This window comes from Chiloscyllium plagiosum, unplaced genomic scaffold (genome assembly GCF_037043375.1).
Source record: "Chiloscyllium plagiosum isolate Xiang-an unplaced genomic scaffold, Cpla_swu_hap1 HiC_scaffold_46, whole genome shotgun sequence".
NCBI classification, from domain to species: Eukaryota; Metazoa; Chordata; class Chondrichthyes; order Orectolobiformes; family Hemiscylliidae; genus Chiloscyllium; species Chiloscyllium plagiosum.
Window position 1 is genome coordinate 4,924,343 of NW_028270184.1, and position 69,917 is coordinate 4,994,259.

General features: G+C 50.1%; 2 protein-coding genes across 5 annotated transcripts; one reads left to right on the forward strand and one right to left on the reverse strand.

Moving 5' to 3' along the window:
• Positions 1–5,502: 5,502 nt before the first annotated feature.
• LOC122543822 (zinc finger and BTB domain-containing protein 3-like) lies at positions 5,503–20,732 on the reverse strand. The gene is made up of 2 exons (XM_043682624.2): positions 20,211–20,732; positions 5,503–7,946 (listed from the first exon to the last, which is right to left on the reverse strand). The coding sequence occupies exon 2, from the start codon at positions 7,823–7,825 to the stop codon at positions 6,251–6,253; it is 1,575 nt and encodes a 524-aa protein (XP_043538559.2). The 5' UTR covers positions 7,826–7,946; positions 20,211–20,732; the 3' UTR covers positions 5,503–6,250.
• A 12,160-nt stretch (positions 20,733–32,892) lies between these two features.
• LOC122543821 (5'-3' exonuclease PLD3) lies at positions 32,893–60,285 on the forward strand. 4 transcript variants are annotated; one of them, XM_087983748.1, is made up of 13 exons: positions 32,893–33,175; positions 35,461–35,619; positions 40,691–40,861; positions 41,738–41,860; positions 43,584–43,795; positions 44,951–45,134; positions 48,380–48,494; positions 49,704–49,831; positions 51,770–51,970; positions 54,973–55,112; positions 55,708–55,873; positions 58,627–58,726; positions 60,046–60,285. In XM_087983748.1, exons 1-13 carry the CDS (start codon positions 33,122–33,124, stop codon positions 60,252–60,254), a joined length of 1,962 nt encoding a protein of 653 aa, XP_087839874.1. In that variant the 5' UTR covers positions 32,893–33,121; the 3' UTR covers positions 60,255–60,285. The 4 variants fall into 4 exon arrangements, with proteins under 4 accessions (XP_087839874.1, XP_087839875.1, XP_087839877.1 ...); XM_087983749.1 differs by having other exon boundaries at positions 40,712–40,861; XM_087983751.1 differs by lacking the exon at positions 40,691–40,861.
• Positions 60,286–69,917: the final 9,632 nt, after the last annotated feature.

Sequence of the window (69,917 nt, forward strand, 5' to 3'; positions counted from 1 at the left end):
TTGAGTTATGGCAGCCTGAAACAAAAAAACCGCCTCCATGTCTCCCTCTGTCCCCATGCTTGTCTTTAGAATCCATACCCCACCCCACCATCCACCTTGGTCACTGGACTTAGGAACCAAACCAACGTGTATCGGGCTGCTTTGATCAGATGTTGTCAACTACTTGCATTTGCGTAGCGTCTTAGCTGTGATGAAACACCCCCAAATGGCCAAGTACATGACAAAGCTGAGGTGGGGTATCACGTATGGACAGGCGACGGAAAGCTCTGTCAAACAGCAGGGTTTCAAGCAACACCTTGAAAAGGGGTAGAGGGGGGATTTTGAGGTTGCTGAAAAGCTCCTTTGGGTTTGTAATTGCCAAAATGAGACGTGAAATCCGAAGTGGATATATGATCATGTGCCTCTTAAGGCGGCATGTTCTCTGAGATTATCCTTACGCTGTAGTGTTATTTTTGAACAAAATGATAATGCTTTGGCATTAAGATAGTTCCATAGGTGAGTGAGACTCATGAGGATGGTTTGTATTGTACTAATGTCTGTTTATGACACTCCTGTAACTTTTATCTATGCACTTGGATGGAATAAAATAAAATATTTGCTTCCATTTTAAACTGCTCCGTAGCTCTTTATTGATCAGATACGTGACTCAGACCAGCCAGTGATATTGGGGATCACCAGCAGCCCCTTGGCCATTTCAGATCCTGGGAGTCAGATGTTTGGATTTTGATTGGGTGGAAAGATGACATTGCGGTGACGGATCTACTTGATCTCCTCTGGAAGAGGAAGGATGTAGGAATTAGCAGAGCCGCAGCGGATCATTAGACTCTGCTATACCTCATGGATAACTTCTATCTCCCAAAAAAAACCCCTCAATTCCCTCATTGATCAGAAATCCAGTCAGTCTGTCCTCTCCAGACAGACCCCTCCACCTGAAGAAACCTCTGAACTGCTTCTTAGTGAAGTCTTTAAGGAGACCAAAACTATACACAGTACAAATAGTGTGTGTGTGTGCCCCCCCCCCCTCCCCCAGTCTTTTCGCAATGAGGAGTTGCATTTCAAATGTTTTGTTGCTCAAAGGGCCATTTAGCACAATATATTCTATGAGCCGGTCCCATTTCACAGCCTCCTCTTTGACCACCTGAGAAGAACTTGCTCATCTCCGTCTTAGTCTTAAATTGTGCCCTGGCGTTAGTTTCTCCCATGAAAGAGAACGTTCTTTCAGCATCTGTCCTATCAGGATCTGAAGAAGGATCACTGGACTTGAAATGTTCACTCTTTCTCTCTACAGATGGTGCCACACCTGCTCAGCTTCCAAGACCTATTTTTTTTCCCTGAAGACTTATTATCATTTTTATCTGGGCTTAAAGTTCTGAATTGTTTTTGTAGCTATCCAAAAGATTGCAGGCCAGGTGCATTGGCCATACTAAATTGCCAAGTAAATATAGGGTGGGGGAATGGGTCTGGGTGGGTTACTCTTTGAGGGTCCATGTGGACTTGTTGGGCTGAAGGGCCTGTTTCCATACTGTAGGGAATCTAATCTATTTCCTAATCAGCCCGCTAAGTGATGTTATCACATACTTCCGGACCAGGTGTGGCTTGAACTCTGGATTCTTGGTTCAGAGGTAGGGACACTACCATTGGGAGCAATGCCCTTCTGAATTGCTATTTTACACTTTTCCCTCTTTGTATCTCTTGGTGAGTTGGAGGACGATCATCCCGATAGAGCTTGGTTTGAGATGACTGACAAAAACCCACTGCGGGCACTGGCTTCACCACAGGGTAGGTGTTGTGAACAGCCAGAGCGTTCTGGATTGAGTTGGTTTGAGGCTTTGGTAAGCCAGAGATAAGGGTGGAGGGAGAGTGAGGAAAAGGAATCCAGCCTGTTCCCTTGGGACAGACCTCTCCTCCTCCCAGAATGACAGAGGAGACCTCTGAACTGCTTCTTAGTCAAGTCCTTAAGGAAACCAAAACTGTACACAGTGCCAATAGAGAGTATGTCGATCTCCCCTGGTCTTTTCGCAATGAGGAGTTATGGCTCAAATTTATTCTGGCTCAAATGGCCAATTGGCAAATTTCAGAAAGATAAGCATTGGCCTCAACGTTGAAGGTGAGACACACGTGGACTGGTTGGACCGAAGGGCGCTGTTTCTGTGCTGTATGACTCTATGACACTTGGGGGTGGAAGAGCTGCTAAAGGATGAGCCGGGGAAGTGGTGTGTGTTTGTGGTGAGGCCCCATTGTCCATTCCCTTCTCTACCCCCCAACCCAACTTGAGGAGCTGCACTCGCCTTTGTTGAATCCTCCCCCACCCCCAAAGAATAACATGCAAGTGTGTGCAATCTTAACTGAATGGTCAATTGCCTCCCTTGTTTACCAAGCCAGTTCTCCCCTACTTTATGCAGGTTTGTTAATGTAGTTGGGAAGAGGTTATGGAATCAAAGGATTCCACACCCTTCGGCCTTGCCTGCCCCTGTTTGTGTTTGATCAGCTCAGTCTCTGGGTGAAAATTCTTTCCTAGACTTTGCATAGTTTGAGGAAATCGTTCCAGTTTCGAACAGAAGGAGCTGGGATCGTTCTCCTCAGAGCAAAGAAGGTTCAGGGATGGGAGGGAAGCAGGCTCACGAGGAACTTTCAAAGGATTTGGGGGGGGGGGGGGGGGTGCGGCAGGGGTGAAATACTTGAAAAGGACACATTTGCTTAAGGTTGGGGGCACTGTGTGGTTAGCAGTGCTGGAAAAAAGCCCAGATCAGGCAGCAACTACAGACAAACTAACATTTTGGGTTGGTGGGGTCCAGAAGTAACTGGCTGGCTCCTTCAAAGACCTGACACAGGCTCAATGGGCAGAATGGCCTCATTGTTTGGTGAGGTTTCTCTGATACTGTTTAATGCCAGCCCCAAACCTGAGGAAGGAAGACTAGCTTAGAATGAATTTGTCGGAACGTTGCTGTAGGATTCTTATTCTCGAACCCCTGACAGCGTAATTGTCCAGTGTTTGCTTAAAATAACAGAATGTTGGTGGATGCTCTTTCATGGTCACATTCCCCCACCCCCCACATCGGGGTGGGGGGGAGAGATCCACAGCCTGTGGGCACTGGAGTGGGGGCACCTCCCTGAAATGATATTTTGACACATTCCTTTGTCATTAGGACTTTTGATACACATTAAATTGTTTTAAAACCACTTTTATTTTCTCCTGCTGTCGGGGCCCCCCAGGGCACATTGATGCTGGTTTTATTTTGGCACCTGACTATTTTAAAACAGTAGAACATCACTGGATTATCCAAGAATATTATTTAAATGGGGAAAGACTGCAGGAAGCCACAGGAGAGGGGTTTGGGTGTCCTTGTCTGTGAATCACACAAAAAAAGCAAATTTCAGCAGGTGATAGGGAAGGTAAATGCAATATTGGCTGTTATTTCAACGGGAGTGTAAAAGTAGGGGTGGGGAGGGGGGGTTGCTAAAATGATACAAGGCACTTGTCAGACTACAGCTGGAAAACTCTGAACAGTTTTGGGCCCCTTATCTAAGGAAAGATATACTGACATGGGAAGCAGTCGAGAAGATTAATCGTGTTAATTCAGGGTATAGAAAGACTGTCTTTGAATAGCTTTGTGTCTGTACTCATTGGAATATTGAAGAATAAGATAACCTTATGGAAACACTCCATCTTTGGGGGTTCAGCTCAGGGGCAGGACGTTTGATTACAAATCAAAAGGTCCCCAGTTCAAATCTGGGTATCCCCTACTTTGTGTGACATGATGGCTCAGTGGATAGCTCACTGCTGCCTCAGTGCCAGGGACCTGGGTTTGATTCCAGCCTCTGGCAGCTATCTGTGTGGGTTTCTTCCAGCTGCTCCAGTTCCTCCTACAGTCCAAAGATATGCAGGTTAGGTGGACTGGCCATTCTATAGTGTACATGGATGTGCAGGCTAGGTGGGTTAGCTATGGGAAATGCAGGGTTACAGGGATAGGGTAGGGGAGTAAGTCTGGATGCTTTTTGAGGGGTCAGTGTGGACTTGATGCACAATATGACACCAGGTTTATTTAAATCATAAGCTTTCAGAGCACTGCTCCTTCATCAGGTGAGGTCTGAGATTACACCTTCTGGTCCTAGCCCCTTCCCTCCTATCTTCACTGTGGAAGCAGGCCAACACTGGCACCTCTACATCAGAGTAGGGGGGGGGAATCCGCACATTTAAAGACTGAGATGAGGGATTTCTTCCCTGAGGCTAGTTTATCTGTGGAAATTTTAACTGTTGAGGCTGGGTAATTTAGTCTTAAGACAGACGGATTTTTAACTGGTAAGAGAATTGAGTTATGGGGAAGGAGTTGAAGGTTATCGGATCAGCCAATAGCTCTTTAAATGGGACTGAATCAGTCATACTTCTGTTCCTTTGTCTTATGTAGAGGCTACTGGATAAATGAAACTGGGTGGAGAAGCAATTGGGTCAGCACATAGTGACTCCAGAACGTAGCATCGGCCTGTAGCTTAAGAGTTCGGGAGCACGAACAAACAATTTCCAAGGGAAAATTTTCCAAAGGCATATGGGATACTTGTATTCAACGTCTTCACTAATAAAAGCATTGGGTAGAGAAATTATGCTGAAGTGGTGTACAGCATTAGTTCGGCCACAGCTGGATTACTGTGCACCGTACCGGTTGCCTCGCCAAAGGAATTAAGGGTTGTGGTGTGTGAGCGGGTAGGTGGAGCTGAGTCCATGAAGTGGTCAGTCGTGATCTTACTGATGGAGCCGGGGCCAGATGGCCACTACCTGTTCCTAGTTCTGACAGGAAGCATGTGGTTGCAGTTAAGAGGGCGTACAGAGATTCAGCAGGGAGTTGCCAGGGCTGGAATGTTTCAGCAGTGAAGAGACTGGATAGATGTGTTGTTTTCCTTCAAGTAGAGAAGGCTGAGGTGTACAACAGAGAGGCACAGACAGTGAGAAACATTTTTCCTTAGTAGAGGGGGGGTGGGGGAAGCATAGATTTAAGGTGAAGAGCGGGAGGTTTAGAGGGGATTTAAGGCAGGATTTGTTTTCACCCAAAACGTGGTGGGTATCTGGAATTCTGCCTAAAACGAAGAGTTGGGAAACACCAAGACATCTGAGATTCAGATGATCGTTTCGATCAGCGTAGCATATAAGGTTATGTGAGGGGGCTCTTACCAGTGAGACAGCAGACCTGGGTATGAGTCTCAGAGTACTGTAATAACATCTCTGAACAGCTTTATCAGAAAGTCATCAAAAGGCTAAAGGCCAAGTGCTGGAAAATGAGACCAGAGTAGTCTGTTGATAGGACATACACAATTACCATAGACCCTCACTTTAAAAACTGTCCCTGTAACCACATCTGCCCCCCCCCCCCACACACTCCTCCTCCTGCCCAGCGGGTGCCCCCTGGCTAAAATGGCAGTCTTCACAATGTGACACGTTTACATTAACAAATTACCATCACAAACATAGTCAACAGGATTATCACACAGCAGTGAGGTGAGTGCAGCAAACTGGTCCAAGATTGTTTTAATATATGTAACAAATTGAATGCTGTTAAAACATACCCATTTGACCCAGAGAGAGAGAAAAAAAACAAAGAAATTAATTAGAAACAAAGACCATTCCTCAAATGTACAGCTTTTACTCAACTGCTCCTGGGGATGAATTTAATTTAAAGTCATTTTACAGGATGGCTGGTGTGGAGATATATATATTTATATATAAAAGATTTTGTTTGTTGCAATTTTGTGGGGTTTTTTTCCTCCAAATGTCAGAACTCTTGCAGCATCGAAAACTGTCCACTGTCACTTCAGGGCACAGAGGGGGAGGGGTAGGGGTTAATGATGGGGCAGGAAGAGATGAGGCTAATGGGGGTGGAAGAGTTGGGGATAGAGGGGGGTGGAAGAGTTGGGGATAGAGGGGGAAGAGTTCAGTTGAGGATAGTCGGGAGGGAAGGGTTGAGGGAAGTGGAGGGTGGGGAAGGGTTGAGGGTGGGGGAAGGATTGAGGGTAGTGGAGGGTGGGGAAGGGTTGAGGATGGGGGAAGGGTTGAGGGTAGTCGAGTGGGGAAGAGTTTAAGATGGGGGAAGAGTGGAGGGTGGGGGGAGAAGGGTTGAGGGTAGTGGATGGTTGGGGGAAAGGTTGAAGGTAGTGGAGGGTGGGGGAAGGGTTGAGAGTAAAAGAGGGGTAAGAATTGAACTGAGGATAGAGAGGGGGAAGGGTCAAGGGTGGAGGAGAGGTCAGGGAAAGGGAATGGATCTCATTTCCACTGTTCTGAAGGAGGCTTGTCCATCCACTTCCAGCCACCGTTGGAGGAGTCCTGTCGGCCGGGGCTGGGTCCGGGACCAGGGCCTGGTCCGGGGCCTGGTCCAGGGGATGACGACGAGACGTGGGCGTTGTGGTACTTGCGCATGTGGCGGTACAGGTCCCCGGACTGTGAGTAGCGACGGAGACAGAAGCGGCAGCTATGGGGCCTCTCGCGGGTGTGCACCAGGGCGTGCCGCTTCAGGCTGTAGGCACAGGAGAAAGTCTTGCCGCAGGCCCCGCAGGTCGGCAGCTCATCCTCTGAGCCGGCTGGGCCCGGCCCAGGCCCTGGCCCTGGCCCTGGCGGCAGGTCCTGGAAGTAGAGCTTGGCTGAAAGGCCCAAGGCGGCAGGGGAGCCCAGGTCTCCCGGAGAGGCCTGTGGGGCGGGGGGTGGGAGACCCCGGTGGTGGTAGAGGCCAGGAGCCGGGAACGCGTCATCCTCCGACGGCATCTCATCCTCGTCCGAGATGACGATGTGGCCCCCTCCCCCTCCACAGGCCAAGGCCGGGGTCTGGGCCTGGGCTAACTCCGCCGGTGGCTGCTGGAAGAGGTCATCGAGCTGCGGGCAGCAGGAGGCAGCAGCGGCCTCCACCTCCTCGGGAGCATCGCCCTCAGGCGGTTCCTCTCCGGCCTCCTCCTCGGAGAACAGGTCGTCCTCCACCTTGACCGTGATCAGATCGCCGTCGTCCTCAGTGTCCCCGTCCCCTGCCTCCTCCTCCCCACCCTCCTCCTCCTCCTCCTGGTGGGGCCTCCTCCTGCTGCCCGACAGCCCGGCCCAGCGAGGGCAGGGGGCCTCCGCCGTGGAGGAGGAAGGGCTGGCCAGGACGTTGCCGGCCGGCCTGCTGGGGTAGGCCTCGGTCTCCATGCTGGCCTGGCTGCTGGTGGTGGTGTCGGCCGGCTCGGGGGGCCAGCGACCGGGGGCCGGTGCCTCGGGGGGCTGCAGCAGCAGGAGGGAGGCTCCGGCCCTGTCCTCCTCGCCCCCCGAGGCGTAGGGCAGCTCCGCTGGCACCGGGGGCTGTCTCCGAGAGGGCGGTGGGGGCTGCAGGGGAGGGACGGGTGGGGGAGGCACGACCCCCCGGTAGGAGGCGGATAGGCCGAGCCCTCCCCCTGCTCCCGGTTGCTGCTGGGCCTCATCCTCCTTGCGGGTGCTGTCAGCCTCCGCCAGGGCCCGGGCCTTCAGCCGGCCCTTGCACACCTTGACGATGTCGTTCATGTGCAGGAAGCTGGCCGCAGCCAGCACATCCTCGGTGGGCGCACCGCTGAAGCGGAGCCGGCCCTCGTACATGAACTCCAGCAGCAGGGAGAAGGCCGGCGCCGTCACTATCTCGTCGTCCAGGCCCACTACGTCCCTGCGGCCTACCGCCTCCTCCTTGTAGAACATGTGGAAGTAGGTGCTGAAGGAGGCGAGCACGGCCCGGTGGGCCTGGAACTGCACCGCCCCCACCAGCACCGTGCAGTCACACAGGAAGCCCTGGTGTCTCTGGTCCCGCAGGCTCTGCAGCAGCAAACGACCATGGTCAGGGAACTCCATCGGGGGGGGGGGGGGGAGAAGAGGAGGTGTGAACCGTGTGTCGGGAGTGGGGGGGGGGTGGGGGGTGGGGGAGAATCAGGGATGGTGTCAGACTCACAGGAATCCCCAGGCCTCGCTCATCCTGGAAGAGAAAAGAGAGAGAGTGGAGAAGGATCATTGAGTGACACTGGACGGGCAACTGGTCTACCACAAACACAGCAAGGGGCTCGATGGGCTGAATGGCCTGCTCCACAGCCTCAACCTCAACCCCAATACGCAAGCAGCTTCCATATTTATCGGATAACTTTCACCGTCTTTGGATGTTCCTCAGAGAAACAACAATGCGGCGCTCCCTCAGCACTGACCCTCCGACAGTGCGGTGCTCCCTCAGCACAGACCCTCCGACAGTGTGGCGCTCCCTCAGCACTGACCCTCCGACAGTGCGGCGCTCCCTCAGCACTGACCCTCCGACAGTGCGGCGCTCCCTCAGCACTGACCCTCCGACAGTGCGGTGCTCCCTCAGCACAGACCCTCCGACAGTGTGGCGCTCCCTCACCACTGACCCTCCGACAGTGCGGCGCTCCCTCAGCACTGACCCTCCGACAGTGCGGTGCTCCCTCAGCACAGACCGTCCGACAGTGCCGGTTCCCTCAGCACTGACCCTCCGACAGTGCGGCGCTCCCTCAGCACTGACCCTCCGACAGTGTGGCGCTCCCTCAGCACTGACCCTCCGACAGTGCGGCGCTCCCTCAGCACTGACCCTCCGACAGTGCGGTGCTCCCTTAGCACAGACCCTCCGACAGTGTGGCGCTCCCTCAGCACTGACCCTCCGACAGTGCGGCGCTCCCTCAGCACTGACCCTCCGACAGTGCGGCGCTCCCTCAGCACTGACCCTCCGACAGTGCGGTGCTCCCTTAGCACAGACCCTCCGACAGTGTGGCGCTCCCTCAGCGCTGACCCTCCGACAGTGCGGCGCTCCCTCAGCACTGACCCTCCGACAGTGCGGCGCTCCCTCAGCACTGACCCTACGAGAGTGCAGCACTCCCTCAGCATTAACCCTGGGAGCATCAACCTAATTTTCTGTGCTGAGATCTCTGGAGTGAGGCAGGAACACACTTCCTCATTACTCAGTCCTGAGACTGATACCCATCGAATGACTACTTAACCACTGAAAGGGATAGTCATATTAACACCAATAATCAGCATTTTTTTTTACACCCCCACACTACTGCCTAACTGCGGCAGTGCTTATATTTTAACCAGTATTTATATTACATTGGAACCGGGAAGAGGTCACTCAGCCACTTGAGCTTGTCCCATCATCCAATTCAATTAAAGCCAATCTCTTTCCTAACTCCATTTATTCCCTCCTTGCTTCCTTAACTCCTATTTACAAGTGACAAAACTGGGATTAATGTCCAGGCTTATATATGGAAAGAGAGAGAAGGAGGGAGGGAGGGTAAGCGGGAGAGGGGGTGAGTGAGAGAAAAAGAGTGAGAGAACAAAACAGAAGTTCCAGATTTCCTCTCCCCCTTTTTATGTGAAGAATTGCCCCATCAATCCTGAGTGGTCTGGCTTAATAGAGTTAATGAATGATCTCATAGTAAAAGCAACTCCAGGCATTCAGCAACCTTAACGTATCTGAATTTCAGATTCTGTTTGAGGGAGAGAGGGCTGAGTCAGAGAGTATTGTTTTATAAAACAAATTTAAATAAGGGGAATTTTGAGGACCATGAAAGCTGCACTGGCTAAATTGTATTATATTAAAGGATGGGTCAATAAGAGACTTAAGTTAAGTAGCTATTTAATAATACACAGAAGAGGTACTTTTCAGGAGTACAAAACATTCCAAGTGAGAGATTCACTGCCCAATTGTACCAAACACCCATCTTAAAAACAGTATCTAAATGTTAGAAAAGTAACATAATTGTGTACTGACAAGTGGCATTATATGATTAGAAAAACATAAAAGATCGCAAAGATAAGGAGAGAAAAATCGGAGCGAGAGAGAAACCTAGCTAGAAACATTAAGACAGTTGGTAAGAATTTCTACAAGTATTTTTATAAAGGAACGAGTTAAAAAAAGTGAGCATTGGTCTTTTAGAAAGCGACTCCTGGAAAATTATAGAATCACAGAATTTTCCAGTGCAGAAGGATGCTATTTGACCCATTGTGTCTCTACCAGCTCCCGAAGGTGGTGCCACCTAGTCCCATTCTCCAGCCTTATCTCCATAGCCCTCTAACCTCATCACTTTCAAACACATACCCAGCTCCCTTTTCAAGCCTTGTGTGGACTCTACCTGCATCACTCTTTCTGGCAGTGCATTCGAAATTCTAACAACATTCGCTGAGTAAAGAAGTTCCTCCTCATCTCACTGACAATCTGACCCCCTAGTTACTGACATACCAACGAGTGGAAGCAGAATATCTTTGTTCACCCTTTCAAAATTGTTCATAATTTTGAACATCTCAACCTCCTGATCTTCTATGATCCATGGAGAATATGCCCAATTTCTCTCCTGTCTCCTGGGTACTAAAATCCCACATTCCTGTTATCATTTTTTTTTAAGATTCCCTACAGTGTGGAAACAGGCCCTTCGGCCCTACCAGTCCACACCGACCCTCTCAAGCATAACCCACCCAGACCCATTTCCCTCTGACTAATGCACCTGACACTATGGGGCAATTTAGCACGGCCAGTTTACCTGACCTGCACATCTTTGGTAAATCACCTTTACATTCTCTCCAGGGCTTTAACATTATTCATTAATTAAGGTGCTCAGAGCTGAACACAACACTCCAAATTAATAATGAAAAATAAGGAGGTGGTAGATGAATCGAACAGATATCTTACACTGATGTTCACTGTACATGATTCCAGAAACATCCCTGAAGCAGTTATAAATAAGGAAATGAGAGGGAGGGAAGCATTCAGGAAAAGCAAAATCGCTCTCAGACTGGAGACCCATGACCAGCGGTGTCTCACAGGGATCAATTCTGAGTTCTCTTTTGTTTATCATTTATATAAATGAGAATATAGTTAGTAAGTTTGCAGATGACACCAAAATTGGTGGTGTTGTAGAACAGAGGGACCATGTACGTAACTCTTTGAAGTTTGTGTCACATATAGAAACATGTTTAGCGCCCTTGCCTTCATTACTCAGTCCTTTGAGTGTAGGAGTTGGGACATCATGTTGAGGGTTGGACAGGATTTGGAGATGCCAGTGTTGGACTGGGGTGTACAAAGTTAAAAATCACACAACACCAGGTTATAGTCCAACAGGTTTAATTGGAAGCACACTAGCTTTCGGAGCGACGCTCCTTCATCAGGTGATTGTGGAGGGCTCGATAGTAACACAGAATTTATAGCAAAAATTTGCAGTGTGATGTAACTGAAATTATACATTGAAAAATTGATTGTCTGTTAAGCCTTTCATCTGTTAGAATACAGTGATAGTTTCATTTCTTTCATGTGTAAATCACAAAACCCTTTTTTTTTAAAAGTTGCATTCTCGGGTTAGCTGTTAACAATGGTGATAGCTAGACAATATGTTGAAGGTGTTAGCCCCCTGTGTTCTCTGTCTATGACCTGATGTTTAGATTGATTCTAATCTAAAAAGTGCGATAACAGAGTTTTACATAAATTCATGCAGTTTTTGAACTCAGAGTTCTACATGAATGTATGCAGTTTTTGAGCAAAGTGCAATGTAACTCTGCAAGTACAAATTCAGCACACAAAATATAGGTGTGCATGTGGGTCTTTGTCTGTCTGTCTGTGTGTGAATGTGTCTGTCTGAGGTGGGGGTTGTGAGTGTGAGAAAGCGTGTGTGTGTGTGTGTGTGTATAGTGAGTGCAGACTGTCTTAAGTCTGTGAGGGTGTGCATGTGTGGGAGTGTGTGTGTCCATAAGGGTGTGTGTGGGTGTCTGTGTGCGCGTCTGTGTGTATCTGTGTCCGTGTGTATGTGAGAGTGTGTGTGTGTGTGTGTGTGTGTGTAGGAATATCTGTGTGTGTGTGTGTGTGTGTAGTGCAATGGTGATCCTGTAATGTGACATGAACCCAAGGTCCCGGTTGAGGCCCTCCCTATGGGTACCGAACTTAGGGTTGGACAGGACATTGATGAGGCCTCTTCTCTGGAGTATTGTATCCAGTTCTGGTCGCCCTGTTATAGGAAGGATATGATTAAGCTGGAGAGGGTTCAGAAGAGACTTACCAGGATGTTGCCAGGTATGGAAGGTTTGAGTTATAAAGCAAGGCTGGACAGGCCTTTTTTTACTGGAGCATAGGAGGTTAAAGGGTGACCTTATAGAGGTTTATAAAATCATGAGGGATATAGATCGGGTTAATGGTAGGCGCCTTTTCTGTAGGGTCAGGGATTTCAAGACTATAGAGCATATTTTTAAGGTGAGAGGAGAGAGATTAAAAGACATGGGGGCAATTTTTTTTAACAAAGAGGGTGACTCGCATTTGAAATGAACTTCCAGAGAAAGTGGTGGATGCGGGCACAGTTACAACATTTAAAAGACACTTGGATAAGGACATGAATAGGAAAGGGTTTGGAGGGATATGCTCCAGGAGCAGACAGGTGGGACTAGTTTAGTTTAGAATTATGTTCGGCACGGACTAGTTGGATCAGAGTCGAGAGTGTGATGCTGGAAAAGCACAGCAGGTCAGGCAACATCCAAGGGGCAGGAGAATCAGTATTTCAGGCATAAGCCCTTCAGCAGGAATGGCTTATGCCCGAAACGTCAATTCTCCAGCTCCTCAGATGCTGCCTGACCTGCTGTGCTTTTCCAGCACTACACTCTTGACTCTGCTCTCCAGCATCTGCAGTCCTCAATTTCTCCTGATGGGATCGAAGGGTCTGTTTCGTGCTATGTGGCTATATGACCAGAGATGTGGTACTGAGTAAATTGTTGGAGCAACAGAGTGAAAATGCCCAAGTCCTAATGGACTTCAACCTAAGGTCTTAAAAGAATTGGCATGTGAGATAGTTCAGGCATTGGTTTTAAATTTCCAAAATTCCCATTAGATTGCAAAGTAACGTGTGTAATTCCTTTATTCAGAAAGGAAGGGAGACAGAAAGCAGGAAACTACAGGCCAGTTAGACTTGCTGTAGAGAAAATGTTAGAAGCTACCAAACAAAAGGTTTAGTAGGGCACTTAGGTAAACTGAAGATAATCAGGCAGAGTCAACACAGTTTTGTGAAAGGGAATCACGTTCAACCACACCATTAGAGTTATTTACACAGAGCGCTACAGCTCAGTACAGGCCCTTTGGCCCTCGCTGCTGCACCGACCTACAAAATTAATCCGATGCCCATCTAACCTACTCCATTCCATTAATATCTATATGTATGTTCAATGCCCATTTAAATGCCCTCAACATCGGTGAGTCTACTACTGTTGCAGGCAGTTTGTTCTACGTCTCTGCTACTCTGGGTAAAAAAAAACTACCCCTGATATCTGTCCTAAATCTATCACCCCTCAATTTAATGCTCTGTCCCCTCGTGTTAGCCTTCACCATCCAAGAAAAAGGCTCTCACTGTCCACCCTATCTGACGTATCAATTAAGTCACCTCAAAGTTTGTGCGAAGATTTGTAGCACAACCACAACCAAAAGGACTAGCCACACTACCATACATCAGGAGCATCTCGGAACTGACAGCCAGACTACTGCGACCCCTAGGACTCATAACGGCACACAAACCAACAGCCACGCTCAGACAACAACTCACCAGAACGAAGGACCCGATACCCAACATGAGCAAAACTAATGTAGTGTACAAAATACCATGCAAGGACTGCACAAAACACTACACAGGACAAACAGGAAGACAGCTAACAATCCGCATACATGAACATCAACTAGCCACGAAACGACACGACCAGCTATCCTTAGTAGCCACACACGCAGACAACAAGCAACATGAATTCGACTGGGACAACACTACTTTCATAGGGCAAGCCAGACAGAGAACAGCCAGGGAATTCCTAGAGGCATGGCATTCATCCACAAACTCCATCAACAAACACATCGACCTGGACCCAATATACCAACCACTACAGCGGACAGCTGAAACTGACAACCGGAAGCGGCAGGGACAGACCACTATAAACACCGGAGGAAACATCAAAGAAGCGCTTCGCAGGAGGCTCCCAAGCACTGATGATGTCGCCTAGCCAGGGGACGAAACGTTTGCAACAAAAACTTCCAGCTCGGCGAACAGAACCACAACAATTAAGTCACTTCTCAATGTTCTTCTCTATAACGAAAACAGACTCAGTTCCCTCAGCCTTTCCTCATACAGCCTTCCCTCCATACCAGGCAACATCCCAGTAAATCTCCTCTGAACCCTTTCCCAAGCTTCCACATCCTTCCTATAATGCGTTGACCAGAACTGCACGCAATACTCCAGATGGGGCCTTATCAGCATCTTGTACAGCTGAACCATGACCTCGTGGCTCGGAAACTCAAATCTCCCTACCAAAAAACACCAACACACCACATACCTTCTTAACAACCCTGTCAACCCGGGTGGCAACTTTCAGGGACTTATGCAGCTGGACACAGAGATCTCTCTGTTCATCTACACTGCCAAGAGTTTTACCATTAGCCCAGTACTCTACATTTCTGTTACTTCTTCTGAAGTGAACTACCTCACACTTTTCCACATTAAACTCTATTTGCCATTTCTCTGCCCAGCTCTGCATCTTATCTATGTCCTGCGTAACCCATAACATCCTTCAGCACTATCTACAACTCTGCCTACCTTAGAGTCATCCGCAAATTTATCAACCCACCCTTCTACACTCACCTCCGGATCATTTATAAAAATGACAAACAGCAGTGGTCTCAAAACAGATGCTTGCGGCATACCACTGGTAACTGAGCTCCAGAATGAACATTTCCCATCAACCACCCCCTCTGTCCTCTCTCAGCTAGCCAATTTCTGATCCAAACCGCTAGATCGCCTTCAATCCCAAAACTCTGTATTTTGTGCGATAGCCTATTGTGTGGAACCTTATCAAACACCTTACTGAAGTCCATATACGTCACATCAACCAGCTTACCTTCATCCACTTGTTTTGTCATCTTCTCAAAGAACTCAATAAAGGTTAGTTAGGCATGGCTTACCCTTCACAAAACCGTGTTGACTATCCCTAATCAAATTATTCCTTTCCAGATGATTATACATCCTATCTCTTATAATCTTTTCCAACACCTTACCCACAACTTAAGGAAAGCTGACTGGCCTATAATTCCCAGGGTTGTCCCGACTCCTCTTCCCAAACAAGGGAACAACATTTGCTATCCTCCAGTCTTCCGGCACTACTCCTGTTAACAATGATGACATAAAGATCGAAGCCAAAGGCTCGGCAATTTCCTCCCTGGCTTCCCAGAGAATCCGAGGATAAATCCCATCTGGCCCTGGGGACTTACCTATTTTCAGATCTTCCAAAATTGCTAAAACCTTTCCTTTGTCGACCTCAATCCCATCTAATCCTGTCGCCTGTATCTCCGGATTCTCACTAACATTGCCCTTTTCCAATGTGAATCCTGACAAAAAGTATTCATTAAGCACTTCCCCTATGTCCTCAGATTCTACACATAACTTCCACAACTATCTTTGATTGGACCTAATCTTACTCTAGTCATTCTTTTATTCCTGATACACCTATAGAAGGCGTTAGGGTTTTCCGCCAACAACTTCTCATGTCTCCTCCTGGCTCTTCTTAGCCCTCTCTTTAGGTCTTTTCTGGCTAACCTATAGCTCTCACCTCATCCTCATATGAGTCTTCCTCTTGACAAGAGCTTTAACGTCTTCAGTAAAACATGGCTCCCTCTCTCAACAGCTACCTCCCTGCCTGATAGGTATATACTTATCAAGGACCCGCAGTAGTTGTTCCTTGAATAAGCTCCACATTTCAAGAGTGTCCATCCCCTGCAGTGTCCATCCCCATCCTATGCATCTTAAATCTTGCCTCCTCGCTTCATAATTGCCTTTCCCCCAGTTATACCTCTTTCCCTACGGTTTATACCTAACCCTGCCCATTGCTATTGTAAACATAACCGAATTGTGGTCACTATCACCAAAGTGCTCACCTACCTCCAAATCTAACACCTGACTGGGTTCATTCCCCAGTACCAAATCCAATATGATATCGCCCCTTGTTGGCCTGTCTACATATGGTGTCAGAAAACCCTCCTGCACACGTTGAACAAAAACTGACCCATCTAACTACTTGAACTATAGTATTCCCAGTCAATACTGGGGAAGTTGAAGGAGGAAATATGTGCTATGGATGAAGAGGATTTCCAGAAGGCAGCTGGTGATGTGTCAAATCAAAAATGTTTGATGATAATACAAGTTCATGGTATTGGGGTAATATTTCAGCATGGAGACAGAAGTGGCTGGAAGGCAGAATACAGTAGGCATAACTGGGTTTTTTCAGATCGGCAAGATGAAGCAAATTGTGTGCTGCAGGAGTCATCATTGGGACTTCAACTATTTAGAACCCACATAATGACTTTGATGAAGAGACCTAAGGTATTGATACTAAATTTGTTGAAGAAACAAAGATGGATGCTTTGAGATGCAGAGGGATCTGGGTGTCCAGTGCATGAATCTTAGAAGTATCCAGGGATAGCAAGTAATTCAGAAAGCTAATAAAACATTATCATTTATTGTGACAAAAATAGAGGGGTTTTGTTCAGCTGTACAGAGCATTGGAGAGACCACACCTGGGATACCGTGTACAATACTGGTCTCCTTATTTAATGATGGATGACAATGTATTGGAGGCATTTCAGACATTTACTCAATTAATACTGGGAATGGACAGGTTCTTTTTTTATAAGACAAGGTTGAACAGGTTAGGCTCATATCTATTGAAGTTGAGAAGAGTAAGAGGCAAATTGATTGAAACATGTAAGAGCCTGAGGTGTTTTGACAGGATGGAGGTGGAGGGGATGTTTCCTCTCATGGGAGAATGTAGAACGGAGGGTTATTATTTTAAAAATCAGCAGTCATACATTTAAAAGAGAGGAGGGGCAAAATTCTTTTCTCTCAGAGGATTGAGATTCTTTGGCAGTCAATTCCTGAATATCATAGAATCATCCCTACAGTGCGGGAGCAGGCCATTCGGCCCTCGAGTCCACGTTGACCCTCCAAAGAGCATCCCACCAACCCCCCACCCCCCAACCTGTCCCTGTAACCTTGCATTTCCCATGGCCAATCCACCTAACCTGCACACCTTTGGATTTCAGAGTAGGTGGCGGAAGCAGAGTCCTTGAACAATTTCAACAGCTATGCAATTAGATCTTAATCAGCATTGGGTTGAAAGGTTATCAGGGTCAGGGGTTAATGTAGATTTGAGGTTACAATCAGGTCAGCTGTGATCTTATTGAATTATGAACGTGCTCGAGGGGCTAAACTGATGACTTGTCCTCGTTCATATGTTTGTCTGAATTTGATGGCTCTTCTCCACCTTCGGAAATAATTTCTATCAACCTCATTGAATGCTTTAATCATCTTAAAATCCTCAAGTAGCTTGACCCAATTGAAGAAAGAAGTGATAAGATCTGGGTACTACATTTAAAAGACATTTGGACAGCTGCATGAATAGGAAAGGTTTAGAGGGATAAGGGGCCAAACGTAGGCAAATGGGACTAATTCGGTTTAGGAGAACTGGTCAGCATGGACGAGTTGGGCTGAAGGGTCTGTTTCCATGCTGTGTTACTGTATGGCCTCCTAAATCTTCTACGCTCAAGAAAACATAAGCTCAATCTGTGCAACTCATTCTTGGAATTTAATCCTTTCCAAATCCATCTTCCATGCTGGTATTCCTGCTAAACAACAGCCTCCTCCCAGCCCTCTTCAACTCCAGAATCACCATCCCCCCCCCCCCATCATCCTAACCTATTCCTCCAGTCTCATGTTGTTTATACAGCTTCCTCCTTAAATATGTCAGTTCAATTTGCCTCAACTCCTCCATTGTCTGGGTGAGGTTTCTCCCGGATTCCCAATTGCTTTTATCATGACTGTCTGACATTGATGGCTGAACACTACACCCCAGAGACAATAAATATAGGTTAGAAAAGAGCCCTTTAGCTCTTTGACAGATCTGTCCAATTAAACCCACTCAGCCCCATAGTCCTGATAGATCTGTCTTTTTCATGTATTTGTCTGACTTCCCCTTTCGAAAGTCCCTGTTGAATCTGCTCCCGGCACCCGTTCCAGATCACAACAACCCTCTTCTTCAAGGTTGTTTCACAGGAGTCGGGTTGGCTGGAGCAGTGTCAGTAGTGACTCCTGGCTCATCAGCCTGATGTGTGAACTCCTGGAATGGTAATGGGGCATTGGCTATGGCGATGGAGAAGCAGGGTCTCTTGGCTGCAGTAGGCCTGGAGCCTGGACACATTCGGTAGAGTTGGTGCCGAAAGTGGGGACTCCTGGATGTGGTAGGACTGGAGCAGGACTATGCAGAAGTCCTGAAGCTGTGTTGGGACACCAGTAGATGAAGATGAACTCTATTTTCTTTTTATTCTTTTATTACTTCAAAACAGCGCCAGATTGCGGTGAAAGAATACTTTTTATCATATCTCCCTGGATATATGTGACAATAGATTATTCTCATCTTCTCCTTGAGTTATTTTCTCTAGTCTCTTCAGTCTGTGTCCGTTTCTCCCTCATTCACTCAACCAAAACACCTTCCTGATTTTGAACACCTCAATTCAATCTCCCCCAAACCTTTTCTGCTCTGTGGGGAATGATCCCAGTATCTCCAGCCTCCTGAATGAATCAAAGTCCCTCATCCCTGGTCCAGTTCCAGTAAAACTCCTCCTCACCCTCTGCAAGGCCCTGAAATCGTTCCAAAGGTACGGGACCTAGCTGGGGAACCAACCAGTGTTTATGCTTTTTAACCTGATGCCTTTACCGACCGAGTCAAAGATTCCAGATTTGATTCTGTGTTTCATCAGAGTTTAGCTCCCATGGTCTCTCACTTTGTTTAACTCATTTGAGACCGGACCACTTCAGTTTGGGACTGCCTCTTCTCAATCAGAAGAGGTTTCCTCAACTGGTACCCAAAGATGTGGTCATGATCCATTAGTTGATCCTATTAAGACGTAAAGGATCCTGAGGAAATTAGACAAGGTGGATGCTGAGATGATGTATCCCGTTCTGCCACAGACACTAACTACAGGGCTCAGTTTAAATAAAAGATCTCCCACATTTAAGACATGGGAGGAACTTTCTGACTCAGAGGTTGCTATCTCTGTGGGGCTCACTTCCCCAGAGAGGAGGCTAGCTCAGAGGAGCTGATTGGCCAGCTTTTACCTATTGACTGAATGAACTGATTGGGAGAAAGTGAGGACTGCAGATGCTGGAGATCAGAGCTGAAAAATGTGTTGGTGGAAAAGCGCAGGTCAGGCAGCGTCCAAGGAGCAGGAGAATCAATGTTTCGGGCAGATTCCTGAAGAAGGGCTTATGACCGAAACGTCGATTCCTCTGCTCCTTGGATGCTGCCTGACCTACTGCGCTTTTCCAGCAACACATTTTTCAGCTCTGAATGAACTAATTGGCCAATTACTTACTTATCCTTTGAGAGAAACTGATTGGCCAGTTAATTATCCCCCTAGGAGGAAGTGATTAGTCAGTTAGTTCCCCCATGAGAGGGGTTGATTGGCCAGTTAGCTACCCTCCCCCCGGAGGAATGGATTGGCTAGCTCCTTACCTCCTGGGAAGAAGTGATTGGTCAGTCAGTAGCCCCCTGAGAGGGGCTGATCGGCCAGTTAGTTACCCCCTGAGAGGGGCTGATCGGCCAGTTAGTTACCCCCTGAGAGGGGTTGATCGGCCAGTTAGTTACCCCCTGAGAGGGGCTGATCGGCCAGTTAGTTACCCCCTGAGAGGGGCTGATCGGCTAGTTAGTTACCCCCTGAGAGGGGCTGATCGGCCAGTTAGTTACCCCCTGAGAGGGGTTGATCGGCCAGTTAGTTACCCCCTGAGAGGGGCTGATCGGCTAGTTAGTTACCCCCCGAGAGAGCCTGATTGGCCAGTTAGTTACCCCCGAGAGAGCCTGATTGGCCAGTTAGTTACCCCTGAGAGAGCCTGATTGGCCAGTTAGTTACCCCCTGAGAGAGCCTGATTGGCCAGTTAGTTACCCCTGAGAGAGCCTGATTGGCCAGTTAGTTACCCCTGAGAGAGCCTGATTGGCCAGTTAGTTACCCCCGAGAGAGCCTGATTGGCCAGTTAGTTACCCCCTGAGAGAGCCTGATTGGCCAGTTAGTTACCCCCTGAGAGAGCCTGATTGGCCAGTTAGTTACCCCCTGAGAGAACCTGATTGGCCAGTTAGTTACCCCTCTCTCTATTGGAGGCTCGACAACAATTAAGAAAGACCCACTCACTCAATTCGCTGATTGGCTGGAGACTCATAGCCAACCTGCCAATGATCACCGTCCCCTTGAGGGGCAGGCGGCCACACAGACCCAGCCCCGCTGTAGATTGGCCAATCCGACCGTCACTCAGTCCGCGACAGCCTCCGATTGGCTGGATGTGCCGTCACTCAACCTGCACCCGGCTGTTGATTGGCTGATCTAACTGTCACACATGGCGGGGATCCTACTTCCGATTGGTCAGACCGGCCGTCACTCAATGCTCCGGCTGCCCTGCCATTGGCTGTTCCCCGCGAACCGCTGCCGGGGTGACACACACACACAAAAAAAACCGAAAAGAGGCGGGCGGCGAAAGGCCCAGTTCACCCGAGGTCCCGGACCCGCTTCTCCTTCTCTCCGCCCCACACGGTCTCACTCAGTACAGCCCGAAGAGGCGCCCCTTCTTCTCCAGAGAAAAAAAAACCTTCTAAACGCAGCGTCGCCTTTGGTTCCGTTCACCCGCACACCCCCACCACGAGCCGATGCGCAGGCGCAGACCACGCTCTCTTCCCCCCGCGGCCGGACCGGAAATGCCACCCTGTCTCGCGAGATTCGCGCCGCTTTTGCCATGGCAACGCCAAGGACGTTTGACGCCTGAACAAACAAGTTCCCCCTATTGCCACCTGGAGGCTGGGAGGACTCTCTCGCATGCAACTTCCTTTATTCCCAGAGTTGCACTGAGCTTCCCCCCCCCACCACCGCGCCACCTGGAGGCTGGGAGGACTACTTCACATGCACTCTCATTTCTTCCCAGAAGCTCCACCGTCCTACTTGTCGCCACCTGGAGGCTGGGAGGACTACTTCACATGCACTCTCATTTCTTCCCAGAAGCTCCACCGTCCTACTGTCGCCACCTGGAGGCTGGGAGGACTACTTCACATGCACTCTCATTTCTTCCCAGAAGCTCCACCGTCCTACTTGTCGCCACCTGGAGGCTGGGAGGACTACTTCACATGCACTCTCATTTCTTCCCAGAAGCTCCACCGTCCTACTTGTCGCCACCTGGAGGCTGGGAGGACTACTTCACATGCACTCTCATTTCTTCCCAGAAGCTCCACCGTCCTACTTGTCGCCACCTGGAGGCTGGGAGGACTACTTCACATGCACTCTCATTTCTTCCCAGAAGCTCCACCGTCCTACTTGTCGCCACCTGGAGGCTGGGAGGACTACTTCACATGCACTCTCATTTCTTCCCAGAAGCTCCACCGTCCTACTTGTCGCCACCTGGAGGCTGGGAGGACTACTTCACATGCACTCTCATTTCTTCCCAGAAGCTCCACCGTCCTACTTGTCGCCACCTGGAGGCTGGGAGGACTACTTCACATGCACTCTCATTTCTTCCCAGAAGCTCCACCGTCCTACTTGTCGCCACCTGGAGGCTGGGAGGACTACTTCACATGCACTCTCATTTCTTCCCAGAAGCTCCACCGTCCTACTTGTCGCCACCTGGAGGCTGGGAGGACTACTTCACATGCACTCTCATTTCTTCCCAGAAGCTCCACCGTCCTACTTGTCGCCACCTGGAGGCTGGGAGGACTACTTCACATGCACTCTCATTTCTTCCCAGAAGCTCCACCGTCCTACTTGTCGCCACCTGGAGGCTGGGAGGACTACTTCACATGCACTCTCATTTCTTCCCAGAAGCTCCACCGTCCTACTTGTCGCCACCTGGAGGCTGGGAGGACTACTTCACATGCACTCTCATTTCTTCCCAGAAGCTCCACCGTCCTACTTGTCGCCACCTGGAGGCTGGGAGGACTACTTCACATGCACTCTCATTTCTTCCCAGAAGCTCCACCGTCCTACTTGTCGCCACCTGGAGGCTGGGAGGACTACTTCACATGCACTCTCATTTCTTCCCAGAAGCTCCACCGTCCTACTTGTCGCCACCTGGAGGCTGGGAGGACTACTTCACATGCACTCTCATTTCTTCCCAGAAGCTCCACCGTCCTACTTGTCGCCACCTGGAGGCTGGGAGGACTACTTCACATGCACTCTCATTTCTTCCCAGAAGCTCCACCGTCCTACTGTCGCCACCTGGAGGCTGGGAGGACTACTTCACATGCACTCTCATTTCTTCCCAGAAGCTCCACCGTCCTACTTGTCGCCACCTGGAGGCTGGGAGGACTACTTCACATACACTCTCATTTCTTCCCAGACGCTCCACCGTCCTACTGTCGCCACCTGGAGGCTGGGAGGACTGTCTTTCACAAACTCCCAGATTTCATCTTCCCTCCACCCATTAGCACACTGTTCAAGGAGGACTCCTTTATCATCCTCTTTAAGTCCCTTACCCTATTTACCATTGGCCAGAAGCGAGTAACTCACCTCCTGACTCCCGAAAGCCCGTCCCACCATCTACAAAGGCACGAGTCAGGAGGGTGAGGGAACACTCCCCATTTGCCCCTGGATGGGGGCAGCTCCAACAAAACTCAAGAAGCTGACACCATCCAGGGACAAAGCAGCCCCCGCTCGATTGGCACCACATCCAGAAACATCCACCACCCCCCCCCCCCCCCCCGACGCTCAGTAGCAACAGTGTATACCATCAACAAGATACACTGCAGAAACTCACCAAAGATCCTCAGGCAGCACCTTCCAAAACCCAAGTCCTCTACCATGGAGCAGGGAAAGGGCAACAGATATACCATCAGTTCTGATAATAATGCAGTAGTTCCCATTCTCGTTCGGTCTCACATAAGGGTGGCACGGTGGCTCAGTGGTTACCATGGGTGCCTCACCAGGGTCCCAGGTTCGGGCGACTGTCTGTGTGGAGTTTGCACATTCTCCCCGTGTCTGTGTGGGTTTCCTCCGGGTGCTCCAGTTTCCTCCCACAATCCAAAGATGTGCAGGTCGGTCGGTTGCCTGTGCTAAATTGCCCGTAGTGTTAGGTGCTTCATTCAGAGGGAAACGGGTCTGGGTCGGTTACTCCCTGGCAGGTCAGTGTGGACTGGTTGGGCTGAATGGGCCTCTTTCCACACTGTAGAGAATCTAATCATATAAGAAAATCGCACAATATGAAATGACCCCAGGAGTAGCAACAAAGCAAGCATTTTACTATCCACTATCATTAGCAAAATGGTACGATGGATGATCCAGACAGGTTATTCATTGCGATAGCATCTCTCACTTCCTCCAGAGATTTGACAGAATTTTACAGTCATTGGATTCCCTTCTTCCTTCTTTTGAAATATGGTTTCTATGTGAACCATAGCAGCCCATTTCACATCTAGCAAGCTCCCATAGTTGTAAATGACCCAGATCACCAGTTTTAGTCTTGTTTATTCAGGCATATATATCGTATAAATCTATGATCTAGGACCATTTTGCTCTTCAACTCTACTTGTTTCACATTTCCCTTGCCTATTGCCCCGTCCCCCCATTAATTCTTGATCCCCTGCCATTAAGAACATATTTACTTCCACCTTAAAAGTATCAAATGTTTCTGCCTCTAATGTCTTCTGAGTAGGAACTCCAAAATTGTTAAACTTTTCTTAGAGAAAATAATTCTCCTCATCTTTGTCTTGACTCAGTGACCCAGCCACACCACCCCCCCCCCCCCGCCACTTCCCCAAAATGTTAAAACAGTGCCCCCTTGTTCTGGACTGACTCAAACATCTTTCCCACATTCACATTGTCAGGACTATTCAGGATCTTACAAACACCAACAGAACTGCAGAATCCGAAACAAAATCAGAAGTTGCTGCAAAGGTTCAGCAGGTCTGGCAGAATCTGTGGAGAGAAATCAGAGTTAGCGTTTCAGGTCCGGTGATGCTTCCTCAGAACTGATGGTAGCACGGAAAATGTTGGTTTTTATGCAGAAGGTAGGGTGGTGAGGAATAAATGGTAGATGGGGATAGAGCCCAGTGAGAGAAGAGCAGTCGGACAGATAAAGGAGTGGGTAGCTGTTAGTAGGGATTGTTAGTGAATAACAATGGGTTGTGTTACCTTGTGAGTCTTATAGACTTCAATCAAATCGTCCCTTGTTCTTCTGAATTCCAGTGGAAACTAACCCAGTCTGTCCAACCTTTCAGAATAAGACAACCCAGTCATTCCAAGAAACATCCTCTTAACTGTCTCAAACTCATTTACATTGAGGGAAGGTGACGCCTACTGGTATTATCTCTGGACTGTTAGTCCAGACACCCAGGGGGACCTTGATTTGAATCCTGCCATGGCAGATGGAGGAATTTTAATTCAAAAGAAATCTGGAATTAAGAGGCTAATGAATCCATTGTTTGATTGTCAGACATACCCTTTAGGAAAGGAGATCTGCCACCCTTATTTGGTCTGGTCTACATGTGGTTCCAGACCCTTGAGCCCCGCCCCTCCAATCGCCACCAGGACAGAACCCCACTGGTCCTCACCTACCACCCCACCAACCTCCATATACATCGTATCATCCGTCGTCATTTCCGCCACCTCCAAACGGACCCCACCACCAGGGATATATTTCCCTCCCCTCCCCTATCAGCATTCCGAAAAGACCACTCCCTCCATGACTCCCTCGTCAGGTCCACACCCGCCACCGACCCAACCTCCACTCCCGGCACCTTCCCCTGCAACCGCAAGAATTGCAAAACTTGCGCCCACACCTCCCCCCTTACTTGCCTCCAAGGCCCCAAGGGATCCTTCCATATTTGCCACAAATTCACCTGCACCTCCACACACATCATCTATTGCATCCGCTGCACCCGATGTGGCCTCCTCTATATTGGGGAGACAGGCCGCCTACTTGTGGAACGTTTCAGAGAACACCTCTGGGACACCTGGACCAACCAACCCAACCACCCCGTGGCTCAACACTTCAATTCCCCCTCCCAATCCACCAAGGATATGCAGGTCCTTGGACTCCTCCATCGCCAGACCATAGCAACACGACGGCTGGAGGAAGAGCGCCTCATCTTCCGCCAAGGAACCCTCCAACCACAAGGGATGAACTCAGATTTCTCCAGTTTCCTAATTTCCCCTCCCCCCACCTTGTCTCAGTCAAATCTCTCGAACTCAGCACTTCCTTCCTAACCTGCAATCTTCTTCCTGACCTCTCTGCCCCCACTCCCACTCCGGCCTATCACCCTCACCTTGACCTCCCTCCACCTATCGCATTCCCAACGCCCCTCCCCCAAGTCCCTCCTCCCTACCTTTTATCTTAGCCTGCTTGGCACACTCTCCTTATTCCTGAAGAAGGGCTCATGCCCGAAATGTCGATTCTCCTGCTCTTTGGATGCTGCCTGACCTGCTGCGCTTTTCCAGCAACACATTTTCAGTTCCAGACCCATACCAATGTGCTTAACTCTGAACATCTGGGCAATTAGTAATGGGCCATAAATGCTGGCCTGGCCAGCTACACCCACATCCTATGAATGGATTTTTAAAAATCCTTCCTTAAATAAGCACACCGTGCTCGAGGCATTGTCTTACCACCCCCTGCATAAAAGAAGTGTATTTTTTACAATTATTTTTATTTTCAATTCCTCTAGTAATAGACCCCACACTAAGACCATAAGATATAGGAACAGAATTAGGCTATTCAGCCCATTGAGTCTGCTCTACCATTTGATTATCGTTGATGTATTTCTCAACTGACAGGTATACTGTCAGTTCTGATAATAATGCAATAGTTCCCGTTCTCGTTCGATCTCACATTATAAGAAAATTCTCCTGCCTTCTACCCTGTAACCCTTGAGGTCCCTTACTAATTATGAATCTATGTATCTCCGTCTTGAATGACTTGGCCTCTCTGGCAATGAGTTCCACAGAGTCACCACCCTCTGGCTGAAGAAAGTCCTCCTCATCGACAACGGACAACATTCCAATAGACTACTTAATCATTGGCTGTACCTACACACTATAGCTCCTTGAAAGTGGAGTCGCAGGTAGATAGGATAGTGAAAAAGGCGTTTGGTATGCTTTCCTTTATTGGTCAGAGTGTTGAGTACAGGAGTTGGGAGGTCATGTTGCAGCTGTACAGGACATTGGTTAGACCACTGTTGGAATATTGCATGCAATTCTGGTCTCCTTCCTATCGGAAAGATATTGTGAAACTTGAAAGGGTTCAGAAAAGATCTACAAGGATGTTGCCAGGGTTGGAGGATTTGAGCTATAGGGAGAGGCTGAACAGGCTGGGGCTGTTATCCCTGGAGCGTCGGAGGCTGAGGGGTGACCTTATCGAGGTTTATAAAATCATGAGGGGCATGGATAGGGTAAATAGACAAAGTCTTTTCTCTTGGGTCGGGGAGTCCAGAACTAGAGGGCAGAGGTTTAGGGTGAGAGGGGAAAGATATAAAAGAGACCTAAGGGGCAACCTTTTCACCCAGAGGGTGGTATGTGTATGGAATGAGCTGCCAGAGGAAGTGGTGGAGGCTGGTACAATTACAACATTTAAAAGGCATTTGGATGGGTATATGAATAGGAAGGGTTTGGAGGGATATGGGCCTGATGCTGGCAGGTGGGACTAGATTGGGTTGGGATATCTGGTTGGCATGGACTGGTTGGGCGGAAGGGTCTGTTTCCATGCTGTACATCTCTATGACTCTATGACTCACATTTTGTGATTCCGGTGCTCAAACACATGAAACACTCTGCAAGCTGAACGCTGTCGCTAATCTCTATTTAAATAATACTCCGATTTTTTTAATTCTTCCTGCCAAAGTGAATGACTTTATCCTTTCCCATGTCATATGCCCAATTTTTGCGCAATTGCTTAACCTATCCATATACGTCTTCATAGGGTCATAGAGATGTACAGCATAGAAACAGACCCTTCGGCCCAACTCGTCCATGCTGACCTAGATATCCCAACCCAATCTAGTCCCACCTGCCAGCACCCGCCCATATCCCTCCAAACCCTTCCTATTCATGTACCCATCCAGATGCCTTTTAAATGTTGTCATTGTACCAGCCTCCACCACATCCTCTAGCAGCTCATTCCATACACGTACCACCCTCTGTGTGACAAAGATGCCCCTTCGGTCCCTTTTAAATCTTACCCCTCTCATCCTAAACCTATGCCCTTGAGTTCCAGACTCCGCAAACCCAAGGAAAAGACCTAGCCTTTTCACCCTATGATCTTACAAACCTCTATAAAGTCAAGACCTGCTGAGTTTTTATCTTAGAGCATCCAGGTACATCTCAGATACAGAAGGAGCAAGGCCAGGAATTTACAGTGTACGGAATGAATGTCATGGACTTAAATAAGCAGTCATGATTTGGAGATGCCGGTGTTGGACTGGGGTGTACAAAGTTAAAAATCACACAACACCAGGTTATAGTCCAACAGGTTTAATTGGAAGCACTAGCTTTCGAAGCGACTACCATCTGATGAAGGAGTGTCGCTCCGAAAGCTAGTGAGCTTCCAATTAAACCTGTTGGACTACAACCTGGTGTTGTGTGAATTTTTAACTTTGTACAAGCAAAACGTTCTTATCCAATGTTGAGGATGATTAAATATATACATTGTTTTTAAAAAGTATCACAGCTGCCGTAAACGGAACTTCCAACTACAAGGTTAGAAAAGGTTACAGCTGGGATAGTCTGTGGCTTGCAATCAGGGACTAACCAATGTTAGTTTTATTGCGGAGGAGTGGATGCATTATGTAGGAGTATTAGGATCAGGAGTCAGCCATTTAACCCTTGAAAGGGTTCAGAAAAGATTTACAAGGATGTTGCCAGGGTTGGAGGATCTGAGCTACAGGGAGAGGCTGAACAGGCTGGGGCTGTTTTCCCTGGAGCTTCGGAGGCTCTTTTCAAGTCTGGCAGGAGACACATCATTGCTACTTAATCTGAACTATCAACATGTTTCCTCCGCTAACACCCTTCATCTCTCTTTTTCCACCCCCCCCAAAAAGAAACTATAGCATAAACTGACTGCTTCGCCAGTCAGTTAGATCATCAGTGATCTGTACCTGAGTTCCACTTAGCCATATTTGCGAGGTAACCTATCCCAGGGTAGGTGAACTTAACAAAGGCCTATCAGTCTCAATCTCAAAAGCTGCAAGTATCGGCCAAGATTGGATTTATTGTTTGATAAATGTTTTGGTTGGCCGAGCTCCTGAGAAGGGAGTCTACATATTCTTGTTGTACACTAGAGAAAGTCGTGCCTCTGTACCTATCTGACATTTAATGCTTCTTGATCTGATCGCTCTTTAATCCTTTAAACTCAGGTAAGACAACCCAAGTTCATGCAACATTTCCTCATAATTCAACTCTCTAAGCCCACTGTATTTTTGTATTTCTTTGGTCAGTTTAGATTCCCTATGGTGTGGAAACAGGCCCTTCAGCCCAACCAGTCCACACTGACCCTCCGAAGAGTAACCCACCCAGACCCATTTCCCTCTGACTAATGCACCTAACACTGCGGGCAATTTAGCATGGCCGTTCCACCTGACCTGCACATCATTTGGACTGTGGGTGGAAACCGGAGCACCCGGAGGAAACCCACGCAGACACGGGGAGAATGTGCAAACTCCACACAGACAGAGACCCGAGGGTGGAACCGAACCCGGGTACCTGGCACTGTGAGGCAGCAGTGCTAACCACTCAGCCACTGTGCCACCCCACCCCATTATGATTATAATGTAGAGAGTGTGGAAATCCTATGCAGACCGAATTCCTCTTTAATGTAATGAGTAGAGTGTCATGAGGTACCAGCTAATGGCAGCACCCATGATAAACAAGCAGAAAAGTAATAAAAAGAGACATCCATGACCAACAGGCCTCGCAATGGAAATATCTACAATCCAAACATCACAGGAACATGTATAAGTTGTTACATTAAAAATCTCATCCAGGGATTCAGACGGCAATCATTAAGCTGGTTTGGCCAAAGTAGACACAATTCTTCCCAAATTAATCACAGCAAAGGCAATTTCCTACTCTGCTCCTTCCAATCAATTCAGGCATGTCGAAGCTTCCCAGTTATATGACCTACGTACCCAAAGACGATGATACCGAGATACAGTTATATTGTCCATAGACTATTTGACCATTGTGGGATACTACATGCCGACCAACAAAGGCCAACATCCACAGGGCTTTGCAGATAGCCATGATGTGGAGGTGCTGGGATGGACAAGGGCAGAAGGCACAGGACACCAGGTTATAAACCAACAGGTCCACAGGAAATCACAAGCTCTCAGAGCGCTCTTCCTTCGTCAGGTGAAGCCTGTGATTTTAAACCCCTGTTATAACATACATTCCGGCCTATTTTTGGGTCATCTGCAAATTTCGCTCCCATTCCTTCATTCCTCTCGTAAGTCATTGATGTAAATATGAGAAAGTTGGGAACTCAAGACAGACCCATGCGGGACTTGTGACGATAATGTCACTTTAAAAGGTTATTTTGTCGCAGGTTTCTTTTATGAAAAGAGGTTGTAAAGGCAGAGGTGCCGAACTGGCTACTGGGGCCTGCTTGAGAAACAATGTGCGAGGCTTTTAGGTTTTGTTTAATAAAGTTGGAAAGCAGCCTGAATGGGTGTGGCCAACTCTCACAGACCAGGCTATTGAGTATTTTGTCAGCTGTAACAGTCAGAAACTGTTGGGGGATCTCAGAAGAGCTGGGGGCTTCAGTGAATGATTCCTAGCTGCAACTTTCTCCGAAATCCCTCTTGATGTTTTGTTTTTCCCTCCTGTACTGGAAAACTGCATATCAGAATCTGAGTCTGAATTTGCCTTTTGTGCCAAGGGGTGTGTTTATGTGATATTACAATATTGGAACAGCAAATTAGTAATAGGTACCGTACCTATTATTCGGTTAAGTTTTGCAATAGTTAAGTTGTTCTAAATTCCTCTTGTTTGTTTGTATTTTAACTACAGAGTTTAAATAAATTGCGTTTTGCTTCACGTCTAGTAGTCACATCACATCTGAAACACAGTGACCTTTTAAATAAGAACAAGTTGGGGTCTAGGTTACCTTCTTAATATATTTTGAGGGGGTCTGCTCTGGTCCATATGCTTGATAGAGTAGTACTCACAATGCTCAGACACCCACCGTGGGCTAGCAATTAAGGTGTGAACCACACCAGAGTATCACTGTCAGTGTCAGCTGTCTACTGGTGTTCAAAGAGAGCTCCATCTTGTGATAATACTGTGTTCCTGGCACAGGAATTCCAGATCCATCGGGACACGGCCTGGACTCCAAGGTATTATTGTCTCCTCTGGTTCAGGAGGGAGCAGGATTTAAAAAGGAGAGCCCAAGATCTTTCAGGAGTGAAATTAGTTTCTCCGCACCAAGGACGGAAAACGTTTGGAATATTCATCCACAAACTGAAACTGATATTCGATAAGTTCAACAATTTAAATATGAGGTGGATCGATTTTTGCTAATCAAATTACTTCAGGGATATGGGGGCAGGGCGGATCTTGCTGCATGGAGGAACAGGTTTGACGGGCTGAATGGCCACCCGCTATTCCTGTGGTGGCCACTAGGTGACAGCCTGCACAATACCACCCTCAGGCACTGATCAGTTGTAACTGGAGTGTGCCTGAGGCTGGTGCATTGCCAAAATCCAGCTCACCTTCAGCTCAGAATTAAGCAGAGGACGTGAATATTGCAAGGAAACAATTGTGGCCAATAAGAGCGACACGGTGGCACAGTGGTTAGCACTGCTGCCTCACAGCGCCAGAGACCGGGGTTCAATTCCCGCCTCAGGCGACTGTCTGTGTGGAGTTTCCTCCCACAGTCCAAAGATGTGCAGGTCAGGGTGAATTGACCATGCTAAATTACCTGTAGTGTTAGGTGCTGGGGTAAATGTAGGGGAACTGTTCAGGGATGGTCCCTCTTCTGAGTGTCGGTGTGGACTTGTTGGGCCGAAGGGCCTGTTTCCACACTGTAGGGAATCTAATCTGTTGAAGAACACAACAGGGGAAGGAACATTTACAGACAGGTACAGCACGGGGTTAGATACAGAATAAAGCTCCCTCTACACTGTCCCTCCCATCAAACACTCCCCAGGACAGGGACAGCACGGGGTTAGATACAGAGTTAAGCTCCCTCTACACTGTCCCTCCCATCAAACACTCCCCAGGACAGGGACAGCACGGGGTTAGATACAGAGTAAAGCTCCCTCTACACTGTCCCCCAGCAAACACTCCCCAGGACAGGGACAGCATGGGGTTAGATACAGAGTAAAGCTCCCTCCACACTGTCCCACATTAACACTCCCAGGACAGGGACAGCATGGGGTTAGATACAGAGTAAAGCTCCCACTACACTGTCCCCCCATCAAACACCCCCCAGGACAGGGACAGCACAGGGTTAGATACAGAGTAAAGCTCCCACTACACTGTCCCTCCCATCAAACACTCCCAGGACAGGGACAGCACGGGGTTAGATACAGAGTAAAGCTCCCTCTACACTGTCCCCCATCAAACACTCCCCAGGACAGGGACAGCACAGGGTTAGATACAGAGTAAAGCTCCCTCTACACTGTCCACCCATCAAACACTCTCAGGACAGGGACAGCACAGGGTTAAATAGAGGACCAGGTTATAGTCCAACAGGTTTAATTGGAAGCACACTAGCTTTTGGAGTGACGTCCTTCATCAGGTGATTGTGAAGGAGCGTCGCTCCGAAAGCTAGTGCTTCCAATTAAACCTGTTGGACTATAACCTGATGTTGTGTGATTTTTAACTTTGTACACCCCAGTCCAACACCGGCATCTCCAAATCCTAAATAGAGGAGAAAGTGAGGCCTGCAGATGCTGGAGATCAGAGTGGAGAGTGTGGTGCTGGAAAAGCACAGCAGGTCAGGCAGTGTGGGATATAGGTAAATTAATGTTACTTCTGCAATTCTGCAATTATAATTCCTGATACAAAGTAAATGAACTCACACCAGTGTGTAATTGTTTCAGCCAAGAGCTGAGTCAACAAGAATGGAAACTATGTGGAGGAAATACATAATTGTTTTTGTATTAGCTAAAATTGTATGCCAGCATGAAACGTGACTGCAAAACAATGGTAGATATTATGGGCAAATAGATAAGATGTCGTGAGGGGATGAAGTTAGGCTGGATACGCCTGTTCAAACAGTAGGTACTGTTTCCCACTTTTACAGAGACACAGGAACAAACCCTAATTAAGGAGGTCATAGGGATCAGAGTGGCTTCGGGAGGAGCCCAGATGGAAAGAGTAGATACTGATGAAGAAAGAATATGCCTAACAATGACCTGCAGCGGGATGAGGTCAAACGGCCTTGTGAGGCCAGATATAAGCATTTTGTCACAGACAAGGCCGGATAAGGCAAGAGATAAGCAGGAGTGGTGGGACCAGTCTTAGGGAAGTGGAGGATGGAAACAGGGGGGGAAACAATGAAATAAGAAAAAATATATATATAAATATCGAGAGTTTGTTGAATTTGGTGTGTGTATGCCCTCTGCCTTGCCTGGCACTGGACATCACACCCACTTGCAATAAAGGACACTACTGGTTCAGATTTTGTCTCGGACTGCAATTATTGAAGTGTGTGAGCTTTGTTTCTCACAGGCAGCATCCGAGGAGCAGGAGGGTCGATTGCCCGAGATACAAGAGTCCCAGGGGGAGGTGAGAGACAACTTCAGTGACATGAAAGTTGGCTGTGGGACCACTGGAGGGCAGCCTTATTGCTGCCTGAGGGACAGAACAGGAAAGATATATTTTTTTAAAAAAAAAATCCCCGCTCTAACTGACAAACCGGTTTAAATTTGAAAGTCTCTGTTGTGGGAGCTGGCTGTTGCTTTGCTGGCCAGAAGGTGGTTATCGCCCGTTTCCTAAAAACGTCACTGCAAGCAACAACAACAACAACAAAAACCCCAACAAAGCAAGTGGCCAGCAGTGACTTTGAAGAAGTCTTTTAAAACAAAGTTTTGTTTCAGTGGGGAGTGGGGGCAAAGATTTCGTCTCGCTTTGCAATGCCAAGGAGGGTCGAGGTGCAACGGAGGAAGTCGAAGCGACTGAAAGAGCAGGTTTGTGCATCTTCGAGAGAGAGAGACGTAAAGTGATACCATTTTGTAAAACTACTGGGGACCGATTCGACTGCACGCTTTAAAAACCGTGACCAAATTTGTGGTCCTCCCTGAAATCTCCAGCATTCGTGAAATTAGCCAGTGAAACTTAATGTCATTGGCATCCCCTTGTCTAGGACCTTCGACTGTGATGTCTCTGTGTGTGTGTGTGTGTGTGCTGACCCTAGGATGGTAACAGAAGTTAAATGTGCATTCCTGTGTTTTATTTTGTCGATATCAACGCCTTATTGCAACATTTTTAACTGTATCAATTTCCAAAGCTGACAAGTTCCCCCTAAAGCACTTATATTCAAACGTGACAGGGACGGAGAGAGTTGGGGATTCACCTCCATCCCTTAATGTGCACCGCATTAAGATTAAACGAAATGTTGCATTTTTCAAAACTTATTTCTCCACAAAGCATTCCCGGAAGTGGACGCAGCAATTTCTTTCACTGTTTCAGTTTCTGATCGCTTTTGGCGCCAAAGAAAAAACCAACCCCCCCCCCCCCCCAGAGAGACGTGAGTGGAAAATTAATTGCCCCCATTCTCAATTGCAAAGGAACAACTCGAAAAGCAGCCCTGAAATTGTCAGCAGACATTACCGGGTCTGCGGGATGAAGTGAGGGGCCTGGGCAAAGATGCGTGAAAGCATTCAGAATTCAGAGATCACACGTTTTAAATTGTGTTGGAAACGAAACAAAGACGCTGTGGGAAGCAATTTTATTTTTCTCCCCCACCCAGGGAGAGGTTACAGTCTGAAAGGTATCGCCTGGAAATGTGGTGGTGGTGGGGGGGGGGGGGGGGGGCAGGTTCAGCTGAGCATTGCATGATTATTTGGATATTTAAGGGGTGGTTAGAGAGAGCTAGTCCGGGACACGATGGGCTGAAATGGCATCTTCCCAGAGTGTGGGGGATTCTGTGCAGAAAGGAGACACCAAGTCTTGGCCATGCTAAATTGCCCGTAGTGCTGGGTAAGGGGTAAATGTAGGGGTATGGGTGGGTTACGCTTCGGCGGGTCGGTGTGGACTTGTTGGGCCGAAGGGCCTGTTTCCACACTGTAATCTAATCTAATCTAAAAGTCTACACTGACCCTCTGAAGAGCACCCCAATCTTTCCCCAAAACCTTACATTTACCATGGCTAATCCACTCTAACCTACACATCCCTGGACACTATCGGACAATTTAGCACGGCCGATCCACTCTAACCTACACATCCCTGGACACTATGGGACAATTTCCCATGGCCAATCACCCTAACCTGCACATCCCTGGGCATTATGGGACAATTTAGCATGGCCAATCCACCCTAACCTGTACATCCCTGGGCACTATGGGACAATTTCCCATGGCCAATCCACCCTAACCTGTACATCCCTGGGCACTGTGAGGCAATTTAACACAGCCGATCCACTCTAACCTACACATCCCTGGACACTATGGGACAATTTAGCATGGCCAATCCACCCTAACCTGCACATCCCTTGGCACTATGGGACAATTTCCCACGGCCAATCCACCCTAACCTGCACATCCCTGGGCACTATGGGACAATTTAGCACGGCCAATCCACCCTAACCTGCACATCCCTGGGCAATATGGGACAATTTAGCACGGCCAATCCACCCTAACCTGCACATCCCTGGGCACTATGGACAATTTAGCATGGCCAATCCACCCTAACATGGGACAATTTCCCATGGCCAATCCACCCTAACCTGCACATCCCTGGGCACTATGGGACAATTTCCCATGGCCAATCCACCCTAACCTGCACATCCCTGGGCAATATGGGACAATTTAGCACGGCTAATCCACCCTAACCTGCACATCACTGGGCACTATGGACAATTTAGCATGGCCAATCCACCCTAACCTGCACATCCCTGGGCACTATGGGACAATTTAGCACGGCCAATTCACCCTAACCTGCACATCCCTGGGCACTATGGGACAATTTCCCATGGCCAATCCACCCTAACCTACACATTTTTGGACTGTGGGAGGAAACCAGCGCACCTGGAGGAAATCCACGCCGACATGGTGGGGGGATGTACAAACCCTGTGCAGTCACCCGAGGGTGGAATCGAACCCAGGTGCCTGGAGCTGTGAGGCAGAAGTGCTAACCACTAAAGCCACTCTGCTGTGCCTACATTCTGGGAGGAGGTTGCACTGGGAAGCCTGGAGCTGGGGAATCGTTTCACCACGGAGTCAGCGATGTGCTGTGTTTCCTGTTCTGGGAGCAGGTTCAAGAAGAGGGAGAGACGGAAACCGAGAGCCAGGAGCAAGCAGATTCCCGGTCCAGCGAAATGCTGGTCCTGACGCCCAGGAATCCTATCCGTGGGAGCTCCAGAACCCTGAGGAGCAGTGCGACAGCAAGGATTGAGGAGGAGGAGGCTGAGCCGGTGAGTATGGGGGGGGGGGGGCAATGTTAACATCAGGTATTTCAATCAAATTGATGGGTTGGACTGAGAAAAGGACACAGGGAATTCAGCAGGGGATTGAGAAATCAGCAAGAGGGCTTTTTGATTTTCCTGCTCCTCGGATCACCTCCACCCCCTCCCCCATTCACCCATTGTTCTCTCCCCAGCCTCACCCCACCCTGTTTTAGGGGTGGGATTTAAGTCTCACCAAGGCTAGGCCTAACATATGATGAACGGCTGAAGATCCTGGGATGGCATTCATGAGAGTTTAGAACATTGAGGAGAGATCTAATAGAAACTTACAAAATAATGCATGGCTTAGAAAGAGTGGATGCTGGGAATGTGTTTCCGTCAGGCGGGGAGACTGGGACCCGTGGGCACAGCCTTGGAATTGGAGGGGGTCAATTTAAAACGGAAATGAGGAGACATTCCTTCAGCTAGAGAGTGGTGGGCCTGTGGAATTCATTGTCATGGAGCGCAGTGGAGGCCGGGACGTTACGTGTCTTCAAGGCAGGGATTGATAAATTCTTAATCGTGCAAGCAATTAAGGGATACGGGGAGTGTGTGGGTAAGTGGCATTGAAATGGCCACCAGCCATGGTGTAGTAGACCCGATGGGCCGAATAGCCTTACTTCCACTCCTATGTCTTTTGGTCTTATAATCAAATGACCCCCCCCACCACTAGTCCAGTGAGATGACCATCATCCCTCTGCCTTCTGCTACCGTTCACACCTCCTCTACACGTGTCTTCCATCCCTTTGTCATCTCGTTCTGCTTGGCACTAACACCCCCATTCACATCTCACTCTCCTTCCCAGTTCTGGTGAAGGGTCCTAGGAATGGATCGCTAACTGTTTCAGTGTCCCCCCCACTCCCTGTCCCTCAGAGTGTTTCCAGCCTGTTTCGTTTTTTCTGACCTCCAGCACCTCCCCCAGGGGTTTTCAGTTTTGTAAATAAAATTACGAAACCTCTTTACTTCCGACTAACTTCCCAAAGGCAGATGATTTGCTGGTTAGTCGCTGTATGTGGGATCCTGCTGTGCATGGCCAGTGCATTTCCTGCATTGCTGACAGTGCTGACATTTGGCTGTGAACAGGCATTGAGACATCCTGAGGTTGTGATAGGTGCTATGCAAATGCACTTGCATTGTTTTTACATAGAGAGGGAGCTGTTAACAGGTCCTGTCATCCAGATGGTATCTCAGTCTCCAGCCAGAGGGACAGTGGGACCACAAGCTTTTAAAGGTTGGGGTAGAGGATTCGGATAAAGCTTTTGGGCAGGTTGGAGAGGGGAGCTGTCTGCCTGATGTATTGCGCTGCAGTTGGTGTGTTATAACGGGACATACAACTCAGACGCCCCCAAGATCCCCTCCCTAGCTCAGTCATTTCCTCCAGCCCCAAGTCCCCTCCCCTACCTCTGAAATCTCTCCCATCCCCTGCACCCCTCCCTATCCCTGTAACCTCCTCTGGCTCCTACACCCCCTCCCTATCTCTGTAACCCCCTCCAGCCCCTACACCCCCTCCCTATCTCTATCAAGCCTCCAGCCCTACACCCCCTCCCTATCTCTGTCACCCCCTCCAGCCCCTACACCCCCTCACTATCTCTGTAACCCCCTCCAGCCCCTACACCCCCTTCCCTACCTCTGTAACCCCCTCCAGCCCCTACACCCCTTCCCTATCTCTGTAACCTCCTCCAGCCCCTACACCCCCTCCCTATCTCTGTCACCCCCTCCAGCCCCTACACCCCCTCCCTATCCCTGTAACCTCCTCTGGCTCCTAACCCCCCTCCTTATCTCTGTCACCCCCTCCAGCCCCTACACCCCCTCCCTATCTCTGTAACTCCCTCCAGCCCCTCCACCCCCTCCCTATCTCTGTAACCTCCACCAGCCCTTACAAACCTCCGAGATCTCTGTGCTCCGATTCCGGGCCCCTTGAGCATCCCCCAATTCCCATCATTCAGCATTAGTGACCATTCCTTCAGCTTCCTGGGACTCTTAAGCTCTGGATTTCCCTTCCCTAAACCTTGCTGTCTCTCTCTCTCTCTCTCCCTTTCACTCCTCCAAGACCCTCATTAAAGCAAATTCTTTGGACGAGTCTGCCCCTAATAATGTGGCTCAGGGTCAAAACCTGTTGGGTTATACTGCCAGGAGGATGGTATGTCACGTAAAGGCGCTACAGGAATGCACATTGTTGTTGGCTGTACTTCACATCTCCTTCCTTCCTCACACCCGATCTCGTTCTACAACCTCCCCTAGTTGTGTTCCACTTTGGTGTATCGCTGTGAGTCACTGCAGGTACTTTGTATCGCAGGTCGAGAGTTTTGGTTCTGATACTGTACCTCAGTATTGTTACTGTTACTGTTCCTATGGAGGGAAGCAACTCAGACACAGTCTGTGGTATGTGCAGACAGTGCCCTCTCCTGGTGTGTGGAGGTGTTATCCTTTCACGAGAAGAGTCTGCTATTCTTACCCAACAGCTCTGCCATCTAACCCCTTCTCTCTCTTTCTCTCTGTATCTTTTTCACTCTGTCTCTCTCGGTCTCTTTGTCAGTCTCTCTCTCTCAGTCTCTGTCTGTCTTTATTTCTGGGAGAAAGTGAGCACTGGAGATCAGATTTGAAGAGTGTGTTGCTGGAAAAGCACAGCAGGTCAGGCAGCATCCCAGGAGCAGAATAAGCCATTCCTGAAACGTTGACTCTCCTGCTCCTCGGATGCTGCCTGACCTGCTGTGCTTTTCCAGCGCCTCACTCTGCGACTCTGTTTTTATCTCTCTCTGTCCGAGCCAATGGGCCAGCCACCTCATTCCCAGCTGTTAGTCATGGTTTTTCTCACGAAAAGGGAATCGAGTATTCACTCTCAACACTTTTGCTCATACTCCCAGTGCCAGAGTGGGAAGAGTTCAATGCAGCCGGAGGGTCAGTGCTGAGGGAGTGGGCACTGTGGGAGGGTCAGTGCTGAGGGAGTGGGCACTGTGGGAGGGTCAGTGCTGAGGGATCGCTGTGCTTTTGGAGGGTCAAGGCTGAGGGTGTGCCGCGCTGTCAGAGGGCCAGTGTTGATGGAGTGCCGCACTGTGGGAAGGTCAATGCTGAGGGAGTGCTACACTGTCGGAGGGTCAAGGCTGAGGCAGCACTGTGCTGTCGGAGGATCAGTACGGAGGGAGTGGACACTGTGGGAGGGTCAGTGCTGAGGGAGTGGGCACTGTCGGAGGGTCAGTGCTGAGGGAGTGGACACTGTCGGAGGGTCAGTGCTGAGGGAGCCGCATTGTCGGAGGGTCAGTACTGAGGGAGTGCCATGCTGTCGGGGGGTCAGTACTGAGGGAGCGCCATGCTGTTGGGAGGTCAGTGCTGAGGGAGCGCCATACTGTCGGTGGGGGGGGTCAGTACTGAGGGAGCGCCATGCTGTCGGGGGGGTGGGGTCAGTACTGAGGAAGCGCCATGCTGTCGGGGGGGGGGTCAGTACTGAGGGAGCGCCATGCTGTCGGGGGGCCGGTCAGTACTGAGGGAGTGCCATGCTGTCGGGGGGTCAGTACTGAGGGAGCGCCATGCTGTCGGGGGGGGGGGTCAGTACTGAGGGAGCGCCATGCTGTCGGGGGGTCAGTACTGAGGGAGCGCCATGCTGTCAGGGGGTCAGTACTGAGGGAGCGCCATGCTTTCAGGGGGTCAGTACTGAGGGAGCGCCATGCTGTTGGGGGGTCAGTACTGAGGGAGCGCCATGCTGTCGGGCGGTCAGTACTGAGGGAGCACCATGCTGTTGGAGGGTCAGTACTGAGGGAGCGCCATGCTGTCGGGGGGTCAGTACTGAGGGAGCGCCATGCTGTCGGGGGGTCAGTACTGAGGGAGCGCCATGCTGTTGAGGGGGGTCAGTACTGACGGAGCGCCGCACTGTCGGGGGGGGTCAGTACTGAGGGAGCGCCATGCTGTCGGGGGGTCAGTACTGAGGGAGCGCCATGCTGTCGGGGGGTCAGTACTGAGGGAGCGCCATGCTGTCGTGGGGTCAGTACTGAGGGAGCGCCATGCTGTTGGAGGGTCAGTACTGAGGGAGCGCCATGCTGTTGGAGGGTCAGTACTGAGGGAGTGCCATGCTGTTGGAGGGTCAGTACTGAGGGAGCGCCATGCTGTCGGGGGGTCAGTACTGAGGGAGCGCCATGCTGTCGGGGGGTCAGTACTGAGGGAGCGCCATGCTGTCGGGGGGTCAGTACTGAGGGAGCGCCATGCTGTCAGGGGGTCAGTACTGAGGGAGCGCCATGCTGTCAGGGGGTCAGCAGTGAGGGAGCGCCATGCTGTCGGGGGGTCAGCAGTGAGGGAGCGCCATGCTGTCGGGGGGTCAGTACTGAGGGTGCGCCATGCTGTCGGGGGGTCAGTACTGAGGGAGCGCCATGCTATTGGAGGGTCAGTACTGAGGGAGCGCCATGCTGTCGGGGGGTCAGTACTGAGGGAGCGCCGCACTGTCGTGGGGTCAGTACTGAGGGAGCGCCATGCTGTTGGGGGGGGTCAGTACTGACGGAGCGCCGCACTGTCGGGGGGTCAGTACTGAGGGAGCGCCATGCTGTCGGGGTGGTCAGTACTGAGGGAGCGCCGCACTGTCGAGGGGTCAGTACTGAGGGAGCGCCATGCTGTTGGGGGTGTTATCTTTCAGATGAGACATTAATTGCTGAGCTACCCCTGCCCTCTCGAAGGGTCAAGATTGTACGTATAGATTACTGTGGGTCTGATTATGTGTGTAAGAGAATCGAGTGGCTACTGTTGGTAAATGAGCGAGAGGGTGTTCTCTCTGGAGTCCTGGGGGCAAATATTTATCCCTCAACCAACAACACCAAAATCAAATGATCTGGATCATGCTCACATTGCTGTGTATGGGAGTTGTACACACAAAAAGTATGTTTTACAAAGTGCTTCGTTTTGGAGTGAGGGTGTCCTTTCTGTCCCAGAATGGACAGGGCATTGAGGAACCAGTTAGACATGTCTACCCTCTCCTGTATCTCTCTCTTGTGTGATATCACAGCGCACGGTGAAAGCAGTGCGCCAGCGCCTAATTTCAGAGTGGGTCATGTTCCATCAGGTTAATTTGAAACCACTTCAGGTTGTTCTGCAGAAGGTGAAGGCAGACTTAGATTTGAAGCAAAGGAGGATGAAGAAGGAGGAAGGGGAGGAAGAACAGAAGGAGGAAGAGGAGGATGGAACTGAGCACCAGGAGACCCCCAGGAGCATCATGGTCCCTCCTGTGGTCAAGGTCAGTATTACAATGGTCTGGGCTTGAAGGTCAGCTGCTGGTCACTGCAGGAGATGGTTGGTGACTGTGAGGAGACCTGCGATCTGAGGAATCCCACAGAGATTGCTGTTAGGAAAATATTTCAATTTGACAAGGGTCCGGCTGCTTGTTTTGAAATCCCTCCCTATCTCTGTCACCACTTCCAGCCCCTACACCCTCTCCCTAACCCCATACACCTCCTCCAGCCCCTACACCCTCTCCCTAACCCCATCACCTCCTCCAGCCCCTACACCCCCTCCCTATCTCTGTCGCCCACTCCAGCCCCTACACCCCCTCCCTATCTCTGTAACGCCCTCCAACCCCTACACCCCCTCCCTTTCTCTGTAACCCCCTCCAGCCCCTACACCCTCTCCCTGTCTCTGTTACCCCCTCCAGCCCCTACACTCCCTCCCTATCTCTGTAACCCCCTCCAGCTCCTACACCCCCTCCCTATCTCTGTCACCCTCTCCAGCCCCTACACCCCCTCCCTATCTCTGTAACCTCCTCTGGCCCATACATCCCTCCCAGTCTCTGTAACCTTCCCTCATTCCTGTCCTTTGACCATCCTCTGATTCCCATTGGTGGTCATGCTTCCAGCTGCTCGGGAGCTCTTCAAATCCACCACCCACCTCTCAGCCACCTGTCTCACTCTCTCTGTGTTGATTCCATTAAAGTACTCCTCAAAACTGCTCCGTTCGACAGACCTTTGGTTCACCTCACCTACTACCTCCTGGTGCGCCTTGGGGTTACATCCTGTCTGACAGACTCTCCCATGGAGTGGTTTGGGGAGGCTTTGCAGAGTGAAAGGCGATAGTAAAATGAAGCTTGTTGTTGATGTCTCTTTTACGTTCCCATTAGGAGGGTCTGAGACCAGCTATCTACAGCCTTCAGAAACTGAGAGCGAAAATTCCTGAAGAACCCAGAAAAAGGCCAACGTGGAGAGAGCTCCCAGAGATACCAACAGGGAGAAAAACTTCAAAGGTAATCCTTTCCTTCTCTGTCCTCCCTTCTCATCCTCACTTTGCGAAGAATCATTGTGGTTCTGTTTGTTATCTCCCCAGACATCCCGTGAAACACTCCCCAGGACAGGGACAGCACGGGGTTAGATACAGAGTAAAGCTAACTCTGCACTGTCCCCCTCATCAAACACTCCCCAGGAGAGGGGCAGCACGGGGTTAGATACAGAGTAAAGCTTTCTCTGCACTGTCCCCCATCGAACACTCCCCAGGACAGGGACAGCATGGGGTTAGATACAGAGTAAAGCTCTCTCTACACTGTCCCCCATCAAACACTCCCCAGGACAGGGGCAGCACGGGGTTAGATACAGAGTAAAGCTTTCTCTGCACTGTCCCCCATCGAACACTCCCCAGGACAGGGACAGCATGGGGTTAGATACAGAGTAAAGCTCTCTCTACACTGTCCCCCATCAAACACTCCCCAGGACAGGGGCAGCACGGGGTTAGATACAGAGTAAAGCTCTCTCTACACTGTCCCCATCAAACACTCCCAGCTCAGGGACAGCACAGGGTTAGATACAGAGTAAAGCTCCCTCTACACTGTCCCCCCCATCAAACACTCCCAGGACAGGGACAGCACGGGGTTAGATACAGAGTAAACCTCCCTCTACACTGTTCCCCCCATCAAACACTCCCAGGACAGGGACAGCACGGGGTCAGATACAGGGTAAAGCTCCCTCTACACTGTCCCCCATCAAACACTCCCAGGACAGGGACAGCACGGGGTTAGATACAGGGTAAAGCTCCCTCTGCCCTGTCCCCCATCAAACACTTGCAGGGACAGGGACAGCACGGGGTTAGATACAGAGTAAAGCTCCCTCTACACTGTCCCCCATCAAACACTCCCAGGACAGGGACAGCACGGGGTTAGATACAGAGTAAAGCTCCCTCTACACTGTCCCCCATCAAACACTCCCAGGGACAGGGACAGCACGGGGTTAGATACAGAGTAAAGCTCCCTCTACACTGTCCCCCCATCAAACACTCCCCAGGACAGGGTCAGCACGGTATGGAGGTGATGGTAATGATGAGACATGAGTGATGAGGGACTTTCTCGTCACACACACCCCTCATTTTCAAATGGCCTCTGCTGTCCTTGGATGCGAGGTCGGAGGGTATGGGGAATGAGCAATGTCGCCGGGGGTGGGGTGGGTGGTTTGGGGGGGGTGGTGGGGAGGTGGATACGTTCAGGACACAGGGATTGGAATCAGGTCCTTTTCTGTCTAAGCCCTGTCCAGCCTGGTCATTCCCCCTAACCCCCCCCACCCCCGCACATTCACACTTGTGCATTGCAGGGAGGGGGCATAGCATCGGAATGTACTGTGATGCCTCACATGGTGGAAATGCCCTCTGACCTGTGATGGCGTACGGGGTGGTGATTTGAGCAGATCCGTCACATTCTGCCCATGGAGCCAACCCTGTGAGTCTGGGCTAGCTATTTGACCGTGGGTGGCTTCAGCAATAGGAAGGTGCTCTCGATGCTTGCCACTCTTGGTGATTGCCTGTTTTGTTCCCCCACCCCCGTCTCTCTCTCTCTCTCTGTCTCTCTCCGTCTCTCTCCCTCCCTGTCTCTCCATCTCTTCCACCCCCATCTCCCTCTCTCCCCCTCCCTCTCTATATCTCTCTCTCTCTCCCCCTCCCTCTCTTTCCCCCCCCCCCCCCCCCTCTCTCTCTCACTCATATCATAGGGTACCTTGGCGAGGGTTCGGCCCAGCTCAGGCTTGCTGGTCTGCCTCCTGCTGGCCGCTCTCCTGCTCCTAGCTCTCCTTGGTTGGTACCTCCTGGGCTCGGGGCAGGTGGCACTGCCCACCGCGGCCTGGGGCCTGGTTGGCCTGCTGAAGGTGGACTGGATTTACAGCTCATTACCATGGCAACAGGAGGCCTGCCAAGACGACTGCAAGTAGGCCCAGGGAGTGGGGCACAGAGGGGGTGACAGAGATGGGGAGGGGGGCACGGAGGGGGTTACAGAGATAGGGAGTGGGTCATGGAGGGGGTGACAGAGATGGGGGGGCTCGGAGGGGATTACAGAGATAGGGAGGGGGTGTAGGGGTTGGAGGGGGTGACAGAGATAGGGAGGGGGTGTAGGGGCTGGAGGAGGTGACAGAGATAGGGAGGGGCTGGAGGGGGTTACAGAGATAGGGAGGGGGTGTAGGGGCTGGAGGAGGTGACAGACATAGGGAGGGGATGTAGGGGCTTACAGAGATAGGGAGTGGGGCATGATGGGGGTTACAGAGATAGGGAGTGGGGCACAAAGGGGGTTACAGAGATAGGGAGTGGGGCACGGAGGGGTGACAGAGATAGGGAGTGGGGCATGGAGGGGGTTACAGAGATAGGGCAGGGGGCACGGAGGGGGTGACAGAGATGGGGGGGCTCAGAGGGGATTACAGAGATAGGGAGAGGTTTTGGGGTTGGAGGGGGTGACAGAGATAGGGAGGGGGTGTAGGGGCTGGAGGAGGTGACAGAGATAGGGAGGGGCTGGAGGGGGTTACAGAGATAGGGAGGGGCTGTAGGGGCTGGAGGAGGTGACAGAGATAGGGAGGGGGTGTAGGGGCTGGAGGGAGTTACAGAGATAGGGAGGGGTGTAGGGGCTGGAGAGGGTGACAGAAATAGGGAGGGGGTGTAGGGGCTGGAGGGGGTTACAGAGATAGGGAGGGGGTGTAGGAGTAGGTGTAGGGAGGAGGTGACAGAGATAGGGAGGGGGTGTAGGGGCTGGAAGGGGTGACAGAGATAGGGAGGGGTGTAGGGGCTGGAGGGGGTGACAGAGATAGGGAGGGGGTGTAGGGGCTGGAGGGGGTGACAGAGATAGGGAGGGGGTGTAGGGGCTGGAGGGGGTGACAGAGACAGGGAGGGGGTGTAGGAGTAGGTGCAGGGAGGAGGTTACAGAGTAGGAAATGACTGGCCACCAGTGAGGGTAAGCGAGCACAGCAAGTCAGTTGGCACATGAGGCAGTAGCGGAGATGTCCAGGGAACGGGAGATCGGCACGGAGGCACCCTGGCTGCTTCTGGGACATTTAAATCCCGGGAGAGATCCGTGTGAGTATTGTTTGGTTTGCAGGTTGACTCTGGTGGAGAGTATTCCGATCGGACTTTCGTTCTCCAAAGGTGCCCTTCACCATGTCTCCATCTACAACGGCTGGATGGATCTCCTCGATCAGGCCAACCACACTGTGGAAATCGCAGCCTTTTACTTCACATTGCGGGGCGGTGACCTGAGCCAAGGGGATCCTTCAGCCTCTGAGGTGAACAGTGCTTTCTCAATCCTTGCCTGGCTTATACACATGTAAGAGTCCTGGAGTCACAGAGATGTACAGCACGCAAACGGACCCTTCAACCCACCTTGTCCGTGCCGACCAGATATCCCAAATTAATCTGCCAGCATTTGGCCCATATCCCTCCAAATCCGGGCTGTGAGTTTGCTCGGTGAGCTGGAAGACTTGTTCTCAGACGTTTCGTCACCATGCTGGGTAACATCATCAGTGAGCCTCTGATGAAGCGCTGGTGTTGTGTCTCGCTTTCTATTGATGTGTCTCGTGATGTGGTGGGTGTTATCACTTCAGGTTGTGTTTCTGAGAGTTTGGTAAATGGGGTTCAAATCGATGTGTTTGTTGATGGAGTTTCGGTTTGAGTGCCAGGCCTGTAAGGATTCCCGTGCATTGTCTAGGATGGATGTATTATCCCAGTCGGACTGGTGCCCCTCATCGTGTGTGTGTGTGTGTGTGTATGTGTGTGTGGGTACTAGTGATAGTTGGTCGTGTCCTTTGGTGGCCAGTTGGTGCTCATGTATCCTGGTAGCTAGTTTCCTGCTCGTCTGTCTGATGTATTTTGTCGCAGGCCTTGCAGGGTATTTTGTAAATGACATTAATTCTGCTGGTTGTTGGTACAGGGTCTTTTAGATTCATCAAGAGCTCTTTCAGTGTGTTGGTAGGTTTATGGGCTACCACGATGCCAAGGGGCTGGAGTAGTCTGGTTGCCATCTCCGACATGCCTTTAATGTGTGGTAATGTGGCTAGAGTCTCTGGGCGCGTTCTGTCTTTTTGTTTAGACCTAGACACACCAATAGAAAGCGAGACACAACACCAGCGCTTCATCAGAGGCTCACTGATGATGTTACCCAGCATGGTGACGAAACGTCTGAGAGCCAGTCTTCCAGCTCAGTGAGCAAACTTACAACCTGAACCTCAGCCCTGAGCTACAAATCTTTACAAAAATCGCAAACTCTAATTCCCTACCATTCACACTAAAGGCTATTCTATTCACATACCCATCCAGGTGCCTTTTAAATGTTGTCATTGTACCAGCCTCCACCACTTCTCCTGGCAGCTCATTCCATACACACACCACTCTCTGTGTGAAAAAAGTAGCCCCTCTGATCCCTTTTAAACCTTTTCCCTCTCACCTTAAACCTCAGCCCTCTAGTGCTGAACTCCCCTACCCCGAGGAAAAGACTTTGACTATTTAGCCTATCCATGCGTTTGATGATTTTATAAGTCTCTATAAGGTCACCCCTCAGCCTCCAACGCTCCAGGGAAAGCGGTGCTGGTGTAGTCAGCCTCTCCCTGTAGCTCAAACCCTCCAACCCTGGCAACATTCTTGTAAATCTTTTCTCAACCCTTTCACGTTTCACAACCTCCTGCTTGTGGCAGGGAATTGAATGCAGTATTCCAAAAGTGGCCTGACCAATGTCCTGTACAGACCTCCCAACTCCCATAGTCAGTGCACTGACCAATAAAGGCAAGCCATACCAAACGCCTTCTTCACTATCCTGCCTACCCGTCACTCCACTTTCAAGCCTGCACTTCCTGTAATGCTTTCTCCATCACTAATCAAAATTTCAATCGCTAAAACCTGCCAGGGAAAAGCGTCCGGTTTTGGGGAACGAAATCTGGGCCCTGTCTGGCCTGCATGTGACTCCACAACCACAGCAATGTGGTTTGTCTCCTAACTGCCCTCTGTAATGGCCCTAGTTAGTCCCTCGGACAATTAGGGATGGGCAATAAGTGTTGGCCTTCCCTTCAGGCAAACGTTTCCAAACGGATGAGATTTTCCAACCAGTTGTACTTGCTCTCTGAGAGACACTGGGCTTCCTTCGATTAGTTTAAAGCTGTATAATGAGGTCAGCCAGGTGAACCTTATAGAAGGCGAGCTCCCTGTTTGGGGTTGTTAACCTTGGCAAAAGTGAGGGCTGCAGATGCTGGAAACCAGAGTCTAGATTAGAGTGGTGCTGGAAAAGCACAGCAGGTCAGGCAGCGTCCGAGGAGCAGGAAAATTGACGTTTCGGGCAAAAGCCCTTCATCAGGTTAACCTGGTACAACCAGGGATGACAGATATAAACAGGTGAAGAGGTGTCCCCAGAGAAGGAGCACGCGGTGTCTACCAGCACCCTCGAGGTTTTCAGGGAGAGGTGGGCACCGCAGGGTGTGGAGGGTTTTATTTCCCCCTCCGACTCTATTTTGAGGCAATCCCTGCCCTCCCCTTCACTGTTTGATCACACAGCATTGCCCTCCGAGAAGGGCACTGCTTGTCACTGGCCACTGGGGTGTTTCCTTTCTTCCTGGCGGTGGAATAGGGATAAAAATTTCTGTATTTGTTATTCTTCACTGTGTCCGACACCTACACACACGCGCGACATGGGCGCTGGGGACTGAATAAGCACTACCGATGTTAGGCGGTAGGGTGGGGGTGGAGAGAGAGAGAGAGAGAGAGAAGAAATAACCCTGAGTGGAGATTTAGAATCTCCTCCGTTCAGGGGGCTGACTCTGAGCCAGCTGGCCAAAGGAAAATTAACAGGGGAGTGTCAGAGGTTCTGTTCACTCTGAGAGCTGGCCCAGTGGGGGCCTTCCTGGGGTCAAGGACTTCCCCCGTGTCAATTAGAGGCTATGGTGTGCAATTCTGGTCTCCTTCCTATCTGAAAGATGTTGTGAAACTTCAAAGGGTTCAGAAAAGATTTACAAGGATGTTGCCAGGGTTGGAGGGTTTGAGCTACAGGGAGAGGCTGAACAGGCTGGGGCTGTTTTCCCTGGAGCGTCGGAGGCTGAGGGGTGACTTTATAGAGGTTTACAAAATTATGAGGGACATGGATAGGATAAATAGACAAAGTCTTTTCCCTGGGAGTACAGAACTAGAGGGGCATAGGTTTTGGGTGAGAAGGGAAAGATATAAAAGAGATCCAAGAGGCAACTTTTTCACACAGAGGGTGGTGCGTGTATGGAATGAGCTGCCAGAGGAAGTGGTGGAGGCTGGTACAATTGAAACATTTAAGGGGCATTTGGATGGGTATATGAATAGGAAGGGTTTGAAGGGATATGGTCCGGGTGCTGGCAGGTGGGACTGGATTGGGTTGGGAGATCTGGTCGGCATGGACGGGTTGGGCCGAAGGATCTGTTTCCGTGCTGTACATCTCTATGACTCTAAGTGGTGACTCGGTGACGGGATATTCTGTGGAGTTGCCTCACGCCCTAATTTTAGCGATGTGGTTTGTGCGCAGGGTGAGCAGGTCTTTAAGCAGCTGGCGGGTTTGAAATCACGAGGGATTACCCTGAAGATCGCTGTCAACAGCCCCCAGCAGTCTGAAAAAGACACAGACGATCTTGCGAAAAGCGGTGAGTCCCTTGTTTACTGACTGCCGCCTCCTCTATGTTCCTGTCCCTCCGTATGACCACCACCCCCGTCCAACTCTCCCTCAACATTCGCCACCAGGATAACCCCAAATTCTTGCCAGGATTGTTAGTAGCCCCTTGGCCACTGTGAATGGTGGCAGGCTATTCGGCCACAGGGGAAGCACACTGCTGCTTCCTCAAGTTCTTTGAAATTTTTGGACCACAATATTTGTGTGTTGTCTCCCTCTCTGTCAAGCCCTCTTATAGAGTCAGAGAGATGTACAGCATGGAAACAGACCCTTTGGTCCAACCTGTCCATGCCGACCACATATTGTTTTAATTCATTCCCTTTATACATTTGCTTCAGAAGCCTACCCCAGTAGGCCATTTATTCCAGATTTCTATCTTCCTTTTTGCATTTTCCTGCCCCCTTCCTACTAAGATTTGATGAATCCAACGTTGGCAATAAACTTGCGGGATACCCGACTTGGAACGATCTGATCTCTTCTGCCTTCAGGTCAATCGCCCTCTCACCGTTCTGTTCACGAGACCGTAAGACTATAGGAGTGGAGTGGGGGAAGGCCATTCAGCCCATTGAGTCTTCTTCTACCCCCCCCCCCCCCCCCCCATTGAATGAGACCATGGATGTTCAATAGTGGTGACCCTACAGCTTCCTAGCTCCTGGAGGGGAGGTGAAGGTCTAATGGTTTTACCCTGAGTAATAATCCAGAGGCCCACGGTCTCAGAGACCTGGGAACCTGTGTTTGAACCCCGTGAGAGCATGTGGTGCTATTTGAATTCAGTAAAAAGAATCTGGAATCAAGACCAATGATGACCATGAAACCATTGTTGCAAAAATCCATCTCATGTTCAATAATGTCCTTCAGGAAAGGGAACTACTGTCCTTGCCTGAGGTCTGGGCCTACTGGTGACCCCAGACCCACAGCGATGTGGTTGACTCTTCACTGCCCTCTGGGCAATTAGGAACAGGCAATAAATGCAGGCCCAGCCACATCCTTTGGTTAAAAATTTTAAGGAAAGGATTGTAGCAATCTTCCTGTCCTCCACCAACTCTGCTTCCTGCGCATCGTTCTGGATATCCTTAGTACTCCAAAGGTCTGGAGATCTATTGCTCACGGTAAGTTCCTGTTGTCAGTCTATGTTCTGAGTCACGCTCTGATTCTCGTCTGACTGTGCTGTTTTGTGGTGCAGGTGCTGAGGTGAGGCATGTGTTCCTGAAAAACCTGACGGGTGGCATTGTCCACACCAAGGTCTGGGTGGTCGATGGACGCCATGTCTACATCGGCAGCGCCAACATGGACTGGCGCTCACTGACCCAGGTAACTAACAGGGAGGGGTGGCGGTGATGTGCGCTTAGAGGCCCCTGGGGAGACCAACCACCGATGGTTCAGAGGACGCAACCCTAAGCACAGGGCGGCCATTCGGTCCCTCCAAACCTGCTTCTCCATTCCACAAGGGAGTGGCTGATCCAGTTGTGGCCTGAATTCCAACTTTCTGCACCACCCCCACTTTTCAGAGATTCCTTCAGTCTCTTCTCTCGTTCCCCTCATCTCCACGAAGTCCGGTGAAAGATGGGCATCAAACTGGTGCCCACCATCAAAGGGCGATCATCCAATGCAAAGCTTATTCATTCACCCTGAGGTGGCCAACCACTCGAGACCTGCTTTTGGTGGGAGGAGGGGCTGGTGTAATGGTAATGTCACTGCGCTAGATAATCCAGAGGCCCACTCTGATGATGAGGCCACCGGTTCAAATCTTGGCACAGCTGCTGATGGAACTTCATAGAATTCCTTGCAGTATGGAAACAGGCCATTGGGACTAGATTGGGTTGGTATATATGGAAGGGTTGGACCAAAGGGTCTGTTTCCATGCTGTACATCTCTATGACTCTATGAGTCCACACCAAAAAGCGACCAACCACCAATTTCCCATGGCTAACCCACCTAGCCTGCACACTATGGGGCAATGTAGCATGGCCAATCCACACTAACCTGCACATCTTTGAAAGGAAACCCCCCTTATACACACACACACACGCAGTTGCCTGAGGGTGGAATCAAACCCAGAAACCCAGGTCCCTAGTGCTGTGAGGCAGTAGGCCACTGTGAAACCTGGAACATCCAGCTCCTCTCCATGATAATGACCATCAAAGATTGTCACAAAAACCCATCCGTTTCACCACCGCCCTTCAGGGAAGGAAATCTGCCATCCTTACCCAGTCTGGCCCACACGCACACACGGTTCCAGACCCACAGCAACGGGGGTTAACTCTTAATCACCGTCTGTAATGGCCCGAGGGGCTGTTAGTGAAGGACAACTCATGTCGGTTATTGCTATCGTTAGATCAAAGCGTCATGGTAACCAAATAGTTGTGTCGTGCCTCTGTGTGTGGGTTGGGGAAGAAGGTTTTAATCAGGTAATTACTTTCCAGTGACCTGCTGGGAGGTGTTCAGGGTGTGGGTGAGATTCTAGTCTGCTGTCGTGGCCCAGTCAGAGGAACAGCTCTGTCCACTCTTCTTAGGAAGTTGTGGGGCTGTAAGTTCCTGCACTGGGGTCCAGTGCAAATCCAGGCCAACAGAGAGCATTGTTGAAGGTGCCTATCCATTGACTGGATAGTAAACCCACCTCACCAATCCCTGAAGGTAGACAAGGAAGATCCAACAGGAAGAAGAGGTGATGGCCTAGTGGTGTTATCTCCAAGCTATTGATCCAGAGACTCCTGGTGATGTGCTGGGGACCTATTCAAATCCCAACATGGTGGAACTTGAATTAATTTTCAAAATGAAACAAAATTTGGAATTAAGAGCCTAACGATGACCATGGGTGAATTGCTGATTGTTGGAAAAACCCATCTGGTTCACTAATGCCCTTCAGGGAAGGAAAATGCCAAACTTACCCGATGTGGCCTAAATGTGACTCCAGACCCACGGCAATGTGGTTGACTCTCAGTTGCCTTCTGGGTAATTAGGATGGGGCAGTAAGCGCTGGCCTGGCCAGAGATGCCCACATCCCGGGAATGATTGAAAAGTAAAGGGCAAGTCAGAAGTGTGGGGAACGCGGGCAGCTGTGCCCTGCACAGGGCCCCGGGTTTGATATTTGTACCCAGTCACGGAAACCAGGCCAGGTGGGTTGTTGGGATCCTACTATGCACGCGTTTTGAGTTGCGGATCCGTTGGCTCGGGAAGTAGAGGTAGGCGCCAGGGTAATGTAATTCTTCAGTGGCTCACATTTCCCCTCTCCTCGCGTTCTGCTGACAGGTCAAGGAGCTGGGGGTGGTGCTGTCCAACTGTAGCTGCCTGGCACGTGACATGGACAGGATCTTCGGCACCTACTGGTACTTGGGTGGGGAGGGGGCAGCTCTCCCCCGACGGTGGCCTGGCAGGTACACTGCCCTGTCCAGCAAGGAGCAGCCGCTCAGGCTGAAACTGAACGGGATTGAAGCGGACGTGTACGTCTCGGTGAGTATCCCAGTCCTTTCCCGCGTCGCTGTGCTGAAAGTCAGAGGGTGGGGAAGACAGGGATAGGTGGCCGGTCTCTGCTGCTAGCGGGGAGCGGGAGAATTTTGATTGTATTTAGAGTCAGAGTCACAGAGGTGGACAGCACGGAAACAGACCCTTTGGTCCAACTCGTCCATGCTGCCCGGATATTTCGACACAATCTAGTCCCACTTGCCAGCATTTGGTCCATATCCCTCTAAAGAAGAAGGGCTTATGCCCGAAACGTCGATTCTCCTGTTCCCTGGATGCTGCCTGACCTGCTGCGCTTTTCCAGCAACACATTTCCAGCTCTGATCTCCAGCATCTGCAGACCTCACTTTCTCCCCATATCCGTCTAAACCCTTCCGTATTCCTGATGAAGGGCTTTTGCCCGAAACGTCGGATTTTCCTGCTCCTCGAATGCTGCCTGAACTGCAGCATCACTTTTCCGGCACCACTCTATTCCAGAATCTGGCTTCCAGCATCTGTAGCCATTGTTTTTACCTATTCATATACCCATCTAGATGCCTTCTAAATGCTGTAATTGTACCAGCCTCCTGTGAAACTTGAAAGGGTTCAGAAAAGATTTACAAGGATGTTGCCAGGATTGGAGGGTTTGAGCTACAGGGAGAGGCTGAACAGGCTGGGGCTGTTTTCCCTGGAGCGTCGGAGGCTGAGGGGTGACCTTATAGAGGTTTACAAAATTATGAGGGACATGGATAGGGTAAATAGACAAAGTCTCTTCCCTAGTGGGGGGGAGTGCAGAACTAGAGGGCATAGGTTTCGGGTGAGAGGAGAAAGATATAAAAGGGACCTAAAAGGGCAACTTTTTCACACAGAGGGTGGTACGTGTATGGAATGAGATGCCAGAGGAAGTGGTGGAGGCTGGTACAATGACAACATTTAAAAGGTATTTGGATGGGTATATGAATAGGAAGGGTTTGGAGGGATATGGGCCGGGTGCTGGCAGGCGGGACTAGATTGGGTTGGGATATCTGGTCGGCATGGACGGGTTGGACCGAAGGGTCTGTTTCCATGCTGTACATCTCTATGACTCCATGACTTCCTCTGGCAACTCCTGCCATACACGCACTACGCTCTGAATGAAAAACCTGCTCCTTGGGTCCTTTTTATATCTTTCCCCTCTCACCTTAAACCTATGGCCTCTATGTTTGGGCTCATACACCCTGAGGAAAAGACCTTATCTATTTATCCTATCCATGCCCCTCATGATTTTATAAACCTCTATAAGGTCACCCCTCAGCCTCTGACTTTCTAGGGAAAATAGTCCTATTCAGCCTCTCCCTGTAGCTCAAACCCTCCAGCCCTGCCAACATCCTTGTAAATCCCTTCTGAACCCTTTCAAGTTTCACAACATCCTTCCGAAAGCAGGGAGACCAGAATTGAACGCAGTATTCCAAAAGTGACTTACTGACGTCCTGTACAGCCGCAACATGACCTCCCAACTCCCGTACTCAATGCACTGACCAATGAAGGCAAGCATACCAAACACCTTCTTCACTATCCTGTCTACCTGTTACTCTACTTTCAAGGAACTATGCACCTGGACCCCTAGGTCTCTGTTCAACAGCACTCCCCAGGGCCTTACCTTCGGATGCTGCCTGAATTGCTGTGCTCTTCCAGCACCACTAATCCAGAATCTGGTTTCCAGCATCTGCAGTCATTGTTTTTACCTCATTAACTGTATAAGTCCTGCCCACATTCTTCAAAGCTCCAATGGGTACAGGCCCAACCTACCCAACCTCTCCTCATGCTACCATCTGTCGGAGGTCAGGAAGTTCCTCGGTTTTCCATCCACGGTAAGTATACCCATCCTGAGGCAAGGGGGCTTGAACAATGCACACACTCTGCTAGATCTCTTGCAAGTGTGGCCATGTATCCCAGAATCCCTACAGTGTGGAAACACTTTGGCCCAACAGGTCCACGCTGACCCTCCGAAGAGTAACCCACCCAGACCCATTCCCCTACATTAACCCTGACTCATGCCCCAACACTACACATCCCTGAACACTATGGGCAATTTAGCACGGCCAGTTCACCCTAACCTGCACATCCCTGAACACTATGGGGCAATTTAGCACGGCCAATCCACCCTAACCTGCATATCCCTGAACACTATGGGCAATTTAGCATGGCCAGTTCACCCTAACCTGCATATCCCTGAACACTATGGGCAATTTAGCATGGCCAGTTCACACTAACCTGCACATCCCTGAACACTATGGGGCAATTTAGCATGGTCAATTCACCCGAACCTACACATCCCTGAACACTATGGAGCAATTTAGCATGGCCAATTCACCCTAACCTGCACATCCCTGAACACTATGGGACAATTTAGTATGGCCAATCCACCCTAACCTACACATCTGTGAACACTATGGGCAACTTAGCATGGCCAATCCATCCTAACCTACACATCCCTGAACACTATGGAGCAATTTAGCATGGCCAATCCACCCTAACCTACACATCCGTGAACACAATGGGCAAGTTAGCACAGCCAATCCACCCTAACCTGCACATGCCTGAACACTATGGGGCAATTTAGTTTGGCCAATCCACCCTAACCTACACATCCGTGAACACAATGGGCAAGTTAGCATGGCCAATCCACCCTAACCTGCACATGCCTGAACACTATGGGGTAATTTAGCACGGCCAATCCGCCCTAACCTGTGCATCTTTGGATTGTGGGAGGAAACCGGAGCACCCGGAGGAAACCCACGCAGACACAGGGAGAATGTGCAAACTCCACACAAAGACAGTCACCCGAGGCTGGAATCGAATCCCGGTCCCTGGCGCTGTGAGGCAGCAGTGCTAACCACACAGCCACCGTGCTGCCCACTTGTGTAGAGATGTAAGCTATGTTAGATTTCTCTTCTGAGTCTGAGGGATGGGAGTGAACGTAGGACCCGGGCTGTCCGTCCGACCAACTGTACTGGACTCTCTCTCTCCTGCAGAGCGCTCCGCCCTCCCTCTGCGCCTCTGGTCGCACTTCAGACCTCAGCGCCATCCTGAGCGTGATCGATGATGCGGAAGCTTATGTCTTCATCTCAGTCATGGAGTTGGTCCCCCTCTGCCAGTACTGCAAACCTCCGAGGTAGGTGGGCTGCTGACCTGAGAGGTGAGGAAGGTTTTGCCAGGGATGAGAGGTGCGCGCAGGGTTGGGAGATCTACCCAACCACTTGGAGCCGGTCCCTGCCCCCTGCATCCCCTGACTGCTGCCTCTGAGCTCTGTGTCCGGCGTGATGCCCCACCGCTGCCCCCACACCACCCCGAGCTGGGGAAATAGCCGGGCCGGCCCTGCTGCTGTCGAGGGGCCGAGCCAAGGATAGCTCACCAGCCCCTCGACTGGGTGTGAGACATTCCTTGGTAACCGTTTGAAGGCAGAGGTGGTTTGGGGGCAGGGGAGTGTTTATGGGAAGGATGTGTAGTAGGGGGTGGATACCTTTACTGATGCTTTAACCCGACCCGTGTCGCTACAAATCGGACGGTCTTGGGTGCGTCGCCAATCCCGTGGGATCTTGCTGTGTGCCCATCAGGCATCACTGCCCTTCAGAGGGTGTTTTGGTGGGTGCGTGTGACGTTCTGAGGTGGAAAGATCGTCTCAATTGGTAAGTGAGGGGGTGCATCTGTTACAATGTTTTAACTTGTTCATTTGCCGATTGCCCGCTTTCCACCCCCCCCCCCCAAAGATTCTGGTCCGCCATCGACGATCGTCTGCGTGAAGCGGCTTGCCAGCGGAAAGTGTCAGTCCGCCTGCTAATCAGCTGCTGGGAGCACTCTTACCGGCCGATGTATGTCTACCTGAAGTCCCTGAGTGTCCTCGCTGAGCAGCCGCTGCACTGCAATATCGAGGTGGTGAGTCACTGGATTGTCAGCAGCCATTTTACTGCCTGTGCTTCCATTCGACTCTAAGTACGCACCCCCCTGCCCCTTACAGAGGGGGGGGCCACTTTGCCCATAGGGCTGACGGATGAAAGGTCCATCGGAGGAAGGGCGGAGGAATGGTATTTTTATTTTATAGAATCCCTACCGTGTGGAAACAGGCCCTTCGACCCAACAAGTCCACACCAACCCTCCGGATAGTGACCCACGCGGAGCCATCCCCCTACCCTGTTATCCTATATTTACCCCTGACTAATGCACCTAACCTGCACATCCCTGGGCACTATGGGACAATTTAGCATGGCCAATCCACCCTAACCTGTACATCTCTGGGCACTATGGGACAATTTAGCACGGCCAATCCACCCTAACCTGTACATCTCTGGGCACTATGGGACAATTTAGCACGGCCAATCCACCCTAACCTGCACATCCCTGGGCACTATGGGACAATTTAGCACGGCCAATCCACCCTAACCTGCAATCCCTGGGCACGATGGGACAATTTAGCACGGCCAATCCACCCTAATCTGCACATTCCTGGGCACTATGGGACAATTTAGCACGGCCAATCCACCCTAACCTGCACATCCCTGGGCACGATGGGACAATTTAGCACGGCCAATCCACCCTAACCTGCACATCCCTGGACACTACGGGACAATTTAGCACGGCCAATCCATCCTAACCCACACATCCCTGGGCACTATGGGACAATTTAGCACGGCCAATCCACTCCAACCTGCACATCCCTGGGCACTATGGGACAATTTAGCACGACCAATCCACCTTAACCTGCACATCCCTGGGCACTATGGGACAATTTAGCATGGCCAATCCACCCTAACCTGTACATCTCTGGGCACTATGGGGCAATTTAGCACGGCCAATCTACCCAAACCTGCACATCCCTGGGCACTATGGGACAATTTAGCACGGCCAATCCACCCTAACCTGCAATCCCTGGGCACGATGGGACAATTTAGCACGGCCAATCCACCCCAACCTGCACATCCCTGGGCAATATGGGACAATTTAGCACGGCCAATCCACCCTAACCTGCACATCCCTGGGCACGATGGGACAATTCAGCACGGCCAATCCATTCCAACCTGCACATCCCTGGACACTATGGGACAATTTCCCAAGGCCAATCCGCCCCAACCTGCACATCCCTGGGCACGATGGGACAATTTAGCACGGCCAATCCACCCCAACCTGCACATCTCTGGACACTATGGGACAATTTAGCACGGCCAATCCACCCCAACCTGCACATCCCTGGACACTATGGGACAATGTAGCATGGCCAATTCACCCTAACCTGTACATCCCTGGACATTATGGGGCAATTTAGCACTGCCAATCCACCCTAACCTGCACATCCCTGGACACTATGGGACAATTTAGCACGGCCAATCCACCCTAACCTGCACATCCCTGGACACTATGGGACAATTTAGCACGGCCAATCCACCCCAACCTGCACATCCCTGGACACTATGGGACAATGTAGCATGGCCAATTCACCCTAACCTGTACATCCCTGGACATTATGGGGCAATTTAGCATGGTCAAACCACCCTAACCCGCACATCCCCGGGCACTATGGGACAATTTAGCACGGCCAATCCACCCTAACCTGCACATCCCTGGACACTATTGGACAATTTCCCAAGGCCAATCCACCCCAACCTGCACATCCCTGGGAACGATGGGACAATTTAGCACGGCCAATCCACCCCAACCTGCACATCTCTGGACACTATGGGACAATTTAGCACGGCCAATCCACCCCAACCTGCACATCCCTGGACACTATGGGACAATGTAGCATGGCCAATTCACCCTAACCTGTACATCCCTGGACATTATGGGGCAATTTAGCATGGTCAAACCACCCTAACCCGCACATCCCCGGGCACTACGGGACAAGTTAGCACAGCCAACCCACCCTAACCTGTACATCCCTGGACATTATGGGGCAATTTAGCACGGCCAATCCACCCTAACCTGTACATCCCTGGACATTATGGGGCAATTTAGCACGGTCAAACCACCCTAACCTGCACATCCCTGGACATTATGGGGCAATTTAGCACGGCCAATCCACCCTAACCTGCACATCCCTGGACATTATGGGGCAATTTAGCACGGCCAATCCACCCTAACCTGCACATCCCTGGGCACTATGGGGCAATTTCCCATGCCCAATTCACCCTGACCTGCACATCTTTGGACTGTGGGAGGAAACCGGAGCACACGGAGGAAACCCACGCAGACACGGGGAGAACGTGCAAACTCCACACAGACAGTTGCCTGGGGCTGGAATCGAACCCGGGTCCCTGGTGCTGTGGGTCAGTAGTGCTAACTACTGAGACACCGTGCCACCCCCACAGTCGCTGTTAGCAGTCGTCGGTGTCCCACTCTCTCTCATTAGAGCATGCCTCAGGTTAAAGGGTGAGCTCAAGAAGGCAGGATCTCAGCCCGCTGCCGGATTCAAGCCTACCTCGTTGGTGTGACTCTGCATCGCAAGCCAGCCTCTCAACCAACTGAGCTGACCGGCTTCCTACTCTTTGTACTAACGCCAGCGTGACTGTACGAGCAGTCATCAGCTGTGGAACTCCATGTCATTCTCTACGATGGTTAACACGTGGTGACGAGAATCTGTTGCGCTTTCATCCAACACATGACTGTCCCCAGCCCCTCTCATTTTCCTCTTGCAGAAGATCTTCAAAGTTCCAGCCACAGAGCAACAGAAAAAAATACCGTTCAGCAGGGTCAACCACAACAAATACATGGTCACCGATCGCATTGCCTACATTGGTAAGTAGGTACTGGAAACTAAAACAATGCTGGAGCTCGTAGTGGGTCAGGCAGCAACCATGGAGAGAAAGCAAGCTGGCGTCTTGTGATGACTCAAAGCTAAAGTGAAGTGTGCAGGGGGCTAGCGTTAAAGTGGAGGCGCGGAGTGCTGGGGGAGAAAGGACGTTGAGCGTCCAAACTAGGCGATCATGGTAGAGCAATGCCTAGTCTAACTGCCAGAGTGGAAAGTACAGTGGAGTGTGGGGAGGGCAGAGAGGGTGACAGAGAATGTGACAAACAAAAAGGGGTGTGGATTAGAGTGGCGCTGGGAATGCACAGCAGTTCAGGCAGCATCCGGGGAGCAGTAAAATCGACGTTTCGGGCAAAAGCCCTTCATCAGGAATACAGGCAGAGAGCCTGTTGGTGAGGCAGCGCGCTTTGTTGGGCAAATTAGGAACAAAGTGGGATGTTCCAGGAAATTGCCCCCACTGGCCTCACCTCCTTGTGCAACTCCACCACTCCTACTGGTGGGTGGGCGTAATTACAATGTGACATGTTTACATAATAGTTCCCCATTGTATTTCTGGGTGTTGGCAAAATATTGATGGGAGGGAGGTGGCTGTAGCGGTAGCATTACTAATATGTTTAATAAATAAGTAAATGTCAATTGTGTATGGCCAGGGCTTTCTCTGTGAGTTGAGAGTGTCATTGGCAACGTCCCTTTTTATTGTACATGCCCAATTGTTCCTGATGGTTGAACGATTGCAGTCCATGTGGTTGTAGAGACACCCACACAGTGTTGTTAGGGAGGGCATTCCAGCATTTTGACCCAACAACACTGAAGGAACGGCCGATATATTTCCAAGTCGGGATGGTGAGGGGCTGGGAGGGGAACCTGCAGGAGATGGCGTTCCCATCTGTCTGTTGTCTTTGTATTTGAGGCCAGAGCTCATGGGTTTGGAAGGTGCTGTCTGAGGAACTTTGGTGAATTTCTGTAGTCCAGATGGTACACACTGCTGCGACTGAGGGTCGCTGGTGGAGGGGGTGGATCTGGTGCCAATCAAGCGGGTTGCTTTGTCCTGGATGGTGTCGAGCGTCTTGAGGGTTGTTGGAGCTGCCCCCATCCAGGGCAACTGAGGAGTATCCCAACGGACTCCTGACTTGTGCCTGGCAGACAGTGGACAGGCTCTGGGGAGTTGCGTTACTTGCTGCGGGATTCCCAGCCTCTGATCTGTCCTTGGCTGATCCATATTAGGGTTGTGTGTGCCGACTGTGAGGAAAGCACTGGGCATGGAGCTGTGTTAAGGTTTCACCATTCCATGTGTGTTCTGTGCTTGCAGGGACATCTAACTGGGCGGAGGATTACTTTGTGAGAACGGCTGGAGTGGGGCTCGTCATAAACCAGACAGGCGTGGCACATGACAACCCTGGCACGGTGCAGAGCCAGCTGAAAGCAGTGTTCGAGCGAGACTGGACTTCGACTCATGCACTGAGGCTGGACAGTGAAGAAATGAAGCAGCAATGCCTGTGGCACAGGGAGGGTGCATAAGGAGCTGGGAGCATTAGAAACAGTCCTGTGTTTGGGGGGGGGTGGGGTGGGGGGGGGGGGGTGTTCTGGGGTGAGATCGAGGGAGCCACGTTTAGAAACCCAAGGCTCTCTCCGTCTCTCCCTCCCTCGACGCCCTTTGTTCCCCTCCCACACCTCACCACTTGGCGAAATAGCTTCTTTAAGATGTGTAGGACTTGCTTTAGGAAACCTCTCTTTCTCACCAAGCTCCACCTCTCCTCTCCCCCATAGGAAAGCGAATTTGATTCATCAGAAGTTACTGACGACAAAAGCTGTTCCTCACGGCTTGGGTTTGCTCGGGCCTTCTTTTTACTCGTTTTGACCAAGTAACATTGTGTGGATTCTGGGTCTTTGAAGGCACAGTTAACTCCCACTTGGTCCCTCCGTCCCTGGGTGCACGGAGGTGTGAACCTGTTTGAAAAGGCTAAAGCGTTCCTACTGATTTTTCACCCCAACACAGTTCTGTTATAAGGGCACTGTGTTCCTGGAGAACTCTCCAGTGTCTTCCCCACCTTTGGGCAGCCCATTGCCAATCTGTTTGTTTAAGGAGGGCGAGGGTCACTTTCAGAATAAAACTGCATGACTCAGTAGACACCTCTGGGATATCTGGCTTGGTGCCATGCTGTTTTTCCATCATTCGGAAACCATTTGGCCCGTCGAGTGCTAGCTCAGCGAGTGTTTGGTCTGGTAACCTGTTCCTCAACCAGTCCCTCCGATAACCCACTTTGAATGTTCACCGGGAAAATCTCTATTAGTTCACCTACTATGAAACGTCAGTTATAAACAATGGCTTCCAAAGTGGGCTACTCATTCAAGACGTAAACTTGCTAGTCTTGGTCTGAATTTAAATGCAACACCTTTTGAGTGAAGTAGTTGTATAGAGTTTGAGTCTTGCTGAGAAAGTCACAAATTCTTGAAGCTTCCATTCTTACATTCATCAGGACATTCACAAGAATGCCACTAAGTCAGAGCGATCAACAATTTAAACTTTATGAGAAGAGGGTGCTGATTATTTGACAAGTGGAGTTTGATTGCTCAGGGACTTTGCAGTCAGAAGGAATGCATAAACACATAGTGTGCCTGTTTCAACTCAACAAAATGGGCAACAGCCATTGACCAATGCCTTAACCAACTGCAGTCAATCTGCCTGGTTTAAATTTAGACAATGTTTGGCAATTAACTGTCAGTCATCATCAAACAGGTGCAAATTAGGCAACAGCCATTGACCAATGCCTTGACCAATTGGAGTCAATCTGCCTGATTTAAATTTAAACAAAGTTTGGCAATTAACTGTCAGTCACCATCAAACAGGTGCAAAATAGGCCACAGTGATTGACCAATTGGAGTCAAACTGCCTGGTTTAAATTTAAACAATGTTTGGCAATTAACTCTCAGTCATCACCGAATAGGTGCAAAATAGGCCACAGTGATTGACCAATCGTAGTCAATCTGCCTGGTTTAAATTTAAACAAAGTTCGGTAATTAACTGTTAGTCATCATCAAACAGGTGAAAAATAGGCAACAGCCATTGACCAATCGTAGTCAATCTGCCTGGTTTAAATTTAAACAAAGTTTGGCAGTTGACTGTCAGTTATCAAACAAGTGCATTCTGCATGGCAGCAGCTGTACAAATCAGAGTTTGCTTGTCAGCTAAACAGCAGTCTCTTCTCATACAGCATCAAATGTTGTTAATTCTTGTGAAATCTCCTGATATGCCAAAGAACTGTTTAAATTGTTTCAGGAATACTGTTTCAAAACACTAGTCGGGTATTTGTCTGAAGCATGGTAAGCACTTCTGTGCACTGCTGATTCGGAAGGGTGATGGAGCTTTTCGAGGGTGGGGGGGAAAGAGCAAAATAGATTCATGGGAATGGTTCCAGGGATTGAGGAGCCTTGGTGACGTGGATTGTAGAGAGAAGCTGGGGCTGTAATCCTAGTCGAAGAAAAAGCTGAGAAGGAATCTAATTAAGGAGTTTAAAACCTGAACATTCAAGCCAGAGTAGAAACTGTTCCCGTTGCTGGATTGATTGAGCACCTGAAGAGACAGATTCAGCAAAAGGAGCCGCGTCTACGGCTCAGTGTTTAGCACTACTGCCTCACCGTTCCAGGGGCCTGGGTACGATTCCACCCTCGGGTGACTGTCTCTGTGGGGTTTGCACATTCTCCCCGTGTCTGTGTGTGTTTGCTCCGGTTTCCTCCCACAGTCTAAAGATGTGCGGGTTCGGTGGATTGGCTGTACTAAATTGCCCATTGTGTCCAGGGATGTACAGTTTAGGTGGACTAGCCATGGGAAATGCAGAGTTACAGGGATAGGGCAGGGTTGGGTATGGCTGGGCTGCATTTTGGAAGGTCAAGATGGGGTGGATGGCCTGTTTCCACACTAGGGATTCTGGGACATGAGGAGAAACCTTTCACACGATGAGTGGTTAGGCTCTGGAATGCACTAAATGAGGGGGTGGTGGAGGCAGGTTTAATCAAGGCTGTCAAAGGGGAATTGGATCATCATCTGAAAGGTTAGAGTAAGGGGAGGAGCTGAGGCAATGGCTGTGGGTGGACAGTTCCTTCAGAGAGCCAGTGTAGACATGACGGGCGGAATGGCCTCCTCCCCTGTGCAGTATCTATTCTTTGTCCAGCATCTCAATTTCTCCCTCTTGCCTACCCTGTCCCCTCCCCACTCCAACACCTCCCCTCCAACCCCACACCGATTGAATGGCACAGCAAAAAAACAGCCTCTCCTTTCCGTAGCACCTTCTGTCACAACCTCAGGACGTCGCTCGCGCTACCGTGAGGCGTTTCTGCTGTTGCGACGGAGGAAACCCAGCACCATGGCAGTGCACAGCAAGATCCCACAAAACAGCAATGCTGTAATGACCAGCTATTTTGTTTTTTGAAGAAAAAGGTGCTGTTTGCCAAGGGATAAATGTTGACCTCAGGCCCCGTCAAGGGGACCTACCAAGCCTGTGACCAAGAATATTTTTTTGTTTTGAAAAAGATATCTATTTTGTTACAATTTTTATTTTTTATCTTTTGTACTGAAGTGTAGCATTTATTTAGCTTGGGACTAAAGTTGATCACGACTGAGGAATTTTATAAGCTTATTTTTTTAAAAGATCAATGAGCGACAATTAATCTGTCTCCCCTCTTGTTGAAAACGGGGCTTGAAAGACTGGGGTCAAGAGTACAACTTTTGCCTCAGTCACCATTTTAAGTTGTGAAAGACTCTGTATCCCATGGAAATGTGTCATAACACCTTTCCGCCTGTGGTGGCGCAATTGCACCTCTGGCAGCGTGACAGGTTTACATGGCTCGTCTCCATTATAAAAGGGGCCTGACTATTTGAAAGTGAATGAAATAGAGATTAACGGGAAGTGTTTGCCAGTGATGCGACTGTCAAATCGACACCTTTTATTCCCATTGCAAATTTCCTGCGGATGGATAATATTTTGCTTTTGACAAGGAAAGGCGAAACTCTGAGGAGGTTAACTCCTGGTTGTTTCAGTCAGGCGTGTTTTGCTTTGCAGAAAAATTGCGCATGCAAGTTGTTTCTTTAGAAAAATGATTCCACATTCCGGGCAAAAAAGCCTTGTGCCCTCGTCACAATCAGCTCGTCGAGGAAACTGGACACAAACTTGCAGATCCCTGCTGTAGTCCCTGTCCAAACAGCGTCCACACATCAGCAGAAATCTGTAATTATTTAGTCAGTGGGCAAAACAGGCCACTAAGGAGGTTCAGAAGTCTAATCCTGTGTGACACTGGGGTGCACTACTGGCAGGGAAAGGTCTGTCACTGTGTGATACTGGGTTACAGTTTTGTACCCTGGTGTTATATCGTGTAAGATCTGACCTCACCAGTTCAGTGCCCTAGTGACAGACCTATTCCCACCAATACTTTATCCCAGTGTTATACACTGACAGACCTGTCCCCACCAGTACTGTACCCCAGTGTAATACAGTGACAGACCTGTCCCCACCAGTACTGTACCCCGGTGTTATACAGTGACAGACCTGTCCCCACCAGTACTGTACCCCGGTGTTACACAGTGACAGACCTGTCCCCATCAGTACTGTACCCCGGTGTTATACAGTGACAGACCTGTCCCCACCAGTACTGTACCCCAGTGTGATACAGGGACAGTCCTATCCCCACCAGTACTGTACCCCAGTGTTACACAGTGACAGACCTATCCCCACCAGTACTGTACCCCGGTGTTATATACTGACAGACCTGTCCTCACCAGTACTGTACCCCAGTGTAATACAGGGACAATCCTATCCCCACCAGTACTGGACCCCAGTGTAATACACTGACAGACCTGTCCCCACCAGCACTGTACCCCAGTTAATACAGTGACAGACCTGTCCCCACCAATACTGTACCCCAGTGTTATACAGTGACAGACCTGTCCCCACCAGTACTGTACCCCAGTGTAATACAGTGACAGACCTGTCCCCACCAGCACTGTACCCCAGTTAATACAGTGACAGACCTGTCCCCACCAGTACTGTACCCCGGTGTTATATACTGACAGACCTGTCCTCACCAGTACTGTACCCCAGTGTAATACAGGGACAGTCCTATCCCCACCAGTACTGTACCCCAGTGTAATACAGTGACAGACCTGTCCCCACCAGCACTGTACCCCAGTTAATACAGTGACAGACCTGTCCCCACCAGCACTGTACCCCAGTTAATACAGTGACAGACCTGTCCCCACCAGTACTGTACCCCAGTGTTACACAGTGACAGACCTGTCACCACCAGTACTGTACCCCAGTGTTACACAGTGACAGACCTGTCCCCACCAGTACTGTACCCCAGTGTAATACAGTGACAGACCTGTCACCACCAGTACTGTACCCCAGTGTTACACAGTGACAGACCTGTCCCCACCAGCACTGTACCCCAGTGTTATACAGTGACAGACCTGAACCCACCAGTACTGTACCCCAGTGTTATACAGTGACAGACCTGAACCCACCAGTGCTGTATCCTGCCGTATTGTACTGTGACAGATCTGTTCGTGCCTCTCTAAATGCTTATAAATCCTGTCCTTTAGATCACGTCCAACAACCTACCCACCACCAATGTCATACAGACTATAGATCCCAGGCTGCTCCTTACAGCCTTTCTTGAAGAATGGTAAAACATTAGCAATATTCCAATCCTCTGGCACCTCATCTGTGTTTATTGATGATACAAATCTCTCTGCTCGGGGCTCCGCAATTTCTTCCCTAATTTCCCACGACGTTCTGGGATACACTCGATTAGGTTTGAGAGTTTTATCCACTGTTATCCCTCTTCTGTAATGTGAACTATTTTCAATACACCAGTATTTATTTCCGCACGTTCTCTGGACTCCACGTCTTTCTCCACTGTAAAAATTGACCCAAAATATCCATTTAATATCTCTCCCATCTCCTGAGGTTCAACACGTACATGACCTTGTTGACCTTTAAGGGGCCCCATTCTCTCCCTAATTGCTCTCTTATTCTTTATGTACTTGTAGAATCTCTTTGGATTATCCTTAACCTTATCTGCCAAGGCTATCTAATATCCCCTTTTTGCCATCCTGATATCCCTCTAAGGTTTGCCCCTTTAAACCCTTCAACAGATTCTTTTGATACCAGTTGTCCCGATCTAATAAATAATTCTTCCTTAATCTTGACTCAAACCTCAATATTTGCCTCTCACTGACATGGGCACAAGGCGTACTTAGAGGTCACCCCAAGTGGTGTCCCCTAAACTTGCAGATCACAAACCACCTCATACACTCTGTAAGAGACACAAAGAAAATCTCTTTCAACTCCAGCCCAAACAATTAGGGTGCAAGTGTTTTATGGTTGTGGGGGCTGGGATCACTGTCTGTGGGGTTTCTCGTGGATTCTCAAAGCTGGGGTAGGGGATGTGGGGTAAATTAGACTTGGTAAAGTGTCATGGGGTGTGGATGCTGGGAATTTTTTTTTCGTGATGTCGATTATACGGATAGATCATACAGAATTGCAGAACACTGTTAACTCCCTTTCTGGCCGAGCTGCAGACAGGGGATTAAGTTCACATTACTTCACCTACAACTTGGGACAGACTTGATGGGCCAAAGGGCCTTTTCTGTGCTGTGTGTTTCTGAGAACCCGCAGTGTATCTGGGGCAGAGCTGTTCCTATACGTATTGTAGCAGTGACAACACGTACTGAGCTACAGCCTTGTTCAGATTGCTTGTAAATGAGAGATCTGCTTGTGTTGAAATAAAACAATTTGAGCTTCTTACGTGCCTCTTCAGCAGCTGTTACTTTCATGATCAAATATGAAATTATTCTCAGAGTTGTCTCGTTTCAAACCACCAGATTGGAAGAAGCAAAGTTCCCAGCTGTGTTGATGCCAGGCTGCATTTTTATTCAACAGCACAAGGCACATCTCCGCCAACAACCTGTCTCCACCAGTGATTTACAGGAACAGACCTGTTCACCCACAAGTCCAATCCACCAGTGTTATACAGGGACAGACCTGTCCCCACCAGTGTGACACAGGGACAGACCTGTCCCCACCAGTGTTATACAGGGACAGACCTGTCCCCACCAGTGTTACACAGGGACAGACCTGTCCCCACCAGTGTTATACAGGGACAGACCTGTCCCCACCAGTGTTATACAGGGACAGACCTGTCCCCACCAGTGTTATATAGGGACAGACCTGTCTCCACCAGTGTTATACAGGGACAGACCTGTCCCCATCAGTGTTATACAGGGACAGACCTGTCCCCACCAGTGTTACACAGAGACAGACCTGTCCCCACCAGTGTTACATAGTGACAGACCTGTCCCTACCAGTGTTACACAGTGACAGACCTGTCCCTACCAGTGTTACACAGTGACAGACCTGTCCCCACCAGTGTTACACAGTGACAGACCTGTCCCCACCAGTGTTACACAGGGACAGACCTGTCCCCACCAGTGTTACACAGAGACAGACCTGTCCCCACCAGTGTTACAAGGGACAGACCTGTCTCCACCAGTGTTACAGAAAGACAGACCTGTCCCCACCAGTGTTACACAGGGACAGACCTGTCCCTACCAGTGTTACACAGTGACAGACCTGTCCCCACCAGTGTTACACAGTGACAGACAAGTCCCTACCAGTATTACACAGAAACAGACCTGTCCCCACCAGTGTTACACAAAGACAGACCTGTCATCACCAGTGTTACACAGTGACAGACTGTCCCCACCAGTGTTACACAGTGACAGACCTGTCCCCACCAGTGTTACACAAAGACAGACCTGTCCCCACCAGTGTTACACAGTGACAGACCTGTCCCCACCAGTGTTACACAGGGACAGACCTGTCCCCACCAGTGTTACACAGAAACAGACCTGTCCCCACCAGTGTTACACAGGGACAGACCTGTCCCCACCAGTGTTACACAGAGACAGACCTGTCCCCACCAGTGTTACAAGGGACAGACCTGTCTCCACCAGTGTTACACAAAGACAGACCTGTCCCCACCAGTGTTACACAGGGACAGACCTGTCCCTACCAGTGTTACACAGTGACAGACCTGTCCCCACCAGTGTTACACAGAAACAGACCTGTCCCCACCAATGTTACACAAAGACAGACCTGTCCCCACCAGTGTTACACAGAGACAGACCTGTCCCCACCAGTGTTACACAGGGACAGACCTGTCCTCACCAGTGTTACACAGTGACAGACCTGTCCCCACCAGTGTTACACAAAGACAGACCTGTCCCCACCAGTGTTACACAGGGACAGACCTGTCCCCACCAGTGTTACACAGAGACAGACCTGTCCTCACCAGTGTTACAAGGGACAGACCTGTCCCCACCAATGTTACACAAAGACAGACCTGTCCCCACCAGTGTTACACAGAAACAGACCTGTCCCCACCAATGTTACACAAAGACAGACCTGTCCCCACCAGTGTTACACAGAGACAGACCTGTCCCCACCAGTGTTACACAGGGACAGACCTGTCCTCACCAGTGTTACACAGTGACAGACCTGTCCCCACCAGTGTTACACAAAGACAGACCTGTCCCCACCAGTGTTACACAGGGACAGACCTGTCCCCACCAGTGATTTACAGGAACAGACCTATTCCCCCCAAGTCCTATCCACCAGTGTTATACAGAAACAGACCTGTCCCCACCAGTGTTACACAAAGACAGACCTGTCCCCACCAGTGTTACACAGAAACAGACCTGTCCCCACCAGTGTTACACAAAGACAGACCTGTCACCACCAGTGTTACACAGAAACAGACCTGTCCCCACCAGTGTTACACAAAGACAGACCTGTCCCCACCAGTGTTACACAGAGACAGACCTGTCCCCACCAGTGTTACACAGGGACAGACCTGTCCCCACCAGTGTAACACAGAGACAGACCTGTCCCCACCAGTGTTACAAGGGACAGACCTGTCTCCACCAGTGTTACACAGAAACAGACCTGTCCCCACCAGTGTTACACAAAGACAGACCTGTCCCCACCAGTGTTACACAGAAACAGACCTGTCCCCACCAGTGTTACACAGGGACAGACCTGTCCCCACCAGTGTCACACAGAGACAGACCTGTCCCACCAGTGTTACAAGGGACAGACCTGTCTCCACCAGTGTTACACAAAGACAGACCTGTCCCCACCAGTGTTACACAGGGACAGACCTGTCCCTACCAGTGTTACACTGTGACAGACCTGTCCCCACCAGTGTTACACAGAGACAGACCTGTCCCCACCAGTGTTACACAGGGACAGACCTGTCCCCACCAGTGTTACACAGTGACAGACCTGTCCCCACCAGTGTTACACAAAGACAGACCTGTCCCCACCAGTGTTACACAGGGACAGACCTGTCCCCACCAGTGTTACACAGAGACAGACCTGTCCCCACCAGTGTTACAAGGGACAGACCTGTCTCCACCAGTGTTACACAAAGACAGACCTGTCCCCACCAGTGTTACACAGGGACAGACCTGTCCCCACCAGTGATTTACAGGAACAGACCTATTCCCCCCAAGTCCTATCCACCAGTGTTATACAGAAACAGACCTGTCCCCACCAGTGTTACACAAAGACAGACCTGTCACCACCAGTGTTATACAGAAACAGACCTGTCCCCACCAGTGTTACACAAAGACAGACCTGTCCCCACCAGTGTTACACAGAAACAGACCTGTCCCCACCAGTGTTACACAAAGACAGACCTGTCACCACCAGTGTTACACAGAAACAGACCTGTCCCCACCAGTGTTACACCAAGACAGACATGTCCCCACCAGTGTTACACAGTGACAGACCTGTCCCCACCAGTGTTACACAGGGACAGACCTGTCCCCACCAGTGTTACACAGAAACAGACCTGTCCCCACCAGTGTTACACAGAGACAGACCTGTCCCCACCAGTGTTATACAGGGACAGACCTGTCCCCATCAGTGTTACACAGTGACAGACCTGTCCCCACCAGTGTTACACAGGGACAGACCTGTCCCCACCAGTGTTACACAGAAACAGACCTGTCCCCACCAGTGTTACACAGAGACAGACCTGTCCCCACCAGTGTTACACAGAAACAGACCTGTCCCCACCAGTGTTACACAAAGACAGACCTGTCCCCACCAGTGTTACACAGGG

Coding starts and splice junctions, on each gene's coding strand:
- LOC122543822 (XM_043682624.2), bottom strand. CDS start 7,825: ATGGAGTTCCCTGACCATGGTCGTTTGCTGCTGCAGAGCCTGCGGGAC.
- LOC122543821 (XM_087983748.1), top strand. CDS start 33,122: ATGCCAAGGAGGGTCGAGGTGCAACGGAGGAAGTCGAAGCGACTGAAA. Junction 40,862..41,737: donor TGGTCCCTCCTGTGGTCAAG/GTCAGTATTACA, acceptor CGTTCCCATTAG/GAGGGTCTGAGACCAGCTAT. Junction 55,874..58,626: donor TGCACTGCAATATCGAGGTG/GTGAGTCACTGG, acceptor TTCCTCTTGCAG/AAGATCTTCAAAGTTCCAGC.